The sequence below is a fragment of the Dermacentor variabilis genome, chromosome 6, assembly GCF_050947875.1.
Source record: "Dermacentor variabilis isolate Ectoservices chromosome 6, ASM5094787v1, whole genome shotgun sequence".
NCBI lineage: Eukaryota > Metazoa > Arthropoda > Arachnida > Ixodida > Ixodidae > Dermacentor > Dermacentor variabilis.
Genome location: NC_134573.1, coordinates 19,526,443 through 19,598,531, shown reverse-complemented (window position 1 = coordinate 19,598,531; position 72,089 = coordinate 19,526,443). Strand labels below are relative to the sequence as shown.

The window sequence follows — 72,089 nt, the reverse complement described above, 5'->3', positions numbered from 1 at the left end:
AAACAAACTGAGCGGAAAGCTTTATCTCTTATATTGGAAATCAACAATCCTTTCTTCTGACAGCCACTGCAACGCAATTGATGTATTATTTGAACTTAAAAGAAACAGTTAAATTGAGATTTCACAAAGCGAATTTTTATTTAGTTTTCACTTTTTTAAGTTCTAACAAAGGCAAGATTTGAAGAAACAATACTTGAAGTATACGACTCTGTACCTGAGCAATTAAAACCGTATCGTCATTCTGTAAACTGCACCTAATATTTCATTTAATGTGGACAAAAAAGACATATCGTATGCCACTCTGACATACACCTCTAACTCCTGAATATGGCATTCGCAAAATCTTCACAGGCATTGTAACAACTTTACATAAGTTATCAATTCATACATCCAATTTGTCCGATTGAGATGCTCCAAGGGATGCGATATCAGTTTTTGATGTGAACTAACGGATTTGTAAGTTTTGTACTTCTCTACTTTTTTTCAGATTTACCGACTTCGAGTAATTCTTGTCAATAATGTCATGGTCTAAATAAAGATTATTATTGGAGTGATCACTGTGATCTAACGTTCCCTATTGAATGCAACAATTCTTATTGAGATCAGTTGAGCGGTTCAGTGATTTTCTCATCAAATCATTTATGCATTTTACATCTATTTGAGCAGCCGGCACCAAAGAAGGGCCCAAGCTCAACCTTCCTCTTATTGCATCGCACCGGCTCTATAGGAAAGCCGCGAAACAACGCTGACTATACGGAAGCCCGCAGCCACAGTGGTGCACAAATAATAAGAAAAAGATGAAGAAAGGAAGCCCAACGGGCGGGAAGCTTTGCGGGAGCCGTTATCTCGGCCAGATATCTCCCCCGGAATGCCAACGAGCTGTCTGGCAAGGTGTCTAGCAAGATCGTCGATTCATTACAATTCAAGTAATTAGCAGGTTGTTGTCAAGATAAGGCTGGTACATAAGCGCGATCTTTTCCAAGTACCGAGGTGAAGCAACAGTCTCAGGGTGTGCTTCTTTTTGTTATGTTTTCTTTAGTTGAGCGTCATGGAATACGTCACAGTGTGAATTTCAAATCTTTAAGGTAGGATTGCTACGTGGTGGCGAAAAAAGAAGCTAATCTTATGTCCAGAATTCCTGGGCATGGCACAGCACACCGCGAAAGCTAAAAAAAGGAAGGCATAATTCCGATGGCAGCGCCCTTGACTGCCAGTGGGCGCTGGACTGAACTAAGTGTGAAAAAAACAAAGACAACTTCAAGCAATTGTTGCAGGGCAGCTTCTAATTGAAGAGGAGAGTCAGAATTACGTAGTTGGTTAGATGGAATATTTATTTTTGGTCTTCGAATAAAATAGCGCATTCTGCAATCTTCGTGCTTATTTTTGCCAGTTTGCCCTTTTTGGCCGAGCGAGACTTTTAGGAAAACTATCATTAACTAACTGCTTCGCTCAAACGAGCTTGCAAAGTAATTTCGCAAATGAAATTTTGTCAGGAACAAGATAAGGTACGTTTGATGTGTTAAAATTTTTATTACGGAAACAAATTATTACATATCGGATATATAATGACAACGGCAAAAATTTTGTTAGCTCGAAAGTAATGGCATTGTTACAGAAATATAAAGAAAAACATGCAACTGGCCTTATCCTGCACTATAACACCCTTAGAAGGTATCCAACAAAATCAATCAGACAATCTGTGTGTATTCATTATTATTTCAGAAATTATAGTATTCCTAATGTCTATACACTTGCCCTGTATGACAGGCATAAGTACTCTACTTTTGGGTCTTTAATAGAGAAATTTAGAATATATACTTCAAATAAAACGGTGCACTATATTGTAAATTTTTATAGAGCCGTGCAACGGTTAAAAAGCTAATTTTGCAACCCCGCCACCTTTTAAGCAAGAATCATACATTTTACGCATCGACGTAGCACCGGCAAGTGGTGCCGACTCACAATTCATTCACAAGTTCCACTGGGCATGGTCAAGAGGGGCAAACAGAAATGATCGGAAAATGTCGTCCGTGAGATGTTGCCGATCTATATTTTTGGAAAATAAATTAGTGCAGCCCGTATTTCATTTCCTTAAGGGTCACTCACACTAGGGCTACCCGACAGCCCTAGTGTGAGTGAAAAAACACTGTCGGTGACAGCGTTTTTTCCTCTGTTTGGGCGCCTCTTTGACACTGTACCGAGGCCGACAACCTGCTGCTGGTAGGAAGAGAGCTCGGCGTCTGTACAGTGTGACAAAGACGCCGACATGAAGCTAAAAAGCCTTGTCGCCAACACTAGGAGACATAAATCGGTGTCGGGTCGGCCTAGTCTTAGTGATCCTTTAGGGGGCTGTAGCGGTGAACTAGCTCACAAATGGGCTTGCGCCTTCTACCGTATCGGCCAACGATTAGAGCCGGTTCTATTAGACCACGCCCTGCCAGATGACGCCAGTACTTGTGCTTGTGGTACGCAGCTGGCTTGCATCACCGATCTGCCACTTGAGCCCAAGTCGTCGCCAAGGTTCAATCAAAGGTGTGCCTTCTTATTTCGCACCATTGGTGTAGGACACAGCCACTTGGGATCTCTATCAGTATTCATTAAGGCCCGCATTGGAAATTGCGAAAAATCGTGCAGTGTCTCATGCTGTGTAGCTGTTCTCGCTACTATTGTTGGATGTAGAAAGCTGACCCTTTACTTACCCATCTTTCGTCATACAGCAAGTGTTTCCCTCTCTGCCTTTCTCACGATGTTTGTCGTTTCAGACACTTTGTAAAAGAAATGCGGTTCGCTCCTTCACCTGATATTTCGTAACGCGCTGACGACAGCCTGAACGTTGGGGTGCCAGTGTGCAGGGCTTCACAGAGACTCGATTCTTCTTCCTTTGGATAAACGTGGACTCGAATCGCCTTTCCGCATCAGTCGAACTCATGCCCGACACAAATATACTATGAAGACAGCCTTACAGAATGGCTTTTATTTTTACTTTGCTACTGCATTTTGTTTTTGCTTTTTACCTCTCTTCTTTACCTTTTTTCTCTTCCGGTCTGCTTCGCATTCGTCTGGATGCCGAGAGATGATTGAGGAGCCGGTTGCATGGCGCGCATCTTTTTCTAGACCCAACTCCTTTATGACATCAAGGGCATGTTGCGGCCGCTTCGGCCTGACAAAGCTACGAGAAGATTTAGCGTAGGAAAGCTGCAGGGGGCCGACTCACAAAGGCTTTTTTGTTCCTAAAGGCTGCTTGACGCTACCCCGCCATATTCGCTAACATACCCAGCAGTACAAATACACGTAACTTGCTCTTACAGAGAGGTAAAGCATAAGAATCCTTTTGCGAATACTGGTGCTGCTTTTTGGCCGGCCTTATTGATTAACGATCAGAAAATGATATTGTGTACTTGATCCGGCCCTGGACATGATGGAACATCTGATAGAAAATGAGGATGACTCGCATATATCCCTGTCCGGCCTGTATACGGAAAATGCAATAAGTAACGAAATTGTAAGAGCAGCGCGCCCGTGCTCTTGCTCCCAATGCACGGTGACAATTGAAATTACAACCGAAGAAAACATCGTCATACATTGTCAAATTATGCCGGACAGGTACGCCTAGTAAAACCTAACAGTCGAGACACCTAATCCCCTTGTCTGAATGAGCTAGTGACGGATACTGCGTTGATGCATGCAGCTCCCTTATTTATCATTAGCGGTTCATAAATTTCCACCTTTACGCTGGACTCGATGCTTATTGCTTACGCATACTTCCTCAAACACTGGAGAACAACCACACATGCTGGAATGGGCATACGTATAGATATGGCTACCTGTTACAACACGTAACTGTTGTTTTCACATATATCTGTGTTCCCTGGCCGTTTAGCGCAACTTGATTTGCTGACGCAGTAGAAATGAATATGGCATGTAAAAACAAGCAGTCACTCACAATCACTACTTGAGCCGCTGAGTGTGTCAGCAACAGCTTGCGGTAGCTGTAGCGCCGTGCACAAGAATGGACCTGCGTGACCGACGTATGGGAGCGAAGAGGCGCGGATCCCGCCACGGATGGTGGTGCGGGCTGGGAGTCGGCGTACAGGCGCCCCGAGAGATGATGATGATGATGACCTTCGAGACAGTGGCACCTACCCACACAGAAGGGTTTCCCGATTATCGGGCCGATTTCACGTATCAGGTAAAGGTGTAGATTTAGAAATCTCTAGTTTTTATATGAGTGATGCTCAGTAGAATAGAGACCTTCTTTAATGAGTCATTCTTATAGAACACATACAAAACAAAGCACGTAATTATGAAAGAAAGAAGAAAAAGAGAAAGGGCAATAGTATAGCGCATATTTCTGGCCGAATGAATGATGATCATATTGATAAAGCTACAAATTGAGCTAGCTAAATGCTAAAGGCCAAGTAAAGACTTCGCATGAAATGCGACTACACCGTACTTGGTGACAGATGTTTAAGACAGTGATACTTTTGTTACCGCCTGTGTATATAGACAAGGCGCAATAATTGACACTGGGGGGCCGTTGCAACGAGACAACCATAGCCGGTCGTTAAATAATTCTTAAAAATTAAATTCTGGGGCTTTGCGGGCTAAAACCACGATATGATATGCACGCTGTACCGGGGACTGTGGATTAATTTTCATCACGTGGTGCTCTTACCCTGCACGGAATGCACGGCACATGCGCGTTTTTGCGTATCGCCCCCATCGAAATGCGGCCGCCACGGCTAGGATTCGATACCGCGCTTTCTGGTTTAGCAACGCATTGCCGTAGCCGCTACGCCACCACCGCGGTTAAAAGAAAAAAAGTTGTGGACTTGTACATTGTACAAGCGCCGTTACAAGCATGCGAAATGTTCTTTCAGGTACACCAGAGCTCCCTCGTTATATTTATAGGCGATATCACTATATCACAACTTCTGAGCGTCTCGCTTAGATTCGCCTTGAAATTCCCGCACCAGCCTGCCAAGAAGTCATAGAATTGGATGCCGTTTGCTCGACTTTAGTTAACATGGTATTGGGCAAATCGACGGTAGTGTACTCTAAAATAGACAAGGACTGAACTTTCCAAGTTTAAAGAACTTCCTCTTAGCTGGAATAGCCTGAATACAATAATCGTGAGGCATTCCATTCTGCGAAGGTAGATCACCCACGAACCTGTGTAGCACACGACACAGGGTTTTTAAATTTTATATACTTTCGCTGGATTACAGTACCGCCGCATCGAGGAGACGGATGAAAGTAGACATGCGTGTCTGCTGTGGTAGCCCGGACCGCTACCACAGCAGAGCGGAAGGAAAGGAAACTAAACAGGCAAGCGATTTTGAACGCCGACCAAAAGAGGGTGGTGCGAAAGTAGATGTGGCCGACGCGCGTTGCACAGCGGCGAGGAAGGTAAATTGGGTATCTGAAATCCAGGAGTGCAAATTTTTAGACTAGTTGGTCCGTTGCATCAATTGAAGTCATGTCGCTGGACTGACAGGTCATGAAAGATGACAGGACGAGCGCTAACTATTAACTGAATTTGATTTCAGAAAATCATGGTATTTATACCGGCTCGCAGGAGTGAATATCACCACAAGCACAACCCAGCATTTTCCAGATAGGCCAACACAATTCAATTTTTGTTTCTGTCCTCTTAGCATGTCATTGAGGCATCTGCCAGTCTACCCGATGTATACTTTGGCGCACGTGAAAGCGAAGCGATATTCGACACCTTGCGCTCAGTGCACAAACGGTTCTTTGCGCAAACAAATGGTTCTTTGCGCACCAAACAAACAACACAAACAAAAATCGTATTTTTATGAAGATGGACATATCTCCGTGCAGTGTGATGATTGCGGCTGCAAAGCGCTGTTTCATGATTCTATAGTTGTGTTTAGAAATGCAGATAAACATGCAATGGAGATTGCAGAAGCAGGTTTGCTTGAAAAAGAAGGTGCAAACTTCGTCAGCGCCCCGTCGATCTCTCTGAGCAGAAAGGAATTTGTTTATCTGGAAAATGCTGGGTTGCGCGTGCGATGATTTTTACTGGTGTGAGGCAGTATTACCCTTACAAAAATGTTAATAGAAAGTCTATAGACAGTCTAAAGACATTTGTCTATGAAGTCTGTAGACTGCCTATAGACATTTCCTTAGACTAGTCTGTAGACAGTTTAGAGACTTATGGACATAAACTTTTTATACACTAGTGTATAAAATCTCCGAGTCTATAGACTTTCTACAGACTATCTATAGACAGACTATAGACTTATGGCAGTACACTCTTTATAGACTAGTCTATTAGAAGTCTGAGTCTGTAGACTGTCTATTCACTGTCTATATACTGTCTATAGACTGTCTGTAGATTAATGAAAATTCATGTTTGTAGACAATTGTTTGCAGCATATCTACAGACAAGTCTATAGGCTTATAGTTCTACTTTTGTAGACTGAAGTCTATAGAGTGTATATAGACTATCTATAGACTATTCCTATGGACCAGTCTATAGACTGTCTATAGACTTAAGCCCATACACGTTTTATAGACTAGTATATAAAAGTTCTGAGTCTACAGACTGTCTATAGATCAATGAAAATTCCCGTTTGTAGACAAATTCCCGCAGAATGTTTATAGACAAAAGTGTATAGGGTTATACAGTTCTATTTTTATAGACTGAAGTCTATAGAATGTCTATAGACAAATGTCTTTAGACTATCTATAGACATTTGTCTATAGACATTTGATACACTTCTGTCTACAAAAGTCGAATTATATATACAGTTCTACTTTTGCAGACTGCATTCTATGGAATGTGTATAGATTGTCTATACACATTCTATAGACTTCAGTCTACAAAAACAGAACTTTATAATCCTATATACTTTTTCTATGACATTCTGCAGACATTTGTCAACATGAATTTTCATTAATCTATGGGCTGTCTATCGACACAGACATTTTATAGACAAGTCTACAAAGATTGTATAAGGCCATAGGTCCACAGCTATCTGCTATCTACAAGTTAGCTTGCATATTTCTTTACATGTGGTAGCAAAAAAGTTTGAATGTATTTATGTATGTGCACCTGTTGCTTTTCATCTGCACTTATGCATTAACATTACTAGATGAATATTGCTCCTGAACCAGCTGTACTTTCATATATGTTGCCTAAACAGAAAGAATGGAGTGCTGAATCATGCAGTGCAAGAAAGAAAACAAATGCACAGGCAATGAATTAACTGTTTTTATTGCACGATATAATAGGCGAATTTCTTAAAATACATGTCTTATGCTATTATGGAAAGAGACTAAATATTTACGCCACTTCTCCTTGGCAAGCGTGGTCGCCAGGCCGGCCTTGACCTTTGTGTCTTTAGACCCAAAGGTGATGCAAGGTGTATGCTGCAAATAAGTAGATGCAGCAATATGAGAAAAAAATAACAAGTGTGTATACTTTGTGTGTTCATTAAGCAGCCTAATATATTTGCTCAAACTGTATAAGTCAATACTTCATGCGGTTTAACTATGGCTAATGGCTGCTTGTCAATACAAATCAGTACTATTATAGAATGTTTCATGTTATGCTATGGTGAACAATTAAATAGTCACAACTGCTGCTCGTGCCAGCAAGAGTATGTTCCCTTTTATGGCAAGTTCATATATGATGCGTTATTGTACTTATCCCAAATGATCTCTATTTTTATTGCTGAAACGTTACCCAGTTGGACTGTCTGTACTTCTTTTCGGCTGGTAGTTAAGTACGCCGGTGCAGAGAGATATGCTCAGAAGACGTCACTGGAGTATTCACAATATCATGCCAAAGATAGTAATTTATTTTCCTTAAAACACATTTAAATGTCTTTCTCCTGTTCCTAAATGAATGGGACATTGGCTATAACTTCAACAGATGGCAGATGGATTGATTGTATTGCTATGGTCACTTAGATTCTTACACGTAATGAGGCCTCTTGGGCATGCTGACAGGTTTCCAAGTTAGGTATACCACATGAGCACCCGAAATACCACGCGAGCACTTTGTGTCATGACAGGACAGACATGCACCTCCTAGGAATTAGAACTGGTACTATAGTTCGAATGAATTCTATCACAGCAAATGATTTAAGGTGCTTCAAAGATGAAATTTTTCTAGGCTTTCGAGGTTCAAGACTTTTAGTTAACGCAAAAAATATACATTCAGTAAGAAAGGCCATGTCACTATAGTTGACTTTAATTTTTCTTCAATAAATCGGCAAATTTCCCTGAACTTTTTATGAGGTGAAACGTTTTAAAAATATATTTACCAGAGAGATTCTCAGGAAAGTTTGTATGACATATAACAAACAGCATACCTAAGTGGTCATATTAACATTTCGCGATCTTTTTCCAAGCCTTCCCCTGCTGTTTTCATGAAAATTTTCTGGTAATCTATGACGCCCTCAGCTTAACTGCAATAAAAATATACTGTGGTTTAATGCTTGCCAAGTACTGCCCGTCCAAAATATTTAGATACAATGAATAACACATCAGTCACTTGACATGCAGTGTTAGATCCAACTAACTTGAATCCCTTGTTTAATAAAGCTGACAAAGGCTTCGTCAAGTTCGTAATTGATGGCCACACGAGTACCGCACGGAAGACAAGGAAACAGAGACACACGCGTAAAGCAAATGCAACGGGATGAGGCAAAACTATTCAAGGAGTTATTTTACGGCTCAATGGTAATTTTCTATATAATTTGTTCTCATCACTTTTGCCTCTTGTTGACTTTGTTTACCTCTGACTAAAGACTACATGGCAATATGAATCAGTAGAAATAAGGCCTTTTTGTTATATTACAGTACGATAAGCAGTTAGACAACCGTAATGGCCGCCGGTGCCAGCAGCGGCACGTTTCGTTTCAAGCAAGGTTCATGTGACACACAGTGTACTTATAAAAATAAAAGAAATACGAGAATGCGAGACGATTCCTATAATAATAATTGTTGAAACAAAGATAACCGGCTGGACTGTGCACATTTTTCAGGTGTTAATGCAATATGCCCGTGCCGAACGAACATGCTCAGCATAGTGACTGCAGTTATGAACAATCGCGTTGAGAATTGCAATTTATTTCTGCTAAGAACAGTCTGCAATGTCTCTTTTCTCGCACTTCGAGATGAATAAATTTGTTACACTTTCAATAGAATGCACATGAATGGGGACGTATTGATAAGGTTACTTACCAACTAAAACATGTCAAGATCTCTTAGGTGTGTTGATAAGGGTAGAACAAGTACAATGTCCACTAAATTATTTGAATAATTTGTGCATTATCTAATAAGAAAACACCACCAAATGCATAATCTGGCAATTTTCGCTTTTGTACAGCGCAATAATTATAGTCTGTCCAAGACCAGGGCACTAAATGCAACAGCAATGAAAACCGGAACACTTATTACGCACGACAAGGGCTTCATACCATGCACGACTGGCACAATGCGAATCTGCACCAGCAGCTGCCTAGTGATTAACAGCACGTAAACTGCATAACGCCGAAGCATGGAAAGGCGTTTAACGCTTTTCATATAGCCCGAAAGACAATTTCTGCTGCTAAAGTGTTTATAAAAGAGACAAAAAAAACCTTCTAACTACTGTCAAATGAATGACTTTAGTTTGAAACATGTAAAGGTGCTCCCCGGAGTGACTAATCTATCGTGTTCTCTAGTTTTTTCGGCTAAGTTGCGAAGCTGCGACAGGCTGAGCTTATCGCAGGTTTCATGCTCCAAAAGCGTTTGTGGTCGCATATATATAGATAGGGGGAATTTAGATATTTTTGCTCGATATTTCTTCAAGTTTCGTGTTTTGCTTGCGATAACTAACCAAAATTATTTAGATTTGTTGCCAGGAAGCTTAAAAATACTGCTACTTTTAAACTATGCAAAAACGGCAGCGCACACACTGCTGATGCATGCCCTGGAAACACGGCCTTTCATACGAGTACGCTAGCAGTTATTCAACTATACGTCTCTGGTTAAAAATTCATGCTAACACAATTTCGAAATACATACGTAAAGCGTGTCACGAGAATTTCACTACACATGCGGCGCAACATTCATCCGGCTGGATCGAGCGCCACAAAATGAGATCTACCACACTGGTGGCTGGGCGCACACGATCCGCTTAGTGACAGCTCAGTATCAAGCTAAACCATGGTGTACTTCCTTTTTTACGCACATCAACTACGACGATAAAATCAACAAGCGTGAGCGATCGCTTGCCGTAAAACATTCCGTGTAGTAGAAGTGAGAACAAGTGCGCGTTATTCAGTGTAGTTGACGTTTGATGCCACAAAGAAGACACGCATACACAGACACCCAACGTTTACCCAGACACCGCACACCGCTACAAGCGTTTACGTGCCTGACACGCTCTTTGAGAATTCAACTTGACGCGGACAGATGGCGCTCGTTGCGCAGGAGCTCCTGGAGCAGGAGCAAGTTGTGAGCAACATAACCTCGTCATCGTGAATACAGGGATTAAGTGTGAAGGACAGATCACGTGGGAAGTGGGAAAACGGCAATCGACTATTGATTACTGTCTGATGACAGGAGTTTATGATAAGTTGAGAGAAATGGTCATCGATGAGGAAGGGTTTAGAAGCATAGGGAGTGACCATAAACGCATCATTTTGAAAATGAGATAAGTATTTGGGAAAGAGAGCAAGGAGAGCAAAATGGCCAGTCCAAATTTGAAGGCTGAACAAATAGTAAATATAGTCACTAGAGTTGAGGAAGAACTTGACAAATGGCCAAGTAAAGAGTGGGAATATGGGGAGCTTCTAACTGTATTAGCGACAAAAATACAGAAAGAGAAACATGTTCGTTGGAGGGGAAAAAGAAACCGAAAAGCTGGTGGAACAAGGAGATACGAGAAGCGATCGCCGAATGACAGAAAGCATCTCGAGAGCACAGGCAGGCAAAGAAGGCGCAGTTGCCACAGGATCAAGTAACCAGTAAATGGGAAATATAACGGGAGAAAAAGCCTATGGTTCAAATACTGGTGCAAGCAAAATTAAAAGGTGAAAGTGAACGTTAGTTGTCAGAAATACGTGAGAAAAAGAAGGCCGCACCAAGAAAATTTTGGAATCACATAAAGTTATTAGGCAGGAAGTCAACAACAATACAGCAACATATCCTAGACGAAGATGAAAACACACTGGAAGGAGAAGCGGCATAAATTACATCCGAAAAGTAACAGCCGAATCTTCCCAAGGCAATGACGATGTTGTATTTGAAGAAAAAAAGTGCATGAAAGCGACCCAAGTGAAATAGGAGCTGGTGCTGACAAATTCAAACTGGAAGAAAGCGGCAATCCGTGGCGGCAATTGTCGGCAACTGTCGTCTAACCCACTGGTTTTCCCCATGCAGATGATCGCCGCTGCCATTTTGCACGTGCTGCTGCCCGCACTGGCAGCTGCTTGTCCACGGACCCCCTTGGAGCATGCGCCATTTTGCCACCGGTTTTCGGATCAGCGAGGCGTCGCACATGACTGCGCCTTACCGGTTACCTATGTACTGCCAGCACAGCAATGGATGCTCGATTCATCGTGGGTTCCTGCACCGACATCGACGCTCTCCAGCTCGTCGACTGTAAAAGACAGCCTAGCGCCCCGGCCGGTCTGTGGGCTCGGTGGCTGCGCCACGACACTGTCGTCTAACCCACTCGTTTTCGCCTTGTAGGTTGGTACAAGGCACAGCCTTTTTGCTAAGAGGTGTAGCGACTATTGTCTGGTGCAGCTTCCGAGCCCCCATTGCTGCCTTGCTCTTATGGGTGAATGTGTGGAAGGGATTCGCCGCTTACTAATACTCTCTGGCGACGTTGAAACTAACCCGGGACCCAACACGAACGTTGTGTTGAAAGAATTGCAGAAGATTTCAGCCAGTCAGGATACACTAATCAGTGAAGTTCAAGGGTTAAAAAGTATGATATTAAACACTGATAAGATTATAATGGAAATGAATAAACGAATGAGCGAACTGGAATATCATTACCAGGCCATGATACCACTTCAAGATGAAGTAGAAGCTGTCAAATATGCCGCTGCTCAAACTGCCAGCGTGATATCCGGCCTCGATAATCGCCTAGACGATGCAGACAACCGGTCCCGAAGGAATAATCTAATTTTCTGTGGCCTCCCTGATACTAACCCAAAAGAAACCTTTGCACAATCAGAAAAGCTGATCATTGATGAAATCACGGATATCATAAAGGTAAACCTTGAGTGCAAAGATATCGAACGTGCTCATTGCCTTGGACGCTATTCACCTAACCGGCACCGTTCCATCATTATCAAATTCGCGTCATATAAAACGAAAGAATCAGTCCTGTCTAACGGCCGCAAACTGAAAGGCACAAGTTATAGCATGAGCGTAGATTTTTCACCCGCAGTTCGGAACGCCCGAAAACATCTTATCGCCTACGCCAAAAGTCAATCTATGCCTTTTTCCATGCGTTTCAAAACGCTCGTTATGGGTTCCCAGCGCTATGAATATGACGATTTGACGAAACCAGTTAAAATATTCAGTAGCAATCATTGCACAAAATTCGTGCAGTTAATAACCGCCCTTCCGCCGCTAAGAAAAACCTTTCTCTATCTATCGTTTACAGTATCATTCCCACAGTTTCATTCCCAAACGTGACGCAATATCAAATCTCGTGACGTCATCTAACAGCAACTTGCTAGTTCTAACGGAAACGTGGCTCATAAGTGAAATTAGGGACGATGAAGTAGTCCAAGACTTCCCAAACTTCGATGTTTATCGCTGCGACCGTCAAGGGGCACGCGGGGGTGGCGTTCTTATTGCTTGTAGTCGTGAATTATACTGTACACCAATTATTATTTCTTCCAACTTAGAAATACTATGGCTTCTTATTCGCTCTTCCCCTCGATATGCCCTTCCAGATGTGTGCTACAGGCCACCTACCAGTAATCCAAACTTCTCACCAGAACTTAACAGTACTTTATGCCAGGTTACAGTAAGCCATCCTAACGCTCATATCCTTCTGTTCGGTGATTTCGACTTTCCCATTATTGATTGGAATAACCTAACTTCCACAATAAACAACACAGACGCGAAGGATTTCATCGACATCTGCTTGAATTTTAACTTAACACAGCTTATCTCAGAGCCGACACGCGTAACGCGCGACTGCGCAAACATTTTGGACCTTATACTTACTGACCATCCAGAGACATTATCATCGGTCACCTACCTTCGTCCTATCAGCGACCACAGTGTAATTCATGCCACATTTGACTTTGCCCCAGTACCCCGTGTTCTTTCCAGCAAAACTATCAACCTGTATCATAAGCAAATTTTGAAGCTATAAACGAAGATTTATGCCCTTTTTTGCAGTCTTTGAAACCTCATTCAATGAACGACCTGTTCAAGACAACTGGGAGCTGTTTAGAATTAAAATGAATGAAGTAACAAACAAGTATATTCCGAAACTAACATTCCGTGCAAATCATCAGAACCCCTGGTTCAATAACAATTTAAAGAGGTTGGAAAATACGAAAAAAAATGACTTTTTCGTAGTACCAAGCTGAAATCAAGTCCAACTTCATGGGATAAATATTACGCCGCTGAGGTGAATGCTTAAGTGCTGTCCGCGATGCCAAATGCTCTTCTTTTAATAATGACTTACCTAAAATGTTAACATACAACCCCAAGAAATTTCGGAAAGTTATCAACCCAAGTAACACACGTACTCTAACTCTTCTTGATGATATGGGTGAAATCATGCCTGAAACTAAGTGCGCACTCATATTTAACAACACATTTTCGTCAGTATTTTCTAATGATAATAACGTTCCATTGACTAATGTCCCCTGCAACACAGCTTCTAGCATGCCAAGCGTCGTGTTCTATCCTGATGGTGTTTTGCGCATAATTGAAAACCTTAAACCTTCATCCTCAGCAGGTATAGATGGTATAAACTCTAAACTGCTAAAAAATACAAAATATATTTCTTTATCATTTTTGTGTCTTATATTCTCGCAGTCACTTTCTACAGGTTCTATGCCTCACGACTGGAAGGTGGGGAAGGTCTTGCCCATCTACATGTCTGGTAATAAGAACACACCGCTAAATTATCGACCCATCTCTCTAACTAGCCTTTCTTGCAAAATCATGGAACACGTCATCTACTCCCTGATCATAAATCATTTGGACGCGAACCAATTTTTCATTCGGCACAGCATGGGTTCCGCACTACTGCCAGTCTTTGCCTCTTTCATAAGTTCTTTTACAGTTCCTTATTTCACGAGCCATATATCACACCACCCGCACGCATATCGCTACGAACTGGGCACCCATTACAAGTCTTACGCCCACGCTCCCGCACAACTACTTTTCCCTCTTTTCCCGCACAGCATCAGATTGGAACGCCCTTCCCCACCACGTAGCTGCTTTCACTTGCCCGACATCGTTTCTCGAAAATGTGTCCTTGTCAATAACCTGCTTTTTCACGCGTTATTATTTCTGTTTTTACGCACTTGCGAAAGTGTAGCTTCCATGTACAAATTTTCCTGTGTACCTGTGTTTATGTTTGCATTATCAAATGTACCCACCCCTTGTGTAATACCCCTAGCAAAGGGGTCTTTAAGGCAATAAACCTAAACTGAACTGAACTGAACTGAAGCGGAAGAGAAAATTCCTAAGCGCACAGCCACAGGACTAGACGAGGTTCCCGTTAGGATGATAAATGAACTAGGACCAAAAAGTAAGGAAGCTCTGGTGAAAGCAGTGGAAAAAACTTTAAAAGATAGACGAATACCAGACAGTTGGCGACAAAGTAGAATGAATTTAATTTATAACGGTATAGGGGAGAAAGACAGAATTCACTCGTATAGAGCGTTGACCATTACATCGGTAATATACAGGCTAGCAATGCAGGCAATCAAATTAAAGCTTCAAGCATGCGCAGAGAATAGGCAGTTTTAGTTTAGCGTACGAAACTATAGCGTACGCTATACGCTATAATATAGCGTACGCTAAACAGCGCACGTTTTCTGCAATTTTAGTTGGCCGGCGATAACTTTGCATCTCAGAGGCCATATGCCATCGTTGCGGCTATTTCACGCCTGTAGCGATAGGTGGCAATGACATCTCGAATGTTTCTGGACTCGATGGGAACCAAAGCTCAGTGCGTCGCCTCGCATTGGGCGCTCACGGGAAGACTACAAATTAAGCTGTGCAGGGTGATATGGGCTGGACTAGTTTTGAAGTGAGGGAAGCTCGCACTAAAATTGAGTATGAAGAACGGCTGAGGAATATGGAAGAAAGCAAATGGGCTGGGAGAGTGTTCAGGTACCTTTACAGGAAAAACATTGATTCACAGTGGAGGAAAAGAGCTAGGAAGCTTACCAGCAAGTATGCGGCCTGTAGGGTGGACAACACAGCAACAAAGAAGTTCAAGCGGAAAGTCAGAGAGGCTGAATTAATCTCATGGGTGGCGGCAATGGAAAAGAAACCTGCCATGAGTAACTACTTAAGAGGAAAACACGAAATCAGGAAAGAAACCATTTATGATAACTCAAAGGGAAGTTCATTGCTTTTCGAAGCGAGAACGGGATGACTTAGGACACGCACCTATAAAGCGAGATGTAAGAAGGAAGAAGAAGCATGTGCCTGCTGCGGTAAAGCTAGGAAAACTACGGAGCATGTTTTATTAGAATATGAAGACGTCTACCCAGCGGTCGATTTAGGCACCACTGGCCTCCTTGAAGCCCTTGGGTTCAGAGGGAGCAGTGGTAAAGCAAACACGTCCGCAATAGACATTAGTAAGAGGCGATTGGAGGATGGGTTGAAGAAAAGTAGGGAAACGACAAAAGACGGAGACGCACAAAAGCACAGTTCGCAATAGGGGATCAGAAAATGTGGGCGCGGTAGTTCATAGTGTTTTTTTTTTCACGGTTTAACCTAGGTAGGAAATTAGGCAGTATAGTAGCAAGAGCTTGGTGGCGCAACCCACCAGCCCGTTCCAAAGGGGACGCTCATAACATCCATCCTCCGCGAGCCAGGGCGCGCGCGCTCTGTGCGCTTATTCCTTTGTTCTTTTTCTTTTGTTTCTTAGTCTCTCTCTCTCTCTCTGCGCCCATGCGCGCCGGAACGGGTTGCTTTTCCTTTCCTTTTTTCATCTTTTTTTCATGAACCAAGGAAATGCGCTGGAGGTTGTATTACAAACGCTGTGGGCTATCGTATGAGACTGGAACGCCCACATGGATCAATGCGCTGTTTGTAAAAGCCGTTACAGCGCCCTTCAGGCGCTTGCATTATCGCCAGCGACGATGAGTAACACAGCGCGTTTGTATCATATCTTCCAACGTACCGCCAAATATGATGCCCGCACGTACGTTAGTGCTAATTTTCCGCTCCAATGATAGGTCAAAGCAATCAAATCAGTACGGCAATGAGGTACTCCTATGCGTGGCCGCGCAGTCATACCGCCTGCGAAATACTGGGTGGGCTCAGAGAATTCGGCACATATTTTAAGTGAATGTGAAACTTTGATGAGTTTATAGTGCAGGATATCAGTCATCAAAAAGCCGCGCGATGTTAGTGATGCAGCCGAGATATGAAGACAATGTGAGAGGTATCTCAGAATCGGACGACACACAACGCGCACACCACATGCCCGACATCGGTTCATCGCACACTCACGAAGTCCACTTTGTCCGCTACAAACTTTACGAGTCTCTGTGCTGTTTGCTTGATGCCTGTTTGGAATCCGCTTGTAGCTAAGGTTGGCGTTCATACCACCTATTATCACAATTGCATGGGCGTTTTGCTTTCTTTATTCTACTGCTGCAAAATCATGCTATGACAACTGTGAAGACTATCTTGGGATTGGCGAGAGCGACTACGTAGATCATATCATGTGGTCAACAAATGCGGAGGTATACATTATGTGCATACTAAAGTCTACAAATAGGCTCTACAGCAATCTCAGCAGTATACAACTTCAGTGGCTTATATCAAACGCAGCTCCGTATTATCCACCGGTACCTGCGCTTGGTTACAGCGTACACGGGTTGGGCCCAGATTAAGGATTTTTGTCTATTCTAAATCTCTAGACAGCATGTAAACCTGAAGCAATAAAAATTTTACTGTATCGGCTGTTTTCTACTTCATCTCACGCCTTACCATAATCGGTATAGGGCTGTTCGCACAAGTTAACATGACCTTTGGTGACGTCCCATCCTATCGGCGGTGATATAGGAAACTGTGGAGAATAATTCGAATTGCAACGAAGTATACGAGATGTGTCACTTAATTGGAACCAGACTTTAACATATGCAAATGCTACGTAGCTGGAGAGAACCAAGGTAATGTTGTTTGCCGTCGCTTGGAGATACTCAGATAATTTTTTTGCATTCCCCTCATTAGATAATTAGTATTAATTAATTTCTCAATTATGTTTGTAGATGAATATTCTCAATGATAAAATTGTAGAGCAACATTACTAACTCCCGATACACCTTGCTGTTGCTCAATACGAGCTCCATAGAAGTGTTTGTCCGAGCGTGAAGAAGCCCGCGATTACACGCAATGTGACTCGAGCCGCCGGTCGCGCAGCAATATATATATATATATATATATATATATATATATATATATATATATATATATATATATATATATATATAGGGGTTTTCTTCAAAGTTCAGCACGCAGGACCCGACGTAAAATACGCAGGAAAGAGACGACGAACTTTTTGGGAGACTTCTTTTTCTTACTTAACGTTTTCGGCTGGTGGACCAGCCTTCGTCAGAGTACAGAGTACAGACAGAGTACTGTACAGAGTACAGTACTGTACTGCACAGTACTGCACAGTACTGTACAGTACAGTACAGTACAGTACTGTACAGTACTGTACAGTACTGTACAGTACAGTAGAGTACTGTACAGTACAGAGTACTGTACTCTGACGAAGGCTGGTCCACCAGCCGAAAACGTTAAGTAAGAAAAAGAAGTCTCCCAAAAAGTTCGTCGTCTCTTTCCTGCGTATATATATATATATATATATATATATATATATATATATGGGTGGGTGCGGTGTACGTGAATGTGTGCAGGTGCGTGTTTGTGAAGAACGAGGTAGCATGGGAATAGACAAGAAATATACAATCTTATCGACTCTCGTCTATAGGTAGTCAAAAGACGAAGGATGAACACCAATAAATAGACTGTATCGACTTTTTTCTATGGAGCGTCTATAGACTGCGAATAGACAAAAAGAAATAGAAATCTTATTGATTTTCGTCTATAGAAAGTCCATAGACAAATAGCAGAGACAAATAAATAGAGGCTGTATCGACTTTCGTCTATAGGTGTCTGTTGTGGGGAAGTAGGCAAAAAAGAAGCAAACACTTTGTCGACTATTTTCTATAGACTGTCTATAGACTGCGAATAGACAAAAAGAAATAGAAATCTTATCGACTTTCGTCTATAGAAAGTCTATAGACAAATAAGAGAAAAATAAATAGAGGCTGTATCGACTTTCGTCTATAGGTAGTCCATAGAGAGGAAGTAGACAAAAAAGAAACAAACACCTTATCAACTTTTTTCTATAGGCCGTCAATAGACTGCGAATGGGCAAAAAGAAATAGAAATATTATGGACTTTCGCCTATAGAAAGTGGATAGATAAATAATAGAGAAAAAAATAGTACTTGTATCGACTTTTGTCTATAGGTAGTCTACAGAAGGGATGTTGAGAAAAAAAGAAACAAACACCTTACCGACTTTCTTTATAGACCGTCTATAGACTGCGAATGGACAAAAATAAATAGAAATCTTAACGACTTTCGTCTATAGAGAGTCTATAGACAAATAACAGAGAAAAAATAGAGGCTGTATCGACTTTTGTCTATAGGTCGTCTACAGAGGGGAAGTAGACAAAAAAGAAACAAACACAATATCGACTTTTTTCTATAGATCGACTATAGACTGCGAATAGATAAAAAGAAATATAAACGTTATCGACTTTCGTCTAGAGACAGTCTATAGACTTTGTATCAACAAAAGTCCTAATCTATAGAAAGGTAAGGTCCTCTATAAAAAAGTCTATAGACTTTCCATAGACAGTCTAAAGTCATTTTTGTAAGGGAAGTACCATGCTTTTCGAAAATAAGATAAGTTGACAGTTAGCGCATGTCCTGTCGTTTTTCATGTCCCTGTCAATCCAGCGCTGTGACTTCAATTGTGGTAATTGGGCACGCTCACGTGGTAGAATTGAAATGCCAAGCCAAATGGCTACTTCTGATTGACGAGGGTTGCAATGAGGGCTTGTTGGTAATGCATCTTAGAGGGGAGTACGGTAGCGCGATTAAAAGACGGGACAAAAGAAGACACAAAGGGACACACACAGCGCTGTGTGTCTCCCTATGTGTCTTCTTTCGTCCCGTCTTTTAATCGCGCTACAGTACTCCCCTTGAAAATTGTGATTGACGTCACAGTTGTGACCATCTTATTCTGACGCTCTTAAACAAGCATGGCGCATTCCGGTTTATAGCGCTCTGTGTGCTCCTGGAGCTGCTTGAGGTTTTGAGCTTAGTTAAAACATAATTTAACGGTTTCTTATTTGCCCCACTTTAACGTATGTATTGTTGGCAAGAATGTTTTTCTAGTTAGTTGCGAGGGAAGAAGTGAATGACGTTCGAGCTTGCGATGGCGAGCCACAGTTGGGCGCAACGCTGGAGCAGCTCGTTTCCTTATGCCTTAATTTCAGCGCGTTTATGGTTGGTAGTGTGGTCTCGTTCAGCTCCTGTTACGTTTTTCAGTGTTGCTGCTTTTGCTTGTTGAATTTCCTGTTGTGCATGGGCAAATGTGTGCTCTCAGCTTGGCAACACTTTGGTCTCTTACGGTCGAAAGGTTCAAACTCGTTCTAACCGCTTGTTGCTGCAGTTGTCGTCTAGTGTAGGGCATCGATCGCAAAAAAAATTGTTCCCTCCTGCGTGAAACTTCCTGTTGCAGATAATGCGCGAGTAAGTTAGCTGTTGCAAATTTTTTATCGTACGGGATGTAGCGTTTACCTCTTCTGTTTCTCATCTTGCACGTAGTGCTGTTTCCCTGTTTATCTTGGAATTTGGTGGCTGGTGAATCGCGACTTGCTTGAACACCAGCTTGCTATTGTTCAAAAGGCACATGTTGAGTAATTCAAACGTAAACCATGAATACAAATATTAAGGAACATTGCCCAGCAGCTGATAGTTCTACTCGAGCTCAATTTTGCTGTAACAGCTTGGCTGTCTTGAAGCCCAAGAAATTTTCTTAAATATACTCCAGCTGGTTTGCTAAGCTGCTATTTATTTATTTATTTCAGTGCCCTCAAGCCCAGGAAGGGCGTTAGACAGGGGGTCGGTACAATGCAAAAATAAAAGCAGAAGTACAGAGTGCAAGTTTTTAAAGAAATGTAGGGGTGCTATTACATCAGGTAGCCAATAAGGGTTGATTTGAAAGATCGCACGTCCAGGCTGAGGCAATGGAAGGGGGAAAGCGGTTGCACTCGCTGCAACTTCTTGGCAGAAATGAGTCGAAGAAAACATTAGTGCGACAATAGTGGATGGCGACCTTAAACAGGTGAAGAAGTTTGCTTTTTACTGATGGGCAAGAAGATATTATAAAACAAGGCCAGGCGAGAAATTTTTCGCCGGAGAAGGAGATCTGACAGTCTAAGATTCAATTCCATTAGGGAAACGCTAGCTGTGGGATGATTGTTGGAGGTAATGGAACAAGCGGAAAGGTTTTGTACGGCTTGAATGAGGCCGATTCGGGTGTGTTGAGCTGGACCCCATACTCCCGACGCACATTGAAGTTTAGGCCTCACTAGATTTGGTAAAATAACAGTGTTAGATGTAAAGGGGCATGAGTGGAATTGCAATGAAAGTATCCGAAACTACGATTTGCGTTGGCGGTGGTGAGGACGACGCAACGAGCTATGGAAAGAAGAATGACGGGTGTAACGTTAATGGATAAGAAAAGAGCAGATTGGGTGAGGGAACAAACGCGAGTTAATGACATCTTAGTTGAAATCAAGAAAAAAAATGGGCATGGGCAGGACATGTAATGAGGCGGGAAGATAACCGATGGTCATTAAGAGTTACGGACTGGATTCCAAGGGAAGGGAAGCGTAGCAGTGGGCGGCAGGAAGTCATGTGGGTGAATGAGGTTAAGAAGTTTGAAGGGACAACATGGCCACAATTAGTACATGACCGGAGTATTTGTAGAAGTATGGGCGAGGCCTTTGCCCTGCAGTGGGCGTAACCAGGCAGATGATAATGATGAGGATGATGATGAGGTCAATGCGCAATTTGCATGAGAAGTTACTTGTTATGTGAACACCAACATATTTGTATGAAAAAACTTTATCAAGCTGATCTTTGTTAATAATGTAACCAGAACAAGCAGAAGTGTATTTAACATTCCTTCTATTGAAAGTGCTATGCAACGTAATATATTTGCTCAAAGGTTCCGAGCATCTTGTAAGCGAACACGACGTAGGTTCATTGCAGGAACCTACATTAGGTTGTATATCTAAGATGTTTGCAAATATGAGTGTTGTATGATTGCAGGCTAATGCCACTCAAGCAAACGTCAAGTTCCCATTGTATCAATCTTGCTTCACCTTGCTGCACTTCACAAGGCTCGTTTTGGTAATCCCTTGATCAGCACAATGAAACACAGATGTCTTGAGCCTTGCCCTGATCATCTTGTCTAACAAAAACTTTTGTGGCATTGCATTAGGAAATATATCTGGGCGATCAGGTGACCATTTCTGCCTCCATAACCTCTCTTTTCTCCGATCTTTATCAGTGAATTTTCAACCACTTGTGATTTTGTTGAAACAGGATTCCGCGCAGTGACTTAACTTCTATTGGCAATAAGCAGGCCTGTCATGCACATTTTCGAGATTCAATAGGACTTGCTCTTGGACAAGTTTATGAAGTCCGCTAAACATTGTTTAGCTGGACCAACTTAATTAATCATTCAAAGGTTAGAATATAAGTGCGATTTTTGTGCACGCGCAAGACGCGGATGTTGTGACACTGCTAGATTGTCTAGTAATTCTCCAAATCGGCCTTAAATAAGTACACATATGGGGAATATATCGCTAACTGATGCCAGTGGTCATGGCATAGGAGCAGTGTTAGCACAAAGCCAGCGTGGACATGATCGTGTTATAGCCTATGCCAGCCGACTTCTATCACCCGCCGAGCGCAATTATTCAATCACAGAGCGCGAGTGCCTCGCTCTTGTGTGGGCTGTTGCGAAGTTTCGTCCATACTTGTACGGACGCCCCTTCTGTGTTATCACTGATCACCACGCGCTCTGCTGGCTATCCTCGCTTAAGGACCCCACGGGACGACTCGCTCGCTGGGCGTTACGCCTGCAAGAATATACCTCCTCCGTGGTATATAAGACGGGACGCTTGCACCAGGATGCCGATTGTTTGTCCCGCTACCCCGTCGACGAACCAACTGATGTGGACGCCATCGCTTGCGTTTTCCCTGTGTCTAAGTTGCTTGAAATCGGCAACGAGCAACGCCGCGATCCTTCATTACGAGCCCTCATCGGCCATCTGGAGTCAACGCCTGGCGACTCCTCTCTCCGGATGTTTCTTTTTAAAGAAGGGGCATAATACCGCCGCAATCTCGATCCACACGGCCTTGACCTTCTACTCGTAATTCCATCGCACCTGCGTTCGACTGTCCTCCAACAACTTTACGGCGCTCCCTTGGTTGGACACTTGGGCGCCTCGCGCACATACGACCGTGTACGACGTCGATTCTTTTGGCCGGTTCTCGCCCGCTCCGTGCGGCACTACGTTGCCGCTTGCGAGCCCTGTCAGCGCCGGAAGAAGCCCTCCACACCTCCAGCTAGATGTCTCCAGCCGATCGACATCCCACCGGAACCATTTCTCCGTGTTGGCCTAGACCTGCTTGGACCATTTCCTCTCTCCGGCTGCGGAAATAAATGGGTCGCCATCGTTACTGATTATGCTACGCGGTGCGCAATCACCAGAGCCCTCCCGACTAGTTGTGCTACTGACGTTGCTGACTTTCTGCTCAATGACATAATTTTAGTGCACGGTGCTCCGCGCCAATTACTCACTGACCGTGGCCGCAGCTTTCTGTCGGCAGTCGCCGAGGACACCCTCCGCTCCTGCTCGACGAAGCACAAGTTCAGCACGTCCTACCGCCCACAGACCAACGGCCTCACCTAGCGCCTCAACCGAACCATCACCGACATGCTTTAGAAGTACGTCGCGACCGACCACCACGACTGGGATCTTCACTTACCATATGTGACGTTCGCGTATAATTCATCGCGTCACGAAACCGCCGGCTATTCACCATTCTATATTCTATATGGCCGAGAACCCGTGTTGCCCTTAGACACTTTGTTGCCCTCGGCAAAGCGTTCAGCCACTGAATACGCCCGCGACGCCATCGCACACACCGACCACGCGCGCCAGCTCGCCCGCACCCGTCTCGAGGCTTCACTGGAGCATCAGAGACGCCTCTATGATTGCCACCATCGCGACGTGCACTTGACTCCGGGTTCTCTGGTGCTTCTCTGGTCACCCATTCGACGTGTGGGCCTTTCCGAAAAGCTGCTGTCGCGCTACACTGGCCCATACCGTGTGGTGCGACAAGTGACAGATGTCACGTATGAAGTCAACCCCGCCGACCTCTCAGCGTCATTGTCGGCTGCAAGTGACATCGTTCACGTGGCGAGACTAAAGCCATACCACACTCCTTTAACCGCGGATGTGCAGATTAAGCACCGGGACGGTGCTTCTACTGCCGGGGATGATGCTACGGAACAGCCGCCACAGTGTGGCTGCACTGAGGAGGAGGAAGACGACGTGGGCCCGCTTGATATAGCGTCGCCATTTCGGCCTTCCGTTAGCGTCCCTGTAGATAGAGTGTATATATCATTAGGCTTCAGCTACACGTAACAATATTATAGTTGAAGTGTTAGCATACGCAGGACCTTGCTGATCAAATATGCCTTCATGAGCTCATGTGTTGTTTTGTAGTGACTTCTGCCCAGGATCATAAGCTGAAAAGAGATGGCTCATGTGAGCAGGCCTTTCAATGTGCGCTGCACCATCTGGTTCAATTCAATTGTTTGAATGCTCCTCCAAATAGTCATTTAAGCATTGGCCCGTTTGGCTTACATCGAATTTGCGACAGCTGGTAGGTATCTCACAGACCACCACAAGGACAATGTTACACAGAACAATGCACAATATGGTTGCATAAGTTTTCATACAGCCTTGGCTCGTGGTAGAAGAATACAATTGTGCTAAATCCACAGGTATGTAAAAAAATGGGACACCATATCTACTAGGCACGTTCTTCAAGCTGTGGATAAATTTATGCACACATGGCAACTTCAGGTCTAGTGGCGTCTGTTCCTGATAAGTTTGACTGGCAAATCCTTGTCGAGCTGTCATCCCTTTTTGGTCCCAAAACATGGACACCGTCACCTTGCCTGCAGAAATTTATATTTCAAATTCCTTAGGTTGAGGGGGAAATTTCATCACTGTCCTTTGTTTCGAGATTGTACAAAAATAACCATTTGCCACTTCAATCACAGTAGCCTACAATATACAAACGCCTCTCTTCACATCAGCGCGTAGGCTTCTGGCACTGCATGCCCAGGCTGCGTGTCGGAGCAAGAACTATCAGCGCTTCGCGCTGCAAGTTGAGAACACTGGCCCGGAGGCACCGGTCTGCCAGATTTGTGCTAGCATCGAAACTGCATGCCCAATCTCGCTGAGAGCAACAGAAATGGCCCTAATTTTCCTTTGTTACTCGGAGCCGGCAGCAATTCTCTTTCACATACGACAAATGTTGTGCACCGCTGGACACACTCTCGGTGTAAAAGAACGGGTATGTTTGCTCGAATAGCCACATTCAAAGCGATAGAAATTCACAATAAGTGTAGTTGTAGACGTCGGCACGCCATATATGAAGTCATGCTTTGAAATAGCAATAAATGGCAATTGAATATCGTCTGCGAGCCCGACTCAGCTCGGTTTTCGGGTAGCTCGCTCTTAAGTGGCGTTGCTACGATGCTTAGTGAGTGATTAATATTGCTTATTTTTGGCGTGCTCAAAGTGGTTATCGCTTCTAGAGCGAATGCACGCAGGTACTGATGAAATGTGACCATTGTATTCACGCCACTGAAATGCCCATGCATTTCGCTGGGTCTGCTACTGTGGCCACACTTTCGAGAAAGCGAGATGGAAAACACATTTAGGGGCGCGTTAAGGTAGATATGAATACGGATTTTAACGCGAAACCACGTTAAGGAGCCCGTGTCGCTGACGATCCGGCGTGACGCGTAGGCGCCCAGCGTCGGACGTCGCCTCGGCAAAAAGAATTTCGCTCCAAATTTCGAACCACGCACACCCAAACACTTCTCTACCACCAAAGTTACTCATACCTTGTCTTTCATTTCAAATTAATTTAATGGACAAAAATACCGACAACGTATGTCCTTTGTGTTAGCTCTTCTCAGTCTGAAATATTAAAAATGCGAAACAATAACATACCCACCCACGTAAGAGGCCGCGTTTCTATCAGGAAGCTCGCCTTCGCGCATAGTGTTCCCAGTAAGCGTTTCCCGGTAAACGTTACGGTTACATAATTTGCAGTTGCCGGGAAGTATGAAAAGCAGTAATGGGTCTTTGAACGCTGTCGCGTTCCACTCTTAAAGGCGAAGCTAAAGCGTGCTCCAAAGTTTTTGTAATAGGATCACCTCATGGTGTACTTCTAGCGCATTATTATTCTGCATTTCAGCGCTATCACAAGTCGGTCGCATCATCAAGCTATAAAAATGTAATTGAAAAATAGGAATGGAGTTAGCTCGTCTCCGATTGCTAATCAGAGTGGATGGGTCTGGTTAGCTAGACACTGCCACTCCATGCGAATAGCACCTCCCTAGGTGCACACCTTCTGCAGGTGCTGAAGAGGAACCTGGCCTGGCCGCAAGTGCGAGAGCAGAAAGGCGACGAAGCCTATGAAGCATCGCAGGGAAATCGAGCGAGGAATTAGATCGCCCGGGGCAACAAAATTAAAAGAGATATATTTTATGTTAATGTGGTTTAATTAAACAAGTTTCTCGCCCTAACGTGACGAAGAGGACAGCTTAACCAAGCCTCTATACGGACAGGCAGAAAAATGGCACAAATTCCCGGCAATGCCATTAGGAATGTCTCCGTACGAACAACGGAAACGCAGTTGCAGGTAATGGGAGGGCTGGCGACTTAACAAAACTACGACGCGGAATGGAAAGCGTTAGCGTTGGTCACCGTCTTTCAAAAAATTTACTGAGGTTTAACTCTTGTAAACCTAGTTATCACGACTGGATGGTCTGTTTGGCTTGGTTTTGCAAAGACTATGCACACAGTTTAATAAAAATTAGGCCAGTCTTTCACACACGCGTCTGCCGAACGGGTTGTCCGTGACGTGCCAGTGGATTCTAGCCGTCGCAGTCGAGCTTGCCTCCAGCCGAATGACGTGGTTCGTCCAAAGTTCGTTGAAAGTGTCGTTGCTTGTATCCATGGCTTTGTCTCCTCCTCCTTGTTGTTCGTGTTGGTAAACGACGGTGGTGCTTCAGTAGCATCGATCTTGGCACGCTTCCGTGCTTGGTAATTAAGCTTCTATATAAAGCGCTAACCTGGCATCCCTTTGCTCCGGTGCTGCAGCAACAACTTTGCCTTTGCTCGAAATTTTACATTTTGCCGTCTAGCTCTATCTAGCGGATGACCGCATTCAGCCTTTCGCTTGTGCTGAAGCGCACGCACAGACGGCCAAACTGGGGCGCCACTCATGGCGAGACTTTGCGACCAAGCCCCAGCGAAGTAGCCGACGTTGTCGGCAGGCGAAAGAGCGTCGCTCGACGCCGGGTGCGTCTAAGCGCGTTGGCCGCGTTCGGTTACGCCGGCATCGCAAGTGTGTCGACCCATTGGTCGAACTCGCGGTGTAAGAATATTGTGCTCACAATATTCTTACACTATGGTCGAACTATACGCGCTATTTTCGCCAACGCGATGCAACGTGTCGGACGATATTAGACAATTTTAGTTTCACGTACGTAAAGGCTTTGCGTGCGTACAGCTCTTACGTGTGAGCAGTGCGCTTGGGCAGAACGCAAAGGGTTTGCGTGAGTCTCACGGACGTACGTCAGACTCAAAAGTTTGCGTGCGTTCCTTGCGCACGTAGAGAGCGCCGCACGGCGGCCTCGCGAGATCTAGAACAAGCTAGAGCATCAATTTTTACAAGATGGCAGCCAAACACACCGACAACATAGCTCCGGGCCTTCGTTTTGCCATAAACGACGACTTGAATTTGTTGTGAGACGTGAGGGAGTGCAATCCCTTCGAGGACAACATGCGGTATACAGTGCAGTGGACGGAAATTGCGCTGCCCCTTATGAAAATGGATTTAGAGTTCCTTTAGAACTCCTAATGAGTTCCTATGGAGTCAAAAGGGACTCTATAGGAACTCGCGATCTATAGAGTCGTCTGCATACAATCTCTATAAGAAGTCTATAGAAACCTTTCTATAGAAACAAGTCATTTCACACACAATAGATGTGCAATAGAGGGTGTATTGACGTCCTATGTACTGAATTCTATAAAGTAATTTTTATAGAATGTCTTTAAAACTTCTAACGCGACCTGTCTATAGAATGGCTCTCCATTCGTTCTCTATAAATGTTCTATAGAGAGTGTATTGATATCATATGTACTAAATTCTATAAAATAATGTCTATAGAAAGTTTTTAACACTTCTAATGCGGCTTTTCTATAGAATGACTCTCCATTCACGCTCTATAAGCAGTCTATAGAGGGTTTATTGTCATCATATGTACAATATTCTATAAAATAATGTCTATAGAAAGTTTTTAACACTTCTAATGCGGTTTGTCTATAGACCGACTCTCCATTCACCCTCCATAAATGTTCTATAGAGGTCGTGTTGGCATTTTGTGTACCAAATTCTATAGAAAATCTTTTATTGAACGTTTTCAGAAACGTTCTATAGAGGTCGTATTAACATCTTATGTGCCAAATTCTACAGAAAAAATGTTTATAGAACCTTTTCAGAACTTCTAATGCGGCCTGTCTATAGAATGGCTCTACATCCACCATAATAATTCTATAGAGGTCGTGTTGACATCTTATGCACCAAATTCTATAGAAAAATTCATAGAACGTTTTCGGAACTTCTAATGCGGCCTGTCTCTAGACTGGCTCTCCATTCCCGTTCTAAAAATGTGCCATCATATGGCATACGTACTGAGTTCTATAAAGGAACGTTTATAGGACATTAAAGAAGCTAAAGTGCGGCCTGTCTAAGAACGGCTCTATATTTTCACTCTATAAACAGTACCCAGTATTCAGTGCATCGCCGGATTATGGGTACAGTGCCGCGCGCTGGATGCATGGGGCGCTGGGCAAGCGCGGCGTACTGGGAGGCGCTGGTTACTGGCGCGAAAAACAGCTCTAGCGCGTTAAATACGCGGTGCCTAGACACCGTATGCATTTTTTGAATAGAGAAAGCAACAGAGAGCGTTTTAGTGCAATGAAAAACGAAAAAAGGAACATGTAAAAACAGAAGTGCTCTGACCAGGATTCGACCGTCGCACCTGCAGATCCCCAGCCTGGATCACTACCGCTACGCCACGCCAGCATACGAACACGGGCGGATAATTTAGCATACCAAAATCGAGAAGCACTTTTAGTTTCACAGAGAGAAGTCTTGCACAGACGTGGTAGATGCGCTATCGCCCAGCAACTAAAGCTCACGCCTGTACCACAAAGAAAAATTTGCTTTGCGTATTCAATAGTGTGCTCGGAAGTGCCATAACATCGACTTTCACTTGCGATTGGTATTTTAACTTCGAAAAAAGTCCTAAATGAACCACCGACCCGGGACGCTGCATGAATGGGCTGTTACTGCCGATTTCGATAGCCGTTTCTTGTTCTTCACGCGAGGGGTATGCTATGTTTTCTTAGTTCAGTGATGTCTTTCAGTCTACACGTCTGTCTAGTCACATATATTCGTCAGAGAAGCGCAAGCTAGTGCTGGGAGCCTTCGGCGACAGCACATATACCTGCGTTTATGACGCGTCACATCGGCGCTCCTCACTTCTTGTGCTGGCACTGTAGACATGAAAAAATTGTTTATTTAAAAGCACCGATGCGAAATCTGAAATATAAAGTAATTTATCCTTGTTAGACTCCTTGATTCTTGAGGTTAGACGCGCCGATAGCGTGCAGACGGACTCGGCGGATACGCTATGCCTAAGCTTCGGTGGGGACTGATCTCGGCGCGGGTAGCTGGCGAAAGCTAAAATGTGTGTATTTGAGCCTCAGAACTCTTTTTAGTACAATAGGGAAAGTGGAAGCGCACGAATCGCCTCAGCCTTGTTATCGGTGCGATAATATCAAGCAGCGGTAGGCTTCGAACTCGGGGTCTCTTCGAGCGCGTCTGAACGACTTCTGGATTTCATGTCCACTCCACAACACTGCGACAATGGCGATAACTCCCAATCATATGTTACGTGCGAACTACTAAAAAAGCGGCGTCCTCTGCGTTTGCATGGTTTCGTTCAAGAATTTAGCTATCCGCCTTGTCAAAAGGCAAAATGCAAAAAACGAAAGTGATTTTCATTGTCACATGTGCAGGAATAAACAAGGCAGCTCACGCATCTTTATTCCATGCTGCGACACGAAATAGTTCTAAGACCCTAAGATATAGCGTTATTTAGGACAAGAGACTAGTATGAAGTGATCAAATTGTATAAAGCATTTAATATTCAGCAGCGTTCGTCCTTGCATACTGGAGCCAGCGCGGCACAAACACAACCAGCGCAGTTTCCAATGCGACCGTCTCTTCCAGTGTGACCCAGCATTGCCCAGCTCTTATCCAGCGTTCTCACTGGTCTCGAGTGAGTCCCAGCGAGCGCCAGCGTACCCAGTGCGATCCAGTGCTTAAAAAAAAATAACAACGCGCTGATTTCACACTGGAAGGCACTGGAAGACGCTGGTTATATCTTGCAATCGGCATTTCCGAGGCTTTTTACTATGAAGTAAGAGCATCGTTAAAAAGACACTCGTTGACGAAGGCAAACATCACACTAATCGAAATTAGGAAAACCAAAGAAATATAACGGAAGCGCGCATTGTGGTTTATATCGCATATGCAGGCAAATCACAAAGATGTATACCAAGAAACACTAAGCAAAACTGCGCCTTAGCAATCGCGTCATATCTATTTGCTGGCATGCAGTGACTGCAGCACTTGGGGCGGAAACACATCGAACGCCGCCGCACATTTCTGGCACACACCATTCAAATGCGACAAATGCACGCTGCAGAAACGATTTTTTTTTTCAAGGAATCTTGAAAAGTCACGGACCACATGAGCGCGATCCGCGCATGATAAGCACATCGCCACGAAAGCAAGATAGGGAACACATAAGCGTAACCTGTGCCTCACGGGTAAAATTAAAAATCATCGTATATAAATTATGTTGCTGTGCGACGGACACAAGCGCACGGAAACATCACACACTGCACGTGTACCTCCGAGGTTGTGTGGACAATTTCTGGGCTACATTTAAACGACAGCAGGAAGTTACTTCAATGAGAAACGAAGTGAGGGCGCATGTAGTGCAGGTAACGGCTGCGCATAAAGTCAGTTAGGGTTTTAAGGCCAGTGACCGCGGTTGAAATCGTTAAAATCACACCCCAGCAATAGCTTACGCAGGGTAAATTGTCCGGATCTTGAAGGCCATGCTTTTTGCTGACTACATGTGGCATAAGCGATTCAAAAGCAAGAATACTGCATGTAATTTATTTCTGCCCTAAACTATAGCACACAATATGAGCATGTCAATGTTTCTTCTTGCCTAGCAACATATGTATGTAGTTCGGCCCAAAACGGCACAAAACCTGCTGTAGTGGGTATTATTGAAGGAATCACGGAGGCCACAACAGCCGCACTATTATACAGACGGCGCTGGCAGCGCCGGTATTTTCGTATTCAACGCGACAGGTAGAATACGAAGATACGGCGTGTTGTAATTGCTCCGTCTTCAACGGTTGTTGTGCGAGCTGCATCGATGCGTTTGTTTGATCGTGTGTTATTAGGTTTGCTGTAATGAAATGAGACGTAGTTCGCGAGCACGAAAGTGCCAGAAGATGGCTTGAGTCTCGCTGTAAGCACGCCGTATGCGTGGCGCGCCAGCTAAATGTGGACCAACGATTTTCATGCCGTGGAGTGCGTTCCCTTTGTCTCCGCTGGTTGTCGTGGAAAGCTTGGTGGACGGCGCAAAGAAGTAATGCGTATTATTAGCGTGCCTCAGCTCGTCCACTACCCAGCGGCTTGTTTGCTGCAAGTAACATCGCAGACGCATCACTGGAAACTTGGAGAGCGCCTTTCGACCTCGCCGTACTGTTGAAACGGTAAGCAATCGTGCTCGCCAACTACACGTGCGTTCATCCGTGTTGTGTGTGCTTCCCGTGTCTGTATAGAGTGCCTTGCGAACGTCGCAAGTGGAACACCCACGTTAACAGTGAACCCTGTGCTGATACTTGCTACGCGCTGGTTGTAAAAATTGTGTACGCAACTCTATTGCCACAGTGCGGAATTGATAATCCTGATAAGCGTTTGCTTCCGCTGAGAAAAGTTTCGGAAATCGTGTTCACCTTGTGCAGCTGTGCGTGAGCTCCCGCCTGTCTGCTAAAGTTGCATAGTAACGACCCGTCTACCTCTTCATCGATTCTTTCTTCAATGACGTTTCCTCACTTATAAATGCTTCGACGTGGTGCACCATCTCTGCTTACGAGGTTTTTGGCTAACGAACAGTTCTAGGGAAAAAATGTAAGCCAATCACAGCTTGCTACTAGTACAGCTTTATTTCCAAGACAAGATGTGTTGACATAACTGACTTAATTAAACATGACAGGGGAACGTTGCCTATACTAAGTAATGTAAGAAACATTAAGATTAGATTGTAATCTGCTGCTGCGGCGCGTCCAAAACATTATTTGATGTAAAGGTCCCTATTGTCATGACATTCGATAATTTCAAGCATTTGCTCTCTTTCCACATTAGTGCAGACATTGTTTTCATGACCCTTTTAGTTGCTGATTGCATGTTTTCACGATATCACAGCTTTATTGTGCCACTGCTATAAGCTAACATAGACCTCATTTTGTAGTGGCGAGGCCGTGACCCACAACATAAACTACAAGATCGAGGAGCCCCCAGAAATGCAGACCCTGTGGATATATGGCTGCAGCAGCATGGCGTGTGATCTGGATGGTCATGCCAGGTGTGTATGAAATGTATGTGTTCCAAAAAGGGGGCTTGGTGTCATTCATGGTGAATTTTGTCAACACATTTCATACTGCAGCTTACTAAAGAGACTAAATATTTATGCAACCTTATTGAACTTGCTACTTATTTGTGTGCATAGCCATTATGCCCACATTATTGTGTTCTGTATAAAACTATACCTAACGTTTCCTGATGTTTAGTATTTCTTTTTTGCGTAAGTTGCTTACCTGCAAGTTAAATATAATTTTTGCTTTGTACGTAGTGTATTTATGACTTTTTATTGTGGTTTTATTCTTTTAAAACTATTTCCTATGCTGTACCCCTTATTTGCATAATTTTTTTTTGTTTGTGCTACAATCTCGTGCAGTTTTCTGTGCATGTAGGAATTCGAAGTGTAGTGGACTAAATATGTCACAGGTCTAAGCACGTAGTGTGCACACCTTTGTTTATCATTGATATCTTTACAGTTACTTCTCTGTTCCCTTAGTAACAGCCACTGCGAAATACACATTTGGTGAGCTTTAATTTCTTGAAAATTAATATGATGGTCAGTATTTACTATGCTGCATTTACTTCAGTAGTACATAGGCACAGACTGATATGGATACCTTGTGACCTACACAGGATGCCTTTTTTGTTTGTTGCATTAAAAATGGCGGCTCACCCACATGTCTTACTATATATGTGGTATGCCTCATCGATTTCACTTGTCAATTTTTACAGTGGATGAAAACAGATGAACGATTGTAATCCAACATGAAGCCCCGTTGTGGAAATGTACGGCCAAGTTGGATGACCATACTGGTCTTTTGAATGAAATATGGTGGTCTCTTATACACGTACGATACTGGCCAGTTTGCCCTATGTACACTTGACCACATGTGAAAGGGATACAGTACGCTGCCTGTGACACACACGCCAATTTTGGTGGTATCTTTCACCGAGCAAGCCTCCCTTGCCTGCTTGCCTTTCTCAATTCTCTTGCACACTGCTGTGCATATAGGCACCCCGACAAGAAAGGCTTGCTTAGATACCACTAAATTTGTCTTGTGTCTGTCAGAGGTAGTGTAGTCTATTCTTGTGATCATGTGTATATTTGGTCAAATGTACATGCAGCAGATTGGCCGGTGCCTCAACACGTGCCTAAGACAGCACCATAATTCACTCCCTGGATCAGTATGTTCGTCCCACTTGACCATGCACCGATAGGACTGGGGCTGCACGCCAGATTTAGACTGTTCATCTGTTTTGTTCAGCTGCGGCAACCAATTGACCAACAAATTCGCTGAGGAATGCCACATAAAAAGACTGGGTCACAATCTGTTTACTGAATTGTCTGTAACCTTCGTAGGAACAAATTTGTTTGTTGCAACTAGTTTTAGGCACGTTATTTCTTGTTAAATTTTCTGCTTGACCTACAGAGCAGTTATGCAATCAATTTTCGAAGAGACATGATTAGTATAATTTTTGTTTTCTGTTTTTCACATGCCATGTTGCAAGAAGGACCCTTTTTAATTAAAACTGAATTAACTTTTCAATTGCAATTGGGAAGTCTTATCATTGCGTTTAGGATACATATCAGTGTACATACCTGTACTAGATTAGAAACTAATTGTTTCAATAACTCGAAAAGCACGAATATACTGTGTCCATTGTATCTGACAGTGACACTGCGACTGTGTTCCAAATACCACTAATTGGCAGTTATCCATCATAATTTGCGAAAACAACTTAAAACATTATTGTTCCCCATACAATGGATACTTACATGCATCATCATGATTGCTCAAGCTCCATGTGAGAAATTTATTATTGGCATATTAAGCATAGTACATACCAACTATGGCTAACAGCGGATGGAATATTAATTTTGTCTACCGCTCAGCAATAGAAGCCAGTAGGTCATTCCCTTCTTTTCAAAAAATTTGTTTCCTATGCACAGTGTGACGTCTGTATAGGACTCTTAGCTCATGGGTGTTCCTGCTTGCTTATCTTATAAATGGGGAATGTGTTGTCATTGCAAGATGAGATTAATGTGTGACTAGGCTGTTGTCGTTTGGAGATGCTTTATGTCATCAGCAATGATATTCTACTGCCAGGCACATTGGCCCAGTGCTGATGTCACAGTATGTTGGGAAAGTAAAGATATTGTCAAAAATGATTCTCAAAAGAACTGCCGCTGTTTGGCAGAGTGGTGGGGAGGTGGGGTGTTCTGCCACTTTTCTGTTATAATTTTTTTCTGAAATACTGAAATGAAACTTAGCATAATGCTACAACTATATAGATATTTGTGGCATGTTTGTGCCTGCTAATACATTATGGCTGACTGTTCATTACACCTTTTGAAAATTAATTTCAATTGTATTTTCCAGGCTCCAGCGTCGCCGTTACTAGACGGACCAAATGAGGCCAAAAACTAGCCCTTCCTCGCTCCTTTCCTGGGAAGTGAAATAGCAGGTGTTCATGTAAGAATGAACTTGCAACATGTGAGCAGTAGCCAAAGCTCCATACAGGTCATGCTGGTGGTGGAATGATAAGACAAACCGCAATATTTATTTGTTTACTTATTCACTTAATATTTATTTATTCATATCTCGTGAATACTGTGCAGTTTTTCAGCAAGAAAGCAGATAAGATAAAGAAATATCATTGCATCAAAGTAAACATGTTATTTGAAAAAGCATAATTCACGTAGCACAGTACCATGATAAAACATTTTCAGACAACTAGTCTGCTTTTGATACGAATTCATGAAAACTGCAAATTTTGAAGAAACAGAGCAGTAAGGTTAACAAATCTTACTCATAACTAAAAAATGAGATCACATTTCTGTTGGACCTAATACCATAATTTAATCTGGCAAATTAGAGATACCATATGCTGCTCTAATATACAATCACTAATTTATGATTAGATGTGCGAAACTCTCAAACATTGCAACAATTTCATGTAAGCTGTAAATTCATATATAAAGTTTGTTGACTTTAGACATAGCAGATGGAGTCTGCAGAACTGTGATATCTCTTTCTGGCACAGAGACGGGGATTAGTAAGCTTTGTGGTGTTATTTTTCTTAAACCTGCCAAATAGTTCTTCCTGCAACAAGTTGAATTCTCAAATGCCACAAACTTCAAATTAGTGCTGTGGTTGTCTCAAAAGTATTTCTGTATTTTGGATGTATTTGAGTAGGAAAATTTACAGAATTAACGAACTTGTGCTAGTTCTTTATTTTTTTACAGTTGCAAACTAAGTCCTTTTCCTTCAAGTTTTGCTATTTTCAGCAAATTTTAATAAATATGGATGGTTTTAATGTAAAACTATGATTTAAACATTTTTAAATGTATCAAACCTCATCAAATTTGATTCCATAGTTGCCGAGAAAAACTATTTTACTGTTTATGTGCATTACATAGGAGCTCCTGAGCTAAATCTCTTTTAGTCATTGCGTGTGTTGGTCTGGTTTGTATTTCTCACCCTAATTAGAATATTGGCTCTGATCTCAAAATTGTTTCCTTACAACGACATACAAGCTTTTCAACTTTGTACGATATATGCTGTACTGCTCTATGAAAACCACTGTTTGCCACATTTTTGCAGGGCCTGCCAGTGCTAATTTTACACATAAACATAGACTAATATGCTGTGTGGTTTCGGTATATGGTGTACTTATCTGTGAAAGCCATTATTTGCCACATTTTCGCAGCGACTGCCAGTGTTATTTTTGCACTTAAACAAACTAAAATGCTGTGTCGTTTCGTCAGGCTGACACAACATTGCAGTGCACATTCATATCAGTCTATTTTCAGGCTTTAGTATCCAACCTTTCAATGTGCACTGCTGGAACAGGCACTCCTTTTGCAGTTTTAATGGTATGGTTTCTTGTCCTAGTCAAGCCTGTTATTGCCAGGTGTCAACTGTAATCAAGTCTGCCACTGATTCTTTTACCTCATGTTTCGCGTGTTTGCACCACCAGCTTGACCTGAGAAGCATGTTGGCAGCTACAGCTTGTGTGTTGCAAGTTCTAGTCTGAAGCATGTATGTCACATATATGAAGTATGTATCTAGTCTGAAGTGCAATAAACATTTCAAACTGAATACTTTGTGGTTGTAGCACCAATTATTTTGCCACTGCATTTACTGTAGTCCTTATTGCCTACAGTAGAACTTTGGTAAATTGCAAGTTCTTTACACGTATCGGCCTAGCTTTTATAGGCATTTGCTTGTAGGTACTCGAAAGCAACTGCATAGAAATATTCTATAGAATTTTGTCTTTAGCGTCTCTAAAGCAACTCGATAGAAATATTCTATAGAAATTTGCCTTTAGCATCTCTAAAGCAACTCGATAGAAATATTCTATAGAAATTTGCCTTTAGCATCTCTAAAAAAACTCGATAGAAATATTCTATGGAAATTTGTCTTTAGCATCTCTAAATAAACTCGATAGAAATATTCTATAGAAATTTGTCTTTAGCATCTCTAAAGAAACTCGATAGAAATATTCTATAGAAATTTGTCTTTAGCATCTTTAAAGCAACTCGATAGAAATGTTCTATAGAAATGCGTCTTTAGAGTTCCTATAAGAATGCGGTGGCCAAATAACTTTTGAAACTCTATAGGAAAATTCTATAGGCAATCAAAATAAACACAATAGAGTTCTATAGAGAACATTCAAAAGACTTTCTAAAAAAACACATTAAAAATTTTTGTAAGGGGCGCCTGTCAAATGCGAGACAAAAATCGTTTAGCGCGCGCACCTTGCGCGACCGCACGGACCTACTGCTCGCGCAACATGCACAGAGAGATAGGAGGAGGAGCCTCCGCAGATAAGTTACTTTGTCGTTTCACTTTAGCGCACAACGCGATATGGAAACAGGAACAGCCAGTACAAATTTTCTTTTTCTTGGTGCCACATCATAGGTCCAGAACCGAGGAAGAATACTCGGAGCTGGACCAGCTTCTTGAAGAAATATTGAACATGGCCAAAAAATGGTTATAAAATACGACTTATCAAGAAGATGCCAGTGAGCTGTTACAGCCGAAGCGCATCCATTGTCACAAGAAGCTCAGCGGCACTTGTGAGAGACGTCGCAGCGGAGGAATATGCGGCAAGGGGCCTCGGCAGTCCTGCTGATTCAGGTGCAGAATGTGTGTCTGTGCGATCACGTTTTTGTGGTATCAGCTTTGCCTTCCACAGCGTCGATGCAACGCACTTGCATCGTATTTAACGGTTCTTATTGGTACGATTTCCGGCGCTGGCGGAACGCCAGTGACCCAACTGTTCGGGGAAATGTTAAACTGCTGCAACGATGAGGGTATCGTCCCGGAGGAACATTCACTGCCTGAGTTCGGCACAGGTGATGATGTGCCTGAGCTAAGCCCGAGTTCGCACAGAAATAGCAGTCGAGCGTATTCACTGTGAACATTAGCAGCCCGCTAACAAGTGCATGTCCAGCAGTGCAAGACGACGTTGATCAGCCGCGGCCAGCTAGGAGGGGGCCCACACGCGGCCCCGGTAAAGTACATTTTTTTTATAGAGCCAGTTCAAGTTAATCAACCGCTAATATTTCATGGCTGGTGTCTACTTCCACTTTAGTGCATGTTAACTACAGCAAATGCTCTTTATGAGACAAACTGACACAAGCTGAAGCTCACAAGGGAGCTTCTCATTAAGTACTTCGAAAGACATTCGTAATCCAAGCAGGCATGAGTAGTTAACCGCGAGTCGGGGTATTGGCCTCACGCGCAGCCATAACTCTTTCGCCATATATGAAAGCACTTAATTAATGCTTTTGTGCACAACCCTGATTATTTCAAATAAACTATTATGCTTAAGCATCGAATATGTCTAATTGCATTCTGCATTCAAGACCGCCCGTGATTCACCATTGCTTTCGCCCAGCTGGAAAACTGGATTTACAAATCAGTTTATTATGAAGGGTGGCATTGTAAGAATTTGTGCCAATGAATGCAAACTAATTTAATACAGTGTGGTCTCATTTTCGTTGCTTTGCATCTATGGAAACAAAACAAGAGTTTGCAATGTGCTCGACTTACCCAAAAAATTGAGCTTAGATAAGTTCGCCTTTATATCAAATGTAGGTGGCCAGCTTTAAGCATCGTTAATGAGGCTGCAGTTTTTTCCCACACTACTGTATCCTACAGGGAGAAAAAATCAAGCTCGAAGGCTGGAGCAAACACACTACGAGTTCATGGAGTAAAAAATGAGGCACGATGAACATATGAAGCAAAAAGACTTCCTGATGGAATCCAGGCGCATAGCACTGGAAGAAGAGCGCCTGGCTTGGGAGAAGGAGAAAGCAAGCTCTTAAAGAAATGGAGCTCGAGGAAGAAGAAATGAAGCAAAACGCTCAAGCTCAGGCAGAAGACAGACGCCCGCGAGCAGAACGGCGGGCTGAGGAAAGACGTGAAAGGGCAGAAGAGCGCCGCATGTTTGCAGCCCAACAACAAACTTTCTTTAGTTATATGGAAAATTTCTTGAACAAGATAGGTACACTGGAAAATGGGAAATTGAAACAAATAAAATTAGTCGTGATGTTGACACTGGAGTTGCAGCAAAGGTGTCAAAACCGTCTGAACATTGCGCCCACCTTGTAATTCACACTTTAATACAGGAACTACACATAATAGGGTATGGTTGACAGCAACACCAGGTAGAAATAAACTGGAACCAAAGGGACGTTGGAAGCAACGTGCTTCAGACAGCTTGTGTTCAATTATGCGCTAAAGATACAAAACATGACTGCAAATAGTCATGTGTAAAAAGGCAATCAACATATTGTTACGCGAAGGACGTCTCAATAAGACAAGCAACTATTTACAAGTTTAATTTACAACAGTGGCTGCAGCGCTCCCCGGTTAGATTCACAGCGCGAGCCCAGCTCGTTGTTTTCCCTCTTTTCTCGAGTGATGGCGTCCACGCGCCTCGTTCAAGCAATCAAATATCATAGCATAATCCCCCGGCGGCAGAAACGATGTCCCAGAGCGTCTAAATGTCATCACGGGGAGGGTGATACTGCTTCAGTCGTGTAACGTGCACGGTATCACTGGACTGGGAAGCAGATGGGATGTCACGGGCGACCTCGTAGGTGAAGGGAGTCTAAGCACGAAGCATTCGGCATGGGCCTTTGTAACAAGACAGCAGTTTTTCTGATAGGCTGACCTGACGCGACGGAGACAATAGAAGCACCAAAGAACCAGGCGGGAAGTGCACGTCTTGGTGTCGCCGGTCGTACGAACGCCTTTGACTCTCTTGGGATTTCTGAAGGCGGTCACGGGCAATTTCCCTTGCGTGGGCACAGCGGGTGATGGCGTAAAGTGCATATTCACTCATCGGTGCCGCGTGAACAAGGAGGGCAGTGTCGAGGGGCAGTGCTGGTTCTCGGCCGAACAGAAGCATCTTCCTTACTTCCTGCTGAATAACTTGCCGCTCTGCCGTGGACACGCGATATGGTCGGCGGTGAATGGGTACTGCATCACCAGTGTTCATCCGATGCTTAACAAGGAACGTCTGACCAAGCTACGAGTGCCAGTGTCAAATATGTCGCGGTAGGAAAGCAAAAGGTGATATAGGGTGGCTGCTTGGTCAGGTGCGAGGTCCGGAGCGACCATGGGACGCAATGGGCCGTGGAGGTTCAATGCATCCTGCGGGTAATCAGGAGGATCTGGAGACGCGTCGGCTGCAAAAGCAGTGACGTGGTCCTCTGTCACTGACCGGTGCGTGGCCACCAGTATGGCTTCAGGTAACGCTTGCTTCAAGCCAAAAGGGTTACGACAGAGTGTGGCACAGAGATGGCGCGCGCCAGGAGGACGTCACGAATAGGGGCGATGATATAGTCACCATGAGGCATGGTTGCTGTTGAGGCCAATTCGACGAAGGTTAGGGCTTTCGGAGGTAAGCGAACGAACGCTGTAGTGCAGAGGGTGTTCCGTTGTTCGGGGTGAACGTCTGAAAGAAGAGGAAGATCGAGACACAGCGTATTGGTGGAACAGTCGATGAGGGCAGAATGCGTCGTCAGAAAGTCGAGCCCGAAGATTAGGTCATGAGGGCAACCGGTCAGCACGGTGAACATGAGTGGAACTTGGCGGCCAGCAATTCCGGCGCGTCGAGTGCACATACCCCTGGCGTCAAGAGTGGCGCCATTGGCGACGCGTACGGCTCGAGTGATGGCAGGCGTAAGAACTTTCTTGAGGCAACGACATAGGTTAGCGCTCATTATGGACACTTGGGCTCCTGTAACAATTAACGCCGTCAACGGAACACCATCTACGTCTACTTCAATTAGGTTCGTGTTGGTGAGGAGCGTCAATGGAGGAGTTGGACAGGACGACCGTGATGCAGCAATATCTCAGACATAAACCAACAAATAGCACTTTCAATGCACAATTGTGCGTAATTATGGTAAAAGTCTGAGCACATACATGCACGAGCACTTCAATGGCGTGTCCTCAGGTACTCAAGTAGGCTAGGCGGATCAAGTCCAAAGTATTGTGACACCTTTCCAAAGCCCCATTCAACAGACTGACGAACACGACTCATGCTGTAGTTGAATTCCAGCTGTGTGGCCGCCAAGAAAGAGCCACCATAAGGCTTCATTAGGAGCGGTTTCAAGGGGTAGGCCGGATAACCGTACATGACGAATGATGGGGGCCCACCAGCTTCTCCAGTGTGGCATAGAGGCCGCTGCATGTGAGTATTCCTGCAATAAAAAAAAGAGTTCAGTTGACTCACATAGCGGCGAAATTAACATAAGTTACATTAAAATTAGCACACCAGATGAACATTTAGTTTGCATGCATTATACATTTTCTGCAGACTCAACAAAGCCATCCAAAAAGTATTTTGAAATGTACGTGCAAGACCGTTTCAGACACATCAAAGTGTAAATGAGGACAAAAGGGCTAAGGTTGGCACTAGAGCTTTCTCTGTTCGTGCTTTGCTTTCTAAGCAGTCATGTAGTTCGTAAACTTATAATGTGATGGAAGTAAGCACTGTCCATATTCGTCCACGGTGCAATAAATATGTTCAAGTTTATGCATCTGTATCACATCTGAATGGAAGTGAATTTCTTTTCTCACATAGAACACCAGAAAACCTACCTGCATCATGCCGCTTTCCAGGGTATGGACCATCAAAGTGGCATACAATCCCATTAGGGCACATCACCGACTGGTACTTCCCTACATGCATCCGCTTGTGGCCGGAGAAGTAGTCACGCTGGTTTCTTTTGGGCCGGCATATAGGCCGTGCCGTACCATCGATGAATGCTCAGCAGTTGGTCAGTGCTGCACAACGGTCGTGGATGGCTTGCGACATGACAAAATGAAACGAGCTCAAAACACAGGTTTTAGTTAAGATGGAAAATAGGACTATTAGTTTCCCTTAAGTGGCTCCCTTACAAAAAGCCGTGTCCTAGATGACACCCCCAGCACACTTATATGTGCGTAATCTGTAGTAAGTGTATTAGCTTGAAATAAACACCAACATGCAATGTTTACATATATTTGATATGCCTACTTTTTATGAAACTTGCCGAGGTAAAAGGCTCAGCATAAAAACAGAAGAGCAAGATGTCGGTGGGAAAATCAAGTTTTGAAGGGGAGGTTACTTCTGCATGGAAGGTGACTGCTGTGTAGATGCCTCATATCAATTTCTGTACGTGCAACACTGTTGCTTGGCGAGGCTATTTTCTCTACATTTTATCCCGACACATGTCGACGGCAGTTTGCGGGGTATTGGTTCTACATTTCGAACTATCCAGTTTCCATATACCGCTGACAATTTAGTTCTCACAAAATAAAATATAATAAAAAGACGAGGCGGCATACCCTACAGTGAGGAGAAAAATAGCCATTGCGGAAAGAGGCAGCAAAAACAGCTATTCGCGGTTTCATCCACCAGTTACGCGAAATAAAAGAACAAAGTTAACTTACACTTGCAAACTCTCCAAGGTGGGCAGGCGACAGCCAGTCGTTGTTGTTGCAGTCATTAAGCAAGTGCTCAAACTCGCTTGCGATGTGGCAAATCACCTGTGATGCCACACTCGACATCACCGATGAGTGCCTGCCAAATATGGCTTCCAGATAGCACCACCTGTTCGGGTAAGCAAGGCGTCGTAGCGTGATGCATAACACCTCCCGACCCGGCACGGTCTCGTCTTGAGCACTCTTTGCAGTCTCCGGTACCGCAAGTGCCCTAAACAAGTCACTGAAATCTTTTTTTCAAACCTAAATTGCTGCTCGAACAGTAAGGCCTCTATACTCTCGATGTCGAGCAGTCCACGATGCGACCGGTAGCGCAACAGCTCCGACTCTCTCTTGTGCCTGAAGTAGTACCAGGCCCCGCACACTCTCAAGTTCAACAAATGGCCACAGAGGGCGAAAAATCAATCGAGGCGCGTTTCAGCGTAAGCGCGCAAGTGGATCTACTGTAATTTGGTCGAATACTTTAATTGGTGCTTTCTCTGCTAGGGGCGCTGAACATGCTGATTTTTTTAATTTACACAAACCATTGACATGAACAATCGAGGTGTCTAAGGATGTTTTTTTACCTCAGGCAAATAGGCAGTTGATTTTTTTTTAATTTAATTGTTGAAGCTGCTTTTTAGTCATAGCGTCAAGGTTTTTGTACTTGATTAACCACCGACAGCCGACAGCCTATTGGTATCGATGTGTTTCCTGGCCGTTGGCGTTCGAATACTACGGCGGTAAAACATTTTCGAAAGCATGCTGGTTTCGTCTGCGAGTCATTACACAGACTTGCTGTAAAGAGGTCTACTCTTGGCAAAAAATAGTGCCTCATTTTGTTTAGGCGTTGATTATCATAATGAATGCGGCGGAGGTTGACGGAATACGCTTGAAGGTACGTTTTTATGCCGTTGATCTCCATAACACCGTAAGTACGCAAACCGATGTCACAGAACACCCGATGCATCAATGTGTGTTCTCCGTCATCGCTTGTTTGCTGTACGCCTACTAATTCTTCACTTCTCTTCAAGTGTTGCATCCTCCTTTTGTCCTTGTTCTCTTGTGCTTCACTTACAGTATGTCGTTCCGTCAGCTGTAATGCGCATTTGCAAAACCAGTACGTTTGATAAGACGCAGTGGTTATCATAATTTCACTACACATGTATTAAGCTGGCACATATGGTTCAGGTACAGATACCTGTATGCGGACTTGCACGACGTTGATGCGGAGATCAGGATAATTATGACACCCGTAAGGAAGAGGCACCTGACGGCCGTAAGCTGTTGCGTTCTTTCCGCCAAATTACCCGGCCTGGTAGTGCTCTAAAGATGCTGTATAAAAGTGACACGCGGTGACAGGGAAATTATTATGTTTAGCAGCCGACTGTACGTTTTGTAGCTTAGGTCTTCTTTCTTGTGCGTTTGTGCTACCCTTATTAATGAGTCATTTCTTGACTATGTTCTTGACTTTGTAACCGCGTTTGTGTGGATCCGTAGACGTGTGCTTTTTGTTGTACTTGTAAAATGCAAATAAAATATCTTCAAGCTTACTCAATCTTTGGTGTGTGCGTTTATTCCAGTCGAGGCCATCGTGCCACCTGGAAACCGCACTCTGTCAGTAGCCCTACACGAAATGCAACAGCTGGAGCGCGGCGGCACAACTCGGGGTAACGGCGGCGTAATAAACGAAAAACCGCTCGGGATGCCCTTTAAAGTCAGTTCAGAGTGTGCCTTAACTCGATATGACTCAGCGCTGCATATATTCTGCTGCGCCTTGATCGTGCTCCCGCCAGTTTGGGTGTTGTGTGGCAAACGTAGCGCCTACATACATATGTGGGCGCTACGTTTGCCACACAGCAACCTAACTGGCGGGAGCACGATCGATGCGCAGCAGCGAGAACCCAGTAGGTAAAACGACCATACTGAGCAAAACCCCGTTTCCGTTTCCTGTTGTACAGCGCCGCCTGTGGTCACATACTTTAATTCACGACGCCACCGCTACGCTTATTTCCGTAGCACTGTGGAAGGTACAGTTTCCCTTCTCTAAGTTTGTATAGGTGTTCTGTGGTAGTACTCCACGTCGTCCAGCGAACCTTTCAAACGCTCCCGCTACGCTCTAGTCATCAAGATGGTCGTCAATCTCATGCCACGACGACGCTGACAGCAGATAACGGTTGGCATTGCGAAGCTCCGATCGGCACACGAACACACTTTAACGTGTTTTGCACGCCAATCCAACTCGACTGGCTTGTCTTTGATTTGTCTTGGATGTCAATGGCTACAGCAGTGTTTATAGGTGGCGATAGATGAGGAGACCACGATCTACTGAACTCCCGTCCTGCACAGATCTCCCTCCTCCAGCACGCCTGGTCTAGTTCGCCCATTTTTCCGCTAGGGAGAGAATATACGAGCAGAGTGGCACTAGTTATAACCTGTTCGGTGTCGTCTGCTTCTGCGATCTGCTCAGCGCTTGTCTTGCCATTTCAGCAGGCACAAAGCGCTTGTATTGGCGGTAAATGTATAAATTCACAAATATACAAAAGAAGACATATTTGCGAATTCTTTGCGTTCGAATAGTGAAACTAGAAGAGGAGGAGCGGTGCAATAAATGTAAACAAAGAGCATAGGTGGCCGCTGCAATGCTAGACCGACGGCATGAATTTCCCTTTCCTAGCCTCCTTAAGAGACTGGAAAAATTGTTTTAAAATATTCATAGGATAATCTAGCTTTTTTTAGTTGAGAGCAGACAGCCTAATGTGGTAGATGACATTAGGATTTACTGCTGTGTGCCGCAGTGAAAGGCAGATGATCTGGTAAAAGTATTTACGAGTAAGTCCTCCTCCCGATATGTGCAATAGGCTGATCGATTCTGTTTCAAGGGAAGGTGAGCATATATTGTGTTTAATATCGTGGGATGTCTAGCTCCGTAGAAAGCTTGCAAAAAATTAAGCGATCCCAGTGCTTTAAAACGTGCTGCATTGCAGGCCTTAAATCGTGTCACGGAACTCTTTGTAACTAGCCCAGTCCTTGCTGCCATTGCTGCTTTATCCGCTTTAGCTGAGTCCCGTCATGAAGACGTATTGAGTTCCTTTTCGGAACTTAAAGCAACCCAAGAAGCCCTCACTCACAAAGTGTCGGACCCGTCAACCAGATTGCTAACCCTTGAAACAGTTGTGGAAACACTTCAATCTTCCATGCCTCCCACGGACATATCCAAAATAGTTACTACTGCGATTAGTACCGAAAACTCTGAATTAAAATCAATGCTTGATGACTTGGAGGATCGATCACGGAGGGACAACCTTTTGTTCTATGGGGCTGTTGATAACGCTTCGGAAACATGGGCACAAACTGAAATCCTCGTGCGCGATCCTATTAAAAACTATCGAAAATTAGAAATATCTGATGAAGCGATTACTAGGACACATCATCTTGGCTCTTTTGTGGTTGGCAAGACTCGCCAAATTATTATCAGGTTTTCATCATTCAAAGCAAGAGAAAAGATCCTGTCACTAAAAGGTCTACTAAAGGCCACAAAAGTATCGGTGGGCGAAGATTTCTGCAGGGCTACACGCCAATCTCGAAAGAAACTAATTGAATTCGGAAAAGCCAGCGGGCAATCATTTTCTTTGCGGACAAATAAATTAGTCATGAACAAAAAAACCTATGTGTATTCTTCTGTCACCGATACTATCTGCGAACTTCATTCTTCCGATTTCGTCGCCGAAGTAAATAACGATGCCACAAGTCTTAACAATCCTTCCTCTCATTCTGTATAGCTATCTTCGAGTCGACCTTGTCAAAATAGCATGTCTGTTCTTTTCACTAATGTGCGTAGCATTTCCAACAAGCGAACAGCTTTATCTTCAACTATCGATTCTTGCTCCGCTGACGTGATTGTCCTTACTGAAACTTGGCTTTCCGCGAAAATAAATGACAGTGAAATATTCGACTGCGAAAGTGCTTATAACATCTACAGGTGTGACCGAGATATCCGGTGAGGAGGGGGCGTTTTGATTGCCATTAAAGATAACCTATATTCATCTGTTATTGACATTACATCGCCCCTAGAATTAGTCTGCGTGCGCGTGAGGATTTCAGACCGTCCCTTTATATTCTATGCATGTTATAGACCACCAAATTCGTCCTCTACATTTTGTGCAGATTTCCATGATGTCCTTAACAAATTGATTATTAGGTTTCACAACTCTCCGTTAATCATATTGGGGGACTTCAATTTTCCAGATACAATATGGGAGAGTGACTGTGTTAATTTTAAACGTACTTCAGCCGAGTCCATCGAATTCTTAAATTTTTGCTTTGACTTCAACTTAACACAGCTGGTCCACAAACCAACCCGAGTAACTCCAACATCTTCTAACACACTTGAACTAGTGCTGCGTACTACCCCCGACCTAGTTTCCTCTTTAACTTATCTTCCTGGGATAAGTGATCATTCATTGCAGCAGTTTGATTTAAAAACACGCTTTTCTTACACAAAGAAAGTTAAGACAATTCGGGATTATTCCAAAACTGATATTCCCGCAATTACGCAAGAAATGGAGCATTTTATGGATGCATTCATGCCCGATTTCGACCAACGAACACTTGAGGAAAACTGGTCCCTTTATAAGTGCAAGCTTTTATTCCTAATTCGAAAATATGTTCCCCAACGAAAAGTACACTGTAATCCCCAGTCACCTTGGTTTACGTACACCTTGCGCCCCCTTCGGAACAAGAAAAAAGGGTTATTTCGTTCCGCAAAAAACTCTAACATCCCGGTTCGTTGGTCCGAATATCACCGCATCAACGATGAATATTGTAGCGCCATTTCCCAAGCTGAGCAAACCTTTTTCAACATTACATTACCATCATACTTACATGTCAACCCACGTAAATTCTGGAATGTTGTTCGTGGTAATACACCAGCCACAATACAATTGTCCCAGTCTAACACACCTGTTCAAAGTGATCAGTGTTGCACAATTTTTAATAATATCTTTGCTTCCTTTTTTCATGACGCTGCACCTATGCTTTTGCCACCTTCTACGAAAGTTTATGATACTCCAATGGATTCAAATCTTATAGACTGGGTCGGCATTAGAAAACTAATCGGTAATTTGAAAATATCTTCGTCGGCGAGTTCAGATGAAATTAATTCAAAAATACTCAAGTGTACCGAACTGTATTCATCAATTATTCTGTCTAGGATATTCCAACAATCATTACACTGCTCATCACTACCAAGCGACTGAAAGGTGGGGAAGGTGGTTCCTGTTCACAAATCAGGTAACACACATTGTCCCGAAAACTACCGTCCCATATCACTAACCAGCATTCCCTGTAAGATTCTGGAGCACATAATATATTCCCACATAGTTGATTTTCTTGAGACGAACTCTTTTTTTTGACAACAGTCAGCATCGCTTGAGGAAATCCTTCTCCTGCGAAACGCAACTAGCTTGCTTTACTAACGACCTATTTTCCAACACCGACTTAGGAATTGACACCGATTGCATCTTTCTCGATTTTGCTAAAGCCTTTGATACCGTATCCCATAACCTACTAATCTGTACACTTAGTCTTCTTAACATTGACCCGCTAGTACTGGACTGGATTAAAAACTTTCTTGCTAATAGAACACAATACGTAATCGCGAACAATTCGTCGTCTGCGCCCCTCGCGGTAACGTCAGGAGTGCCGCAAGGGTCGGTACTCGGTCCTCTACTTTTTCTAATCTATATTAATGATCTTGCTTCCTGTGTGAAATTTTCCACTATTAGGTTTGTTGCTGATGACTGCGTTATATATCATAAAATTACTGACCTCAATGATTCTCGTAAACTTCAAGACGACATTAATAACGTTCTGTTATGGTGTAACAAGTGGTCTATGAAGCTGAACTTAAGCAAATGTAAATGCATGCGTGTATCACAGCGTACGAATACTACTAATCTGCATACATACTTCCTAAATAATAGCCCTCTCTCAGTTGTCTAGTCGTACAAATACCTTGGACTAAACATCACCAGCAACCTTTTCTGGCACATGCATGTCGACATTATGTGTAGCAATGCCAATCGCATGTTGGGCTATTTGCGCCGAAACTTCTCATCCGCACCATCGTCACTGAAACTAACACTCTACAAAACATTAGTTCGCTCCAAACTAGAATACGCATGCGCCATTTGGGACCCGGCTAACATTACTCATAAACAGCATAGAAGCCATTCAAAACCGTGCAGCGCGTTTCATTTTATCTAACTACTCCCGACATGCTAGCGTTACCTCAATGAAGACAACACTTAACTTGCCAGAACTTTCTTTCCGTCGTAGATGCTTCCGCCTTTCGCTATTCCATAAAATCTACGACCACAACGCTTTGTTGAAAGAACAGCTTATCACCCAACCGTCGTACATATCATCTCGCTCTGATCACAGTTTCAAAGTTGGTGTGCCGTCTTCACGTACTAAACTTTGTAGTAATGCATTCATCCCTAGCACGAGCAAAGATTGGAACCACCTTCCCGCTACCGTTGCAGCCATCCTGGATACCGACACCTTCAAAACCAGCATTCATGAAACGCCACGTTGAATATGTCTTTGTATATTGCACAAATGTTTTGTTATGTTCACCCACTCCTTTCTGTAATGCCTTCGGGCCTTGAAAGTATCTTGAATAAATAAATAAATAAATAAATAAACTGTAAAGCTAGCTTTTCTGCGTGGTACGGTGGCGGCATAACGGTGGTGCTTAAGATACGTACGCAATGAAGCTGTGTGCGTAATTCACTTTTTGAAGTCGCGCCGAATTCACGGACCTTTAAGAGTTGAAATGAGTAGTAATCGTTCTGTCGCCGAACATTACGGTGGCTTCAAGTTTCTAAAGAACGCAGAAGCGAATTTTACAACATGAACAATGTTCAGTTCAGTTCAGTTTATTACCTTAAAAGTCCCCGGTAGCGGCATTACATAAGAGGGGGGTTTTTGTAAGATAGGAAAACATCATCAGAAAAAATTATTTAACAAAATGGTCGGTTACAAGTTCTGTGAATGAAGATGTACAAGTCGTATTAGCGATGTTGGCGGGAAGGCCGTTCCAGTCTGTGGCGGCACGGAAGAAAAAGGAGGCTGCGAAGGTGGTTGTCCGTGCACGTGGGCGTGCCACTTGAAATGGATGGCTGGTGCGATGAGATATGCGTGCTGCTGCTGTGATGTAAGGCTCTTGATTAAGGGAAGAAAAGAAGAACTTGTGGTACAGGGAAAGAGTGGAAATTCGACGTCGACATGAAAGTATTGACAAGCCGGATTCTGATTTCAGTGATGAAACGCTGACGTCGTATGAATATGAGGTATGAATGAATCTAACAGCACGATATTGAACTGATTCTAATGCGTCGGTGAGATATGCTTGATGCGGGTTCCAGATGGCTGACGCGTATTCCAGTTTCGGCCTGACAAGTGACTTATATGCTGGTAATTTTAAATCTGATGGGACCTGCCGTAGATTTCGTTTAAGAAAACCTAAGGTTTTGTTAGCTGCAGAGATAATGCTAGTGACATGTGCGCGCCAAGACAAATCGTGAGACAGGGTTACAACTAGATATTTATAGGACTGTACTGATCCTAATGGTGTGGTATTAATTGCATATGGGAAGATGGAAGGGTTGCGACGGCGGGAGGACAGGAATTTACATTTCTTGGCGTTAAGTGTCATCAGCGAATTGCTGCACCATTCTAAAGCACTGTAAAGATCATTTTGGAGTGCAGTATGGTCAGATGAGTTATTGATAGAGCGGTAGATGACGCAATCGTCTGCAAACATGCGTATAGTACAGGAGACACACTGAGGCAAATCGTTAATATTTAAATACCACGGTTGAGACGACGCTTTATTCCAAGAAGGAAAAATGGCGCCGACGCAAAAACGAACACGAGCCGATGATTGATGATGACTTTGTACAGATGAAGATGAAGTCCGCATAAATGCTTACACTAATTTCCCCCGTGGACGGAAGCGGCCAGCCTGGCCGCACATTAGACAGTGGAACGGAGATGAAAGGGTTTCAGGCGAGAAACGTGCACGATCTCTGTTCCGCGGCAGCGTCGGTCGGTTGGGGTCTCAACAGGTGTAACTCGATAGTTCACCGGCGAGGTCTGCTCGATGACTTTGTAGGGGCCAAGATATCGAGACTCAAGCTTCTCACATAAACCGGGTGTTCGCGCAGGGGTCCATAGGAGCACATCGTCACCAGGGCGGTAGGAAACGACGCGATGAGAGGCATCTTACCGATGTTTGCGATCGTCTTGGCTGGCTTCAGTGTTCATACGGGCGCGACGACGACATTGGGCAAGACGAGACACAAGCTGGTCGCAAATGAATGGTGAAGCGTTGACGGGGCCAGAGAAGAAAGAAACGTCGAGTGATGAGGTTGGGTGGCGGCCGTATACTAAGAAAAACGGAGAGTATCCGGTGGTCCGTTGAACAGACGTGTTATACGCAAATGTTACAAATGGGAGAATCGCATCCCAGTTACGATGATCAGGTTGAATATACATGGATAGCATGTCACACAGCGTGCGATGAAATCACTCTGTTAGGCCGTTGGTTTGAGGGTGGTAGCTAGACGTTGTCTTGTGCACGGTGTTGGAAGCTTGCAGAACTTGATTAAGAGTGCTTGAAAGAAATGTCTTGCCTCGGTCGCTCAAAAGAACGTGAGGCGCCCCATGACGTAAGTAGACAGCCTGCAAGAAGAAGGCCGCTACTTCTGCGGCAGCTCCTGAGCGTATTGAGGCTGTTTCAGCGTACCGGGTCAAATGGTCAACAGCAGTGACGATCCATCGGTTGCCGTCTGGAGTAGGTGGGAGTGGCCGGAAAAGGTCAATGCCGACGACAGAGAAGGGTTGTGCTGGACAGGGAAGTGGTTGTAGGGTCCCGACCGGAGCAGTAGTAGGTCGCTTACGGTGTTGGCAAAGCGTGCACGAGGCAACATATCTAGCTATGCTCGTGGAAAGGCCTGGCCAATAGAAGCGGCTGCGTATGCGCTCGTGTGTTTTGTTGTAACCCAAGTGGCCTGACGTAGGGTCATCGTGTGAGGCCTGCAGAACTGCAGTTCGAAGAGAGCGCGGTAGAACGGGAACCCATCGATGGCCTTCCGGGTGAAAAATGTACCGGTAGAGCAGGTCGTCTTCAAACTTGAACAGTTTGAGTTGCTTCCGTAGCCTGGCATTGGGTGGAGATGAAACACCGCTAAGGCGATTGATGATACTATGGCAATAGGGATCGGCGCGCTGGTGAGTGGAAAGCACTGAAAGGCGGTTTGATGAAGTAAAGGAAGAAATCGGTGTAATAGACGAAGCGTCCTCCGTGCGGCCAATTTGACAAGGTGATGTGATGTGCTCCGATGATGGTGGTAATGGGCATCGTGAAAGAGCATCGGCATCTTGGTGCTTCCGTCCGGACTTATATATGACATTGAAATGATATGCTTGTAATCGGAGTATCCAGCGGCCAAGGCGCCCGGACAAGTTTTTGATCGTCGACAACCAACATAGGGCATGGTGGTCGGTCACAACCGTGAAATGTCGACCGTGGAGGTATGGACGAAATTTCTGAATGGACCAGACAACAGCCAAACACTCTTGTTCGGTTATCGAGTACTTCTTTTCCGCGGAAGTGAGAGTGCGGCTTGCATATGCAACAACCTTTTCGCAAAATTCGCGGTCGCGCTGCAGCAGTACGGCACCAATTCCGTGACCGATGGCATCAGTATGCACTAATGTGGGCGCCTTGTCATCAAAATGACAAAGAACAGGTGGGGATGTTAGTGCGCGCTTGAGTTCTTGGAACGCGGCTTCACACTGATCGTTCCAATCGAAGGAACTGGAACTAACAAGGAGCTTGTGGAGGGGCGAGGCAATGCTGGCAAAGTTCCGGATAAAACGTCGAAAGTATGAGGCGAGCCCGATGAAGCTGCGCAGTTCTTTTGCACGAAGTGGACGTGGAAAGTTGAGCAACGCGGAAATTTTATCCGGATCGGGCTGGATGCCGTCTTTGCTAACGAGATGACCCAGGACTTTAATCGTTGTGCTAGCGAAACGGCACTTCCTCGTGTTTAGTTGAAGTCCGGCATTAGAAAGGCATGTGAGCACTTCATCTAAGCGTTGGAGATGGTCCGTGAAAGTCGAGGAAAACACGACGATGTCGTCGAGGTAACATAGACAAGTTTTCCACTTGAGGCCGCGAAGAACCGCGTCGATCATTCTTTCAAATGTGGCGGGAGAATTGCATAGACCGAAAGGCATTACATTAAATTCATAAAGACCATCCGGAGTAGAAAAGGCGGTCTTTTCTTTGTCCGCTTCGTGCATTGGGATTTGCCAATATCCGGAGCGAAGATCAAGGCTGGAGAAATATTGCGCGCCTTGCAACGAATCAAGGGCGTCATCGATACGGGGCATCGGATATACATCCTTACGGGTGATCTTGTTTAGCGCACGGTAGTCAACACAAAATCGTACCGATCCATCCTTCTTCTGCACCAAAACGACGGGAGATGACCAAGCACTGGCGGAGGGACGTATGACGTTTCTTTTCAGCATATCAGCGACGTTCTCCTCGATGATTTTGCGTTCGGCCAAAGAGACTCGGTAGGGACGACGGCGTAGAATAGTCTGGCCATCGGTGTCGATACGATGGAAGGCAACGGAAGTCTGTCCGAGTGACGAAGTATCCATATCGAAGGAGGCCTGGTGCTTCGTGAGCAGTTTTAGCAACGCTTCATGTTGAGCAGCAGTAAGGTCAGGGCTTATCACGGAAGTAAGGGCAGATGAGGCAGATTTGTCTTGTTGAGGAAGAGCTTACGAGGCTGCAAGAGGAAGCAGGGAGACTGGTTGGGTATCCACATAACAGGTCACTGCGGAGCCTTGAGGTAGGAGGATTGTCTCAGTGGTCGCATTTAAAGCGATGATTAACGCAGAGCTTTCTTTGAACCGCACCACGCAGGAAGCGAAGACAATCCCACGGGCAAGACAGCGACCGTAAGGAGTGATGAACACGTCGCCATTGGTGATGTCCGTAGAAGAGAGACTTATACCCGTCGTGGTTGCTCAGTGGCTATGGTGTTGGGCTGCTGAGCACGAGGTCGCGGGATCGAATCCCGGCCACGGCGGCCGCATTTCGATGGGGGCAAAATGCGAAAACACCCGTGTGCTTAGATTTAGCTGCACGTTAAAGAACCCCAGGTGGTCGAAATTTCCGGAGTCCTCCACTACGGCGTGCCTCATAATCAGAAAGTGGTTTTGGCACGTAAAACCCCAAATATTATTATTATTATTATTGGAAGAGAGACTTATGACTTGCTCGTGGCCGGGAGGCAGTACAGAATCGGCAGCAGTGAGAAAACGCAGTCGTGGCTCATCGGTACTCCCGCTGCAATGAACTGTCTCGCTCATATGGACTACACGTTGACGGCAAGAGATTAAAGCGGACGCTGACGAGAGAAAGTCCCAACCTAAAATTAGTTCATGAGCGCACGGGAATAAAATCGCGAACTTAATGTGATGACAGATACCATCAATGAAGACGCGTGCTGTACATTGGGCTGATGGTCGAATGATTGCTCCATTAGCCCCAATCAAGGATCATCCAATATAAGGCGTCTTCACTTTCCGCAGACGAGAGCACAGGTCCGCGCGCATAACAGATATAGTAGCTCCCGTGTCAATCAGAGCTAACAAAGGCACACCCTCCACAGACACCAATTACATGTTCGAAGGACGTTCAGGAGGACTTGGAGCACTTCGCGGCGATGCAGTTTTCCCTCCAAAAACTGCACTGGTTAGTTTTCCGGTCGCTGGACATGAAGTTGGGAGACAGGTCGAAGTGGCGAAACAGAACGTCGGAGCGGCGATGGGGAGCGGCGTCTCGAGGCGCGTGTGTTGAGTGCGGTGTTGGAGAAGTCGGCCGGAGATGGAGATCGGCGAACGGGAGGATTATCGTCATAAGTGCGGTAAACGCGAGGAGGTGGCTCATCGCGTTCAAAGGCCGCGTAACCCCGACGTTCGTCTTGCTGGCGGCGTCGGCAAAACCGGGAGATATGTCCTCGAAAGCCGCAGTAGTAGCAGATAGGTCTCGACGAACGCCAGGCAGAGTAGTAAGGTGGGTTCGGAGCTCGGGTGACTAAAGGTGCCAGGTGATCGTGAACAGGCGCAGGTGGTGTTATTGGAGACGGCGCGGCTGGCATTGCAGCAATCTGGGCGTAAGAGGACGGTTGTGGGCAAGGAGAAGCGTTGGTATGCTGGGCGTTCTGCAGGGACGCCAATTCCTCCTTAATAATACCGCGCAGGTCAGTAGAAGCAGGTTGGACGTGAGCGCTGCTGCAAGGGGGTGAGCCATGCGCGTGCAATTCCTCACGAATTATGGCTCGAATGATAGACCGGAGCTCAATACTGTTTGCCACGGGGTTGTCGGAAAAGTCCGGTTGCAAGCGGATTGACTGCAGGGCGTCGAGGCGCTGACAGACGGAGACGACGTCCGACACCGTCGAAGGGTTTTGAGCGGCGAGTGCGTTGAAGGCAGTAGATCCGATACCCTTAAGAAGGTGTCGCACGCGATCAGGTTCTGGCATGGCACTGTCGACACGGCGGCAAAGCGCGAGGATGTCCTCAATGTACGAGGTATACGATTCGCCATAATGCTGGACGCGCTCAGACAGCCTCTTTTTCGCAACTTCCGAACGAACCGTGGGTGTGCCGAAAATCCGCCGTAGCTGCTCCCTGAAAGATGACCAATCACGGAAGTCTCTCTCATGATTCAGGAACCATGTCTTGGCTACTTGAGAGACGTAAAATGGCACGTTGTTTAACCTCGACGTCTCGTTCCAGTTGTTGTATTCACTGACACGATCGTAGTTGTCGAGCCAGTCTTCAACGTCCTCACCAGGCAAGCCAGAGAAGATTTCAGGGTCGCGATACCGGTTGTTGGCAGGGCTGGGATTGGGGGTGGCTGGCACTTGAACCGAGATGGTGGATGCTGCGGTCTGGTCTTGCGACATGGCGGCCTCTTGGCGTAAGCGGCGTCCCGAACGTAGCTCCAGGGGAGATCTTGAAGTGGATTGAGGTCGAAGGGATCTTAAAGCGCCTCCACCACTTGAAATACCACGGTTGAGACGACGCTTTATTCCAAGAAGGAAAAATGGCGCCGACGCAAAAACGAACACGAGCCGATGATTGATGATGACTTTGTACAGATGAAGATGAAGTCCGCATAAATGCTTACAATATATATTAAAAATAACAGGGGACGAAGAACAGATCCTTGGGGCACGCCAGAGGTTACTGGGAGGGGACTTGATAGGTTACCGTTGATTAAAACCATTTGTGTTGAAACTGTTGTGTACGTTGCGAACTCTATAGACACTGTGATTTATAATATTATGCTTGAAAAAGGCAGTAGGAGCGGCTATTTAAGGCTATTTTAGAGAGCAGCGGACTACACGCTTCGACATTTTTTAGGTTCGGGCAGTCAACTTTTGGAGCCAAGTGACCGATCAAAGCCTTGTGACATCACTGTCACTGTGTTAGCGAAAATTATCAGCTGTTAATCAGCAAATCACCAAGCAGTTTGTCAGAACACAACAGCTGCCGTGCTAATTACAACGCCGCACAGCCGCCCACCGCGTAGCAGACGATGGATGGATGGATGGATATTATGAGCGTCCCCTTTGGAACGGGGCGTTGCGCCACCAAGCTCTTGCTACTATACCGCCTAATATCCTACCTAGGTTAAACAATGAAAAAAAAAACACAGGTTATAAAAGCGCCACCTACGGCCGTCGGTTGAACGAAAGTGGGCGCAAGCTGCTCCCATAGAAGCCGGATATCTGTACAGGTCTGGAGCTCCAGTAGGTCGTGGGCGAGACATGGGTCCAACGTTACCAGACTAGGTTCAGTTATCAAACTCTCCGTAGGCGCCGTACATCGCGGGTGCCCTGTCTTGGTTTGCCGCCAGAGCGGGGAGCACCGCAGGTAGCTCTACGCGGGCGCAGCTTTGCGTTGGCGAAGGCATAGAGTTTCCTACGAAAATTTTTGTAGGAAACTCTATGGGCGAAGGGGCTTGAGTCCTCAGACTTCGCAACTTACGTACTCAGCAAAGGTCTATTCGATTGAGCCAAGTTTCTCTGCACCTTCTGCACCTATTCACGGTGCACTGCACCTAGACCCTCGATTCCCCGAAGTGCAGCAGTCCACCCTGCACCCCCGTGCTCAATTGCACGGGGTGCAAGACAAGGTGCCGCCGTGGTGCACTGCACCCTCGAACCTTGCAGCGAGTGGGTGCAGCCCGGCACCCCCTGCACTTTTTCGTTTGAGGTGCCGTGCACTTTTTTCTGAATCGAACAAACCTCAAGTGTTTTCACCGATGCGTCTTTAAATGTTTGTATAGTCTCGCGTTTAGGAGATTGATTACAAAACTTTACGTAGCTGTGAAAATGCTGCTGCGCAGCCCCAGAGTGCGCTGTGGAGTCCTTAGTCCAGGGCCGCAGCAGCCCCAGCCGTCCATTGCGCTCTATATTAATCAGCTGTTGCTGATGAGTAGCTGTAAGTAGCTGATGAGTAGTTGTAATCAGCTGTTGCTGCTTAGTACGAATTAATTATTAATGCGAACGCATGAGGCGATGTTTGCCGCACCACACGATGGTCCAACAAAGTCACGGGAGCCCAAGCGAACCAATCGTGGCAGTTCACGGCGCCAGTGAAGGCAGAGTGAATTAGGCGAAGTTAGTTAAGGCAGAGTTAATTAAAATAGAGTTAAGGCAGTCGAACCCATGGTCGTTGGTGAGAGTTGAAGCCTCGACCTTTGGTGGTGGCAAGGAATTACATAAATAGATGAACTAATTTACTAATGAGTGAATTAAGAAGTACACTAACAATTATTGGATAATTATTAATTAATAATGAATTACCTACGCATTACCTAACTGGGCGGATTTATAATAATTTGACTATATAAAAGCTACGGCAAACATTACCTTGGTTGTGCCCAGCTACGCGGCATTCGCATATCTTAAAACTCTGGCTGAAGTTAGCTGGGACACACGGTATATACACACTCTCAGCACTTAATTTCGTGATAAAAAAAATGAAGCTAAGACTATTTCTTTCATCAGAGCACCGCATTCACAAGTGCAATGTTGAAACCTACGTGAGCTTTGCTCCCTTGCGAGCAGACTTGCACATTGAAAGTAAGTTATAGCTGCAGGAACGGAGCATAAATATGCATTCGCGTCACCAAATAAAATTGGATTATACGGCCCGTAAGCTCTTCAAATCGCGCACGCCATTTAAAACGCATTAGAGTGTCGCAAAAATGCACCGAGACTGCAGCAAAACACGCAGGTATACAACGCGCCAAGACACATAAACAACGGACAGTGCTTCGTCGCCCTGTCCGAGCCGTGGTGACCGAGCAAAGTGCGACAGCAGCGACACGAGATGCGAGTATCGGTGGTGGGTCCACGCAGTCACGGGAGTTTCAAAACTCAACCTAGTCTAGTGACGTTGACTGGGTCGGTATAACGTAAACACGGAGGAAGGAAACTCAGGAGAGGCCCTGACGTCACTCTTTGTGAAGCGAAAGTGAAGCCGGAAGTCGGCGTTGCTCATGGCGTTGCTCCGCCTCGGGCCAGCTCTCCTCTCTTGTTTACATTTCTCGCGAAACCACGCTGCGCTGCGCGCAACAGTGCTGCTCGCACCCGCGCGCTCCGAGGCAATACTAAACAATCGTTAGCACGTTAGCATAATTCCGCCAAAGAGGGCAAAATTTCACGCGGATATTCCTTCGTCCGTTGCCATTGCCGAGGCGCGGTACATTGCGTACAGCGCTGCATGCGCGTTCGTTTCACGAATTTTAGTTCCTCCTGTCCCACCTGGCCACCGCAACATCCGGTAGAGCATAGTCCAGATAACGCAGCGCAACAAAACACGGAGACCAACGCAAGCCTGCCCGCACGGCGCCTTTGCGACGGTACGAATCCTACGGAGCCACACGTATGAGCACACAAAACAATAACAAAGCCGCCATTGTGGCCCGAAAGGCGGGGCCACTGCAGCAAAGAAATAAAAAAACAGCAAAAGAGAGGAGAACCTACTACGTCATTTCCTCCACACGTTTCTCCTAGCGCGCGGACGGGTTAGGGCCTCTCCTCAGTTTCCTTCCTCCATGAACGCAAAGCTATTCCGTTCTGTTTCTATTCCAAAATGGCCGACACCGCTTGCTCATTGGTCGAATTTTTCGAGGCCGCGCCCATTTTTCCTGCCTGTCAAGCGACGTCAGGAATGCTCAAAAACTGCGACGTCAAAGTGACGTTTACGCACTTATTATGCTAAATTATGCCGAACAAACCCGCCAAATTCGCGGAATAACCGGTGAGTGCCCCTTTCCGTTTGGAATAGAAAAAAATGGCGGCCTTCTTGACTGTGTTGGCGGCGGCGGCGGCGGCTCGTAAGCCGGGGCGCGGGAGGAGGGAGCCCGGGGATGCGTTTGACATGCCAGACGATCTGTTTCGGCTGCACTTTCTTCTGAAGAAAGAAACTGTGCGGTGGCTGCGCGACGAAGTGGCGGAGGAACTCGGAGGCATGACAAAAACGGCGCTGTCGGTGGATCGACAAGTGTTATGCGTGTTGCGATTCTTCGCAACGGGCAGCTTTCAAGCCTCGGTAGGGAGCGAGGAGACGATCGGCGTGACCTAGCCTGCGGTCAGCAAGTGTGTGCGACGCGTGGCGGATGCATTCGTCCACGCCGGGGCCCGCAACAAGTGGGTCCATTTCCCGAGGACGTCGGAGGAGAAGGTGGCCGTGAAGGAAGGGTTCCTTCGACGCGGCTCCATTCCCGGCGTCATCGGATGCGGGACGGCAGCCTTATAGCCATCATCGCACCGAAGGGCGAGCAGAAGGCGGCATTCATGTGCCGCAAAGGCAATGCGGCAGCGCAACAATGTTCGTAAGTATATAAATTTTTGTCTAATTTGCCCGTCATAGTAACGCGTGGCTGATGCTGTCCGCGCTCTCGTCAGGTCTGCGACGCAGGCATGCGGATCCTCGCCGTCGACGCTCTGCGACTGGGGTCAGACCACGACGCCCACGTCTGGAGAACTACGTGGTTGCGTCATCGGTTCCTGGAGGGGCATATTGCCAAGGCTGGCGAACACCTCCTCGGTGAGCAGCAGGAAAATTTTGTACAGTAGCATTTCTGGCAGCAAGCAGCAAAGCGTGCTCGCGCCGTAAGAGAATATTGAAGCCCGAACCCCTTATGTTATAGTCAGGTTATTAAGTATAGGCGAGATGTAGAAATTTTCCAATGGTGTCTGCACGAAACAAAGTGGCAACACACCTGCGCTGTACTTTAAGCTAATATTTAATGTGAGTGTACAGTGCACGTGTCGTCAGATTCTTTTTTACACTGATAATCATTTGTGAATGAAGACTGCACAAATAGCTGCCTTGCTGCAAATAGGGATGCTACTATGTCCCAGCTATTATTTGTGATCACAGCTGTGTCAGGTGCTCAGCCTGTATACTCCTTTATTGCAGCCTTTCTGTAGTAGGTACATTTTACATGACCCATGCTTCGCCTACTAAGCTTTGTGCAGATTTCATACCATTTTTTATGATCCTGCAGGTGACAGCGGCTACCCCTTGGAACCATGGTTCCTGACCCCAGTCACAGGCCACCCTCCCATACACACTGCAGAAGGCAGGTACAACACTGCACATGCTGCCATGCGGTCCGATGTGGAGCGGTGCATTGGGCTTCTGAAGAGCCGCTTCCGCTGCCTTCAGCGGTACCGCGCCCTCCACTACGAGCCAGACCGTGCTGCCAACATCGTTGCAGCATGTTCAGTGTTGTACAACGTGTTTCTTGACGAAGGTGGCGTGTCGGATGATATTAGCGATGACAGCTGCAGCAGCACTGACGACGAAAGTGGCAACCCGTCCCCACAGAGAGTTCCCCGAGTGAGGGCAGCACGCATAATGTGCTTAAAAGGCTTTGCTGCCCGGGGTAATGTTATTAGCTCCTTCGGCACGGCACGACAGCAGCACCAGCACTACCTGAAAAGGGTGCGAAGGCGGCTGAGTCGACACCAGTACCGACAGCAGCAATAACACGTGCCTGACACTGCAGGCAGATGTTTATTACTGCTGTGTACACACCTAATAGAGAGCAGGAACCAATGTGAAGAAACGTGTGTAATTAGTGGATAGCGTGCTGTTTTTTTATCGAATCTGCTCAATCATAACCAGCGTTTTCACGTGTCCTCTGCCAGTGAGCTGTCACTACCGGAGATGATTGCATCATTCCACTGCGACAATACATGAGAGCCTTTCATTTAGTACCTGTGGATAGAACACTGTGTGTTCATCAGCAGAATGCTGTAGCCACTTCTCTGGGCAGGTGGGTTTTGCCAAATTATTTGCTGCTGCTGCTGTTGCTTCTGTCATCACGGACACTGTCACCGCCATCTGCACTGTACATGGGAGGATATTGGTCTTCGTCTCCTCGCTTCCTATTTGGGCTGCTGCCAAACACAACACTTCTCGCTCCACCATGTGTACTGTTCTCACGCACTTTGTAGGCCCTGCGCTGTTTTGCCACACAGCCACCGCACAGTTCCTTGACATAGGGCCAAGTTATGCCGAAAACGATCGCCTGGCATGTCAAGCGCGTAATTCTCCCTTGGGAGAGTGTACATATGTAAATATTTCTGAAATTGAAGGAACACAAATTGTAAATATTCATTTCAAGTGCCACTTGCATTGTTCGAAATCGTTTATTTATATCTGCATTGTAAATAAAACCATGTGATCCATCTTCAATGCCATCTTTCATCAAAGCAAATGACATACAAGTACACAGAGCATGTCTTCATGGCGCCAAAATAGCCGTGTCATGTTCATTCATGGGACCCAGTACACTACTAATGGGCCGTTGGCAGATGTTAAGTTGCATAAATATGACACGAGTATAACGATGTTCTTTTGAACTTGCGGACAACCATTATTCTTCATCCAGCAACTTAACAGCAAGAAAGATGTCTTGCCTATTATGTAGTTGGCACGTTTGTAGCACGAAATAGTTTCTTTTCAATGACTAGTGCCGCAATAAGATCACAATATGAAACAGCCATCACCTGCTTTTAAGGAATGACTAGAGAGAAAATGCTTGGCACTTCAACAGTATTTCATATAACGGCTGCAAGAGCAGCCTGGCAGCGAATGTCAAAATAGTGGCCACATCGATGGCTTCATTACGTACGTCACAAGCTGTGCTCAACTACAATGGGGACTTGATTGTATTGCTATCATAGGTAAGGACACCTGAAATATCACAATAACTATCACAACACGCGCTTGGTGTTGACAAAAGTTCCAGTTCGGCCACTTTGCATTGCATAGGCACGAATGGTTTGACATTGCAAACATGACATACATATGGCATGAAAATTCATTTCCAGTTATCACAGCATTGTAGTTAAGTGCACCTGCATGTGTGCGAGGCAATGTCGTAGTTGCTCTAAAAGTGATTGCATAGTGTATCTTCCTTGGAAGAACGGTGCACATTGAAACATATCAGTAACAGCAAAACAAAAGTGAACAACAGCTAACGAAAATATGGCAAAATTTCTACATATAAGTTATGTAACGCCTCACTTGGACAAATGAAAGTACACACAAAAATAAATGAACTTGCGGAAAAAATACGGTTAGAAATACAAATGCGAAAATATGGAAAGAAATTCAACATATAAGTTATATAACGCCTCACTTGGGCAAACTTTCACTGCAAATGAAAATACACATAAAAATATTACCTTGCAAAATAATATGATTAGGGACAGAAATGTACGGAAAACAGTCATATCATCCTTTAGTGCTACATAAAAAAAAAACACATGCATTCGTGTTTCAAGTGACATCACAGCACTATCAGTTTTCGCTGCCATGGTCACGCATGACCTGCACATCAGTTCACAAGGCTGGCTACAACTCGGCACAACAGCTTGCGAGGACGTATGGGCACCACCACCAAATGCTGCAGCGGTGATTTGAACGGAAAGATAGGCAACGCTTGTACCTACTAGCACTAAAGGATGATATGGGAAAAGAACTGTCCCTCATGCCTGAGGCGGCTCGCGGAGGTGAGCCAGGGCAGTTAGGAGCTGGCGCAGCGTGGTTGCGATGAGGCTAGTGGCCTCTCGCGAACCACGCATCTCAACTGCCAGCTGATGCAGGACCTGCATGGTCGCCCTCTGCTCTTCCACCAGCTGCTGGTGGTGCTGCGAAACAAATTCACTTAGTTACCTACAGGTTATGCAATGTAAATGATTCATTTGCACTGTTTGCAAGTGTTGCAGTTTCAGCGAGGTTAATCTTGAGGGCAGCGAGATCATTTACATATGACATGACAAATGACCGTGCAAACATATATGGTCTGTTATGTTAAAAACATGTGAAACGTAGCAAATCCTATCAAACTGCCTCTGCCTTTTAGAAGACAGTATTGGTGACTAGTTGAATTGTTAAACAAAAGATGATCCTGCTGTGGTGATACATGCAACCATGGAAATCTTTTGTAAGTTGGTATGTGTTAAAGAGCACCTCAAAGGAGATGTATAAACGTGCATGAGCCAATGAGCCAAATGACTACAGATGCCTCTCATGTGTAATATGGTTATAATGTACATAACCATGTGCACTAATCACCTCTTCAAAAAATGACCCGACCAAGTTGTACGCACCTGCATATTTTGCTGCAGCAAAAGCTGGTGGAAGTTGGCGGCCTCCGCATTTGCTGCCTCAGTGAGCGGCCCTTGCCGCGCATACTCGGCGGCTGCTCTGCAGGCCGCACCCTCCAGCGGCTATTGGCGGGGTGGCCTGCAGGTCTGCTGCCGAGCTGATGGTCCTGAAAAATAAAATCAGTAAACAGGATAAAAAAAAAATTTGCTCCGTCCTGCGTAGAAATTTTACTGGTTCATTATCAGGCGGAAGCCAAGAAAAATAGTTCCAGCAACACACCGTTCACAAAATGAACAGTAAATTTCTATAAACAAAAAGGCACTACACCATCATAAAATACTACACTGATAGTACTTTCAGCTTGTACGCTACACAAGCTGCATTACAAATGGTGTTAATAGACAAATAGATTATTGTTCTATTTTGCAGTGACATTTAGGCAGGCACTTCTTCTTTGCCATGTGAATAATATAAATGCACAATTTCTGTTTGAAAGGTCTTAACAGATACTGCCTTGTTGCTTTGAGTGATGTGTTCGTATTGCAATAGCTGCTGAAGTGCCTTACGTGCAGTGCCACTTTTCCCCGGCTCCGTCCCGACGGAAACGTGGGAAGCTGCTGGTGGGGCAGGGGGCACTTCTGCAGGCCCCTCCTCACTGGAGGTGTCCTGCTGGAACAATAAAGTACAGGACATAATGTGATTAAGTTCCATCAACTGGTTGCAACGTCTACTTCACTTGTAGTTTTTAAATCAGAAAATTCTTAACCCAGCATGTGACATACTAGAGACTTAAAGCTTTGACAACTCGTTGCTGATGCTTTACGGAATAACGAGCCATGAAATCCATCACAAGGTGTTTCTTAACAGCATTGCTTTAACAGCAGTGGGGCAGCGTTTCCATTCCTGAAAACTACGGATATCATATGCTGGCATGTGTGTTGAATTGTAAGAAAACACACACAAGCACACAACGGCAAAATATTCACCACGGTGTAACTGCCCGACATCGGTACACATGGCAACGAACATTGCTACGCACCTCGGCGTCGTCTGCGCAGAAGGCCAGCGGAGCGGAGGCTGGGTGCGGCCAAGCACGTCGAGCACGCGGCCCTCCAGGCCGCCCGTCTTCCTGCAAATGCATGAACACCGTGGACTTATACTTTCGGAAGATGTTGCTAGCCGCGGGCTCACCTCTTCTCGGCGACCACCTGCGCCGCGATCTTCCGGCAGTCATAGCATAGCCGGGCCCAACAGAGCCGCTATAGCGCCGGGCTGCTTTGACTGCCGGACCGATCGCGTTCAGCGCCGCGGCAATCTCCTCCCACAGGGCTTTTTTCTGAGCAGCACTCATACTTAGCGAGAGGCTTGTGGCGCCTCTCGCCAAGTATGGATGCTGCTCGATGAATTCAACCAACATAGTGGCCTGCGCGGCCGAAATTCGCGCGCTTTTCGGTTGAGCCGCCATTTCTTCTTCGCTCTCAATTTTCGCCGGACCGCAGCAAATTAATGCCAGCAAATCGTACCGTTTCAGATATCACTATGCCGTTAAAACATAACGGTTACATTCATTTCCTGTGTTGTTATTCTATCACGGCATAACTGTTACGTTAAATTTAACACAAGTGAATAACAACAACAAAAAAATGAACCTTTTCTCGTGCAAGTTATATCCAGCAGAAGTACCTGTACCGCCCGCACGGGGGAATGTATCACTGCGCAGCAGTGTGTGGTAGAGAAAAAAAAAACGAGCCCCTGTTACAGACCACCTTCGATTTAAATCAGGACCTACATTCGGAGATAGTTGCGATTGTTTATAGAAAACGTTTACGTACCAGCTATCTGTTGAGATGCCTTCCAACCTTCATCGATTCTTCCGTATCCTATGCGAATAAAAGCAAACGTGAACACCATGCGATCACCGCAGATCGCATGGTGATCGTTGTGCTCAGTCATTAAGCACAAGAAAGAATGATGTGTTTACTCACCGAGCACTACACTTTCACAGTCTTCATGATGTTCACAGCTTCCAGAATTCTTCACGGGCGAAAGTACCTCGTACGCCGAGATTTCATCTAATCAGGCAGCGTTACGGGCAAAAATGCACCAAGTGCGGCCCACAGAACCAATCAGCTGTTTACACGTAGCCGCCATCTTACGTGTGCGTAGCGAAGTGGATTGGATGCGGAATTTGCGCATGTGTGGCTATGACTGGAAAAATTAAAATATTTGTTTTTACTTTCAAGCGCGCTTCAACTGATCTTGCGTCAAAAGAATACAAAACAATTTTACTCTCAGTGACATACAATTGTTCGTTTATCAGGCGTTTATATCTAAATGTCAGTTGCTATACGGTCCCTTTGCAAATAAAAAACAAGCAAAACATACTTCCGGCAACGATGGAGTCTGCTGATTGGGCAGATTGTAAAACGTCGCTGGTTCCCGCCCCCATACGCCGGAACTGTCGCGTCATTTTGACGTCCGGAGTTTGGAACACTTTTTGTTTGGAATAGAGTTACGTTATCGCGCCCATGGTCGCCTCTAGCGTGCGTCGCCTACGTGTAGCTAAAAGCGTTTGAGGCGCAGGGCGCGTATGGTACGTAAAGATTTCACGTTTGAAGTCTCTGCGCACGTGAAACTAAAACTGTCTATTTGGATGTTGAACCTTCGCCTAATCATGTGGTACCGCAGCGGCGAAGCTCTGAGTGAGCGCAGCTGCTACGCATCTCGGCAGCGGATCACGTGGCGTGATATCACATCTGCCACACTTGCGCTCCGGCAGCTCACGGTCATTGCGACGCGACGAATGACATTCGGAGACGTGGCGTAGTAGAGCTTTCGCTCTAAAAATTTGACACGCTACTGCCGCGCTGTAACTTTACGAGCGTCGTGCGCAAGGAAAGGACGGAAGCTATGCTGGACGCCCGAGTGGAGCTACCTAACGAGAACGTTACAGCTACAGCTGTGAAGTACCTCTCAGCTGTAGCAAGCCCTATGTGAGTCGGAGGGATTAGTGTCCGAAGGGACACTAAAGGCTAATATGAAGTCGTGCTAAAGAAATAGGTTAGTGCTCGAAGACACCTAAGTCATCAGTAATAGTGTGAACAAAGGTGTAGTAATCGAGAAACTATGGTAAATGCAGGACACGCTTAGAGACTCCCCCGGGACATTCAAACACTAGCCCGATGACGAAGGCAGTCGTCATTATAATTCTTTGACTAGGATTCAAGCACTCGTAATAAGATCACTGCACTGCATAATAAAACAAAGAAAACACTACTTGTCTAGTTCTATTTGATTTTCTTAGAAAAAGCAACCCATTCAGGTTACCCTTGAAAACTCAAGGGTAACGTCTGGTCAAAAAGTTTCCTTTTCTCAGTAGTTTTGTTATCACGTAGCGCTGTGCTGCCTCTTCTGGCTCGCGAAACGCATACAAACTGCAAGTTTCAGAGAATGCCATAGATTACTCGACGACTGTTGCGTTTTGTGGTTCAGTCTTACGAGCTGGTGCAACTGTCGTGACATTCTAAAGTGGTGATATCGATCGTGTCAGCGAGTCTCCTCGATTGTGTTCGGGCTGCCAACGCAATCTGATTTAAATGCTTCTCTAGCTGGCATTACTGATTGGAGCAAAACATGGGGAATGCGGCTTAACGCTGAAAAGACGGTCTTTCTTCGCTTCACTCGTCAGAAAGCTCCACTAACCTTTATTTACACGTTAGGTTCGTTCCCCTTGCAGGAAGTAACAAAATATAAGTATTTGGGCGTCACAATTACTAACAACTTATCATGGAATTTACACATTGATAATATCTGTTCTTCAGCCTTGCGTAAACTATATTTTTTGCGACATAAACTTAGAAATTCCCCACCTTACGTAAAACTGCTTGCTTATTATTCATTAATTAGACCTAAACTTGAATATGCATGTGTTGTATGGGACCCGTTTACTAAACAAAATATTAAATGTCTCGAAAGGGTACAGAAAAAAGCCGTACGATTCATATATTCTAAATTCTCTCGCTATGATTCTCCCTCACAAATAATGCGTGATAATGGCATCGAAGTCCTTGAGCAGCGAAGGCAACACTTAAGAATTCGATTTCTTACCATGCTTATTAATGAAGACATATCAATTAATCCTGCATCGTATCTGTTCAGTACAACGTCTATGCTTACTCGACACCATCATCCGAATTCACTAACACCTTATTTTGCACGGACGGTTGTATTCAAGTATTCTTTTTTTTCCCCGAACTATAACAGACTGGAATAACTCGTTGTTGCCTGTTTCAATTGATTGACTCCTTGTATTACTGTTGTGTCTTACCACATTACTTGATTGAATAATGCATTGTAATATTGTTGTGTTTAACCACCCTGCTTGGACCTGTTTTAGGTCTGCAGTATTAAATAAATAAAAATAAATAAAATAAAAATAATCTCGCGGCACACCAACATCGAGCGTAGTCTGTGCGCGTATGTGAATGCGGTTGACTGTTCTCGTGAACCTTGCGACGTCACCGCGTAAACTTGAATCATCACGCGGATTGTTCTGTTTATGCCTTTTCGGCTTACCTTTGCGCCTCCGTGCACCGCTAAAGCCCCTTAAGAATTAAAGGGACCTTATAAGAAACGCACGCGAATTGGCCTAGCTATTACTGCACTTTGTTTTTCTGGCCATCCCTGTGTCGCTTTTGACGTTTTTCTTATGTTAATTTGCAGTTGTGTGTTTTTCATCAGCAACATGGCATCGCCGATTGCTGATACATCTTCGAGTGTAAGGGAAGCTTGAAGGAACGAGCTCACAGCTGTATGTAATGTACTTTAATATGTTATATTATACTTTATTATTTGATGGCCAGTACCAGTGGCGATGGAGTATTTGTTTTTTTAAAAGCCGATTATTGCGGGAACATAGGAATATATTGACACGTGTACTTCTTTGTCTTTATCGGGCGACATGTTTCACCGCCTAACAAATGTTATCGCACAGCGCAGGCCGCGCCTGCATGTATCGGAAGTTTCTTAAATGTTATCAATGCTTCCATCCGCTATCTGTGACCGAACCTTGCGTAAACTGATCACATGTGTGCGGGACGCGAATAATGTAGTACGTTGTGGAAGGCTCGCGGGTCCCAGCGATTACTCTGGAACATTCGACGATTGATGTATAAAAGCCGACGCGCTTGATCAGATTTTCGGCGATCGCCGACTGTGTTCGCCGCTGTCGCCGTTCTTTGAGTGTAGCCTGTTTTTGAGGGCACAAATTCGCCCAATAAAACGCTTGTTTTGTTTTCACTACCACGTGACATCTGGTGGAGATCTTGTGCGTTCATGTACAGAACGCCCCCGCATAGCCGCGATCCAAGCCGGAAGCCCGAGGAAAAAACCAACATTGCCCAAGACCAGTGCGCTAGCCGCAGTCTGCAAGGGCTGCCCCCAGAGCGATGGACTTCTACCTGAGAGGACAAAGATCGTGGCCAAGAAAACCCCAATGGCTGCCGCAGCGTCCCCCGCTATCCTGCAACAGCCTCGGGACCCACCGACCTTCCATGGAGCAGCTACTGAAGACCCGGTATCCTGGCTGGAGACCTACGAACGAATCGCGACTTTCAACAAGTGGGACTCCAACGACAAGCTGCGGCATGTATACTTCGCCTCCGAAGACGCCGCCAGAACGTGGTTTGGGAACCGGGAGTCCACCATGACAACATGGGACCTGTTCCGTAGCGGCTTCCTGCGCACCTTTACGAGCGTCGTGCGGAAGGAAAGGGCCAAAGCTATGCTGGACGCCCGAGTGGAGCTACCTAACGAGAACCTTGCCATCCTTACGGAAGAAATGAGCCGTCTGTTCCGCCACGTCGACCCGGATATGCCCGAAGCGAAGAAAGTCCGCCTACTCATTCGTGGTGTGAAGGAAGAACTTTTCCGCACGATGATACTCAGCCCACCGAGGACCGTAGAAGAGTTCCTTCGCGAGGCCACCAGCATCGAGAAGACACGCGAAATGCGGAACTGGCAATTCAACCACCGTATGAACTCTACCAACTACGCAAGAATTCAATCACTTGCCACGGACGACCTGCGCGAGACCATCAGGGCCACTGTGCGCGAAGAACTGCGCAAGGTCTTGCCTTCGTCGCAGCCTCAACTCACCTCGATTGCCTACGTTGTGAAAGAAGAGGTGCAGCGATCGATTGGAGTTCCTGAGGTACAACAATTACCGCAACCCCAGCCAGAAGCGATTACATACGCCGCCGTCGCACGCCGTCACGGTCCCCCTCCGCGACCGCGCAAGGGCCCTGCAACGCCGCAATTCCGTCGTCCGCCGCCGCCGCCAGCATGCCCACCTGTGCCCCAGCTAACCTACGCGAGGAAAACGGACATTTGGCGAGCCCCCGACCACCGTCCGCTCTGCTATCACTGCGGAGAAGGCGGCCATGTGCACCGCCGATGCCCATACCTCCCGAGATGGGACTGCGAGGTTTCGCCGTTAACGCACCGCGACCGCAGATTGGCTAACGACCTCGCGATATCGCCGACTACCTAAAGTGTTGCAAAAGTGTTGCTGATAAACTTCAGCCAGGAGCTCAAACACATCCGCATGGGCACTACTACTATCGCGTACATCGAGGAAATTCTGGAAACCAATAATGCGTTTGTCCTCTCGGATTCTGCCGCATCTACCCGACGGCCATAGTTCCCGAACCATACTTCGACATAAATCCAAGTCTCCCGATGATTGGGCAGCTACATCTCAGAAGTCTCCTCCGACGATACAAAGGCTGCTTTTCGACGACATTGAGGATTCAACAAATAGCAGTCGCAAAGCATCGCATAATCACCGAAGAGTCCGTTCGACCAGTCCGCCAGAGCCCTTACCGAGTTTCGACGCGAGAACGTGAAGCTGTGAGAGAACAAGTCGACGAAATGCTGCGCGACGACATCATCCAGCCGTCGAAAAGCCCGTTGGCATCTCCTGTAGTCTTGGTGCAGAAAAAGGACGGAGTCCTACGCTCCTTCGTCAATTATTGTCTACTCAACAAGATCACGAACGACGTATACCCCCTTCCATGGACAGACGACGCATTAGATCGGCTCTGCAACGCAAAATACTTCTTGTCGATGGATCTCAAGTCTGGCTACTGGCAAATAGAAGTCGACGAGAAAGATCGCGAAAAGACCGCCTTCATCACGCCAGACGGCCTCTATGAGTTCAAGGTCATGTCATTCGGACTGTGCTCGGCGCCTGCAACGTTCCAGCGCGTCATGAACAAGGTGTTAATAGAATTGAAGTGGCAAACCTGTATTGTTTACTTGGATGACGTCGTCGTTTTCGCCAGAAATTAAGACGATCACCTTAGGCGGCTTGCGACAGTACTAGAGGCCATCAAGTCATCAGGGCTCACTCTGAAGCCAGAGCAGTGCCGCTTCGCTTACGATGGGCTTATGTTCCTAGGCCACGTCATCAGCAAGTATGGAGTCCGCCTCGACGCACAGAAGACTGCTGCCATCGCAAAGCCACAGCCCATCGACAATAAGGCAGTGCGTCGATTCCTTTGCATTTGTGCCTACTACAGGTGGTTTGGCAACGACTTTTCACGCATCGCTCAGGCGCTGACACATCTAACTAAATGTGATGTCGAGTTCAAGTGGGAAACGTCGCTGGCCGACGCATGTTAAGAGCTCAAACGACGCACGCAGTCGGCCCCAGTACTTGCGCACTTCGACGCGGACGCCGATACCGAAATCCACACTGACGCCAGTAGCCTAGGCTTCGGTACCGTGCTTGTCCAAAGAAAAGACGGGCTTGAACGCGTGATAGCTTACGCTAGCCGGTCGTTGTCGAAAGCGAAAGGCAATTATTCTACAACCGAAAAGAAATGCCTAGCCATCGTTTGGGCCACAGCGAAATTTCGCCCTTAACTATATGACAGACCATTCAAAGTCGTCAGCGACCATCACGCCTTGGGTTGGCTAGCCAATTTAAAGGGCCCTTCAGGACGGCTGGCGCGGTGGAGCCTCAGACTGCAAGAATATGATATAACTGTAACCTACAAGTCAGGACGAAAACACTCTGATGTCGATTGCCTATCAAGCGCCCCCATTGACTCGCCGCCGCAAGATGACGAGGTTGACGACGCCTTCCTTGGCATATTAAGTTGAAGACTTCGCTGAACAGCAACTATCAGACCCGGAGCTGAAAAACCTTGTCGAGTATTTGGAAGGGAACACCGACGTTCTCCCTAAGGCATTTAGGCGAGGATTTGTTCGTTCTTGCTTGAAAACAACCTGCTCGTAAAGAATAACTTGTCACCAGTCCGCGCCAACTACCTTCTTGTTGTTCCTTCAGGGCTGCGTCCACAAGTATTGCAGGCGCTACATGACGATCCGACCGCTGGACACTTTGGATTCTCCCGAACACTGTCGAGGATACAGGATAGGTATTATTGGTCGCGCCTGACCGCCGACGTCGCCCGTTATGAAAGAACGTACCGAGACTGTCAGCTACGCAAGACACCACCGAGAAGGCAAGCGGGATTACTACAGCCAATCCAGCCCCCTTGCCGACCGTTTCAGCAGATTTGGATCGACTTGTTGGGACCCTTTCCGACGTCCACAACCCGAAATAAGTGGTTCATCGTGGCGACGGACTACCTCACCCGCTTTGCTGAAACGAAAGCACTGCCGAAAGGTAGCACAGCCGAAGTAGCGAAATTCTTTGTTGAGAACATCCTGCTGCGACATGGCGCATCAGCAGTCCTCATCACCGACAGAGGAACGGCCTTTACAGCGGAGCTCACCCAAGCCATTCTGCAGTACAGTCATACAAGGCACAGGAGGAAAACTGCCTACCACCCACAGACGAATGGTCTTATTGAGCGCCTGAATAAAACCCTCGC

At 45.4% G+C, this 72,089-nt stretch overlaps 1 pseudogene; it reads right to left on the bottom strand.

The window, feature by feature from the left end:
- Positions 1–34,743: 34,743 nt before the first annotated feature.
- On the bottom strand, positions 34,744–59,217 carry LOC142584562 (uncharacterized; annotated as a pseudogene).
- Between the last annotated feature and the right edge of the window lie 12,872 nt (positions 59,218–72,089).